The sequence below is a fragment of the Lacerta agilis genome, chromosome 5 (assembly GCF_009819535.1).
Source record: "Lacerta agilis isolate rLacAgi1 chromosome 5, rLacAgi1.pri, whole genome shotgun sequence".
Lineage (NCBI taxonomy): Eukaryota > Metazoa > Chordata > Lepidosauria > Squamata > Lacertidae > Lacerta > Lacerta agilis.
The window spans coordinates 75,236,103-75,307,632 of NC_046316.1; the positions used below are offsets into that span (position 1 = coordinate 75,236,103).

General features: G+C 46.8%; 1 protein-coding gene across 1 annotated transcript; it reads left to right on the forward strand.

The window, feature by feature from the left end:
• Positions 1–4,735: 4,735 nt before the first annotated feature.
• TIPARP (TCDD inducible poly(ADP-ribose) polymerase) lies at positions 4,736–30,765 on the forward strand. Its single transcript, XM_033150496.1, has 5 exons — positions 4,736–5,658; positions 25,229–25,397; positions 26,256–26,437; positions 28,557–28,826; positions 30,193–30,765. Exons 1-5 carry the CDS (start codon positions 4,751–4,753, stop codon positions 30,638–30,640), a joined length of 1,977 nt encoding a protein of 658 aa, XP_033006387.1. The 5' UTR covers positions 4,736–4,750; the 3' UTR covers positions 30,641–30,765.
• Positions 30,766–71,530: the final 40,765 nt, after the last annotated feature.

Sequence of the window (71,530 nt, forward strand, 5' to 3'; positions counted from 1 at the left end):
TGCAAATAGTACGAGATGCATGAGACGGGAAGATGCGTTGAGTAAATAACGATTAAATTACCCCTTTCGTATTTGCACCTCGATACTTCCCAACAGGACAAGGCAACTAGTCATCGGTGCTCGGGGGGTTCTCGTGTGCGTTTGTGTGCCAAAAGCGAATATGAAATCTGCTCATTCATTTCTCACGAACAACTTCCTTGCACGGAATCGCTCTTCTCGAAGCAGTTTCTCAGCTTCGACTTTCGTCCCCACCCTCTTTGGCCCGGCTCCTTTGCTTTATTGCGATGACAATACAAAGAAGATTTAACTGGGGGGGGGAGGGGTGGTTAGGTGAGGAGATAGCTTTCTGCTAAGCCAGCTCCTCATATGTCAAGGTGACAGCAACAGCCCGTCGCGTCGCTCGCTCCAATTCTCCGTTTCCCATTTCCCCCTTTGCCAGCTCGAAGACAGAAACTAACACGCTTCACTCTCGTTTCCCCCGAAATACGACCCGGGGCTGTTGCTCAGCAAGTTCAGATTGCCCAATCGCGGCGCAAGACGACGCCCCCCCCCCGTTCCCACGCCCAGTTTCCTCGCAGTGCTCGGTTAAAAGGCGCCTCTCGGGTTACCGCAGGGTGTGTGTGTGTGTGCGGGGGGGGGGGGTTAAGAAGAAGAGGGGCGGGTGCGTGGGGGGGTGGGCGACGACGGGGGTGTGTGTTTGCACGCGTCCGCAGCGCCTCTTGCCGTGCAACAACTTCGCTCTGCCTGGAACAAGGTGCCCCTTTTTTGCAAAGCAAGCGGTCCCGGCTTTCCAGGGCGCTCCGGGTGTGCCTGAGAGCGCGCACACGTGCACGCGCCTCGCTCGCTTCCTCCCCCCCCCCCCACCCACAGAGTTTAGAATCCCAGCTATGCAAATAAGCGAACAGGGGAGCACCGAGTCCCTCCTCCGCGCCCGCCCTGATTGGGTGGGCTTGGCTTAGGCGAGGCAGCAGAGAAGGGAAAGAGGAGGAGGAGGAGCCCGGCTTGGAATGCGAGCCCGGACTGACGGCGCGGCTGGGCGAGTCACGGAGCGCTTTGCAAATAGAAGCAGGGGGGAGGGGAAGGAAAGCAAAGCAGGCGAGTCTTCGCTTCGCTTCGCATGCAAAGCTCCACCCCCCCGATGGTGCAGCTGCCCGGCCGAGAGCTTTTCAGGAAGCGGTACTTAAAACGGCTCCAGAGGAACATGTGAGAAGCAGTCGCCGCTGGAACCAGGAGGAGAGGAGCTGCAAAAGGAATGGGCGCCGCTGGGTCACATGCGGGAAGGGGCCGAGCGAGCGCCGCTGTCGGGGGCAGATCGGGCTGAACGCGGGGAAGGGGAGAAGCCCGGGGCTTTTGCTCCTGCTCCTGCCGCCGCCTCCTCCTCCTCCTCCTATTTTCTTCTGCCGGCTTTCCTTACTCTGTCGACGCCAGTCGGAGGACCAGCAGCCCTTCGCCTTGGGGTCGCCTTTGCTGCAGTCGGCCGGCGGAGAGGCTAAGCGAAGCGTCGGTGGGCGCCACGGTTGCCTGAACAGACTCCGGTAACTTCCCTCGAGACTCTTGCTTGCTTGCTTAAAAAAATGAAATGAAGAGGCTACTTGTCAAGGGGCGCTGAATTAAGGAGAGGATTTGGTGCTCCTTCAGGTGTTTTTTTAAAAAAAAATTAAGGGGAAAAGTCCTTTCTTGCTGAGATGATTTTTTTTGTTTGTTTGTTTATGCGCATTTAACTTGGAAGCGAGCGCTCTTGTATGAAAGCGCGGCTGGGCTTCTGAACAAGGACCGCGTTGCAGAGCAAACGGGGGAGCAAGGTGAAAAGTGCTCCCCCCTCAAAAAGAAAAAAAAAAGACCTCGCAAATTCCAAAATTAAGGACTAAAAAATAAATAAATCGGATACTGCGGGTCCTACTTCCAAGGAAAGAGAGGCTTTTGGATTGCAGCCTTGAAGGGCGATCCTAGACGTGTTTTTCCTCCGAAGTGGGAGTCCCGCGGACTTCCACGGGACGTGCTTTGGCGTTGCTGTGCATTGCATTCCCCTGGGGGCTTCTCTGTCCGGGGAGGTGGGGTGAGTGCATCGGGCTGGGGGAGGGGAGGACTTAAAGGGCCTGGCCGAAGCAGACGGAGTGGGTGGGGTGGTCGATCCTAGCCGTAGAGTCAACTCTTCAAAAAAAACAAACGGAAGAACTGTCTACTCCCCCTCCGGGCTTCCCGGCCAGTGAATGAAACCAAAGCGCCTTGCGCAGGAATTAAAGCGGAGCCTTCGGCTCATTGCAGGCTTGCCAAGAGTTTTTCACGCTTTCAGTAATGTGCATTCATTAATCTGGAAGGGTCGCCCACTGCTCTGCTGCTGCCAGGATTAGGCCCTCTACCACTGCCACATCGCAAAATCCAGATCGCCACTGTTGCACCACTCGGGGCAATTGTGTGCGGGGGTGACTAATCTGCGTTGAGTTTCTATCCTCTGCAAACAATAGAGCTTCTCGGAAGGAGGCGCCCCTCCTATCGCTTGGGCAAAAACCTCTCGATGACCTTCCTCGATCCTGGTGTTGCAAAGCAGCTAAAGGAAGGGAAGTGAGTGACCGTTGAGCTCAAGGAACTGGTGACAGTGTCTTTTCCGCACTTCCTTTTTTACTGGAGTCATCCTTGGCTTTAAGCGCCACACGGACTGCCAGGCTGTGGGATTTGCACGCGGGGGGGGGGGGGAATGGGAAGGCAGTCTAAACTGCAGTCCTAATCTGAATTCCATAGGACCTACTTCCGAGTAGACAAATGGAGAAAGATTTAACTTGGCCGTAACTGGCTTGAGAACATTCTTGTATGTCAGAAACATTTACCTAGCGTAGAGTAAGCTTCTCATGAAAAAAAATGCTGTTCACCTGGGCAGAATTTCAAGTAAATAAAGGCTGGCTTGTTGCACCATGAAAACGGAAGAATAGGTAGACCTTCACCCTGATGCTTAGGGAAGCTTTTAATGTTTGATATATTATTGTGCTTTTAATAGTTTGTTGGGGGCTGCTCAGAGTGGCAGGGGCAATCCAGTCAGTTAGAGTGGCATATGCCCAATAAAATCATTATTGTTATTATACAGTTTTATTAGATGTGTATAAAGCAAACCTTGGCTTCAGGAGCAGTAAGAAATCCCGGGTCTGAATATTGCACCAGTTTAATAGATGTTCCTTTGTAGAAGCCAGAGTTTAAATCCAATAAACCTTTAAATATGTATTCACATACTTTTCTGTATACCCCAACCCTCTGTGCACACATTCTATAACTCAGTGTTTTTCAACCACTGTTCCGCGGCACACTAGTGTGCCGCGAGATGTTGCCTGGTGTGCCGTGGGAAAATTACTTTATGTATAGTCAATATAGGCACAGAGTTAAATTTTTTAACATTTTCTAATGGTGGTGTGCCTCGTGATTTTTTTCATGTAACAAGTGTGCCTTTGCCCAAAAAAGGTTGAAAAACACTGCTATAACTTGTAAGGGTCCTTTCTAGCAGTGTAGATATCCCAAACCGAGAGTTGTCTTAACAACCTGGAAATGCGTCTCTTGATCTTCCAGTTAAAATATTCCCAGGCACTGGAACATCGTGGCTTCTGTATATGTGTGCCCAACCCCATACAAAAAAAGAAAACAAAAAACTTTTTTCCCATTTTGGAAGCTGCAGTGCTAGAAAAAGTCCTGCAGGTGGCAGGGCAGCTTGTCCGACGCCGCTTAGTCAGAAGCGGCTGGTGCGTGTGATTCAGGCGGCATGACTGGCTGTTTGTGGGAATGCGAAACTACCTCAAAGGCTCGGGAGAGGGAATGACGAGGCAGTTCCCAACCCGCAAGTGGGGAGGCGGCGCGCAGGGCGACCCGAAGGGGGACGTGCGTTTCTCCAGAAGTCTCTCTTGAAGAACCCGCCCTTCTGGGGAGGAGCCGCTGCAAGGACAGTTTCGCATTCTCACATGCTCTTCTTACTCATTCGGCTGCAGACGGAATCTGGTCAACTTCCAGTGACTTGGGTGCCGGGAAGGGGAGAGATCACCCTGCGTTTACATGAGGGAGAGTTTTTGTGTATGTATCTGTGGACACGGGGTTTGGGAAGTCAGTTGGCATAAGTTTGTGTGTGTGTGTGTGTGTGTGTGTGTGATAGGAACCAATCCCTAGAGACAGAGGTCCCTTTGCCCCTGCCCCAGTAAAATATTTGAGGCAGCCAGTCCCCCACCCAAAAAAAAACTAGATGAGCATTGCTATTCAAGTGGTGTTCATGTGTTGCATCTTGTGATCAATTATGAGGGGCAGAGCTTACCCAGGGACCCCCCCTCCCAATATTTTATTCCAAGTTGGCACTCGGGGGGGTGTCTGTGTGTGTGGATAGATAGATATAGAGAAGACTGTCTGCATGGGTCTTTAGGAGACAGAAAGGAGCAGCAAGACCTGCACCTGTGTGAATAGGAAGAAGCCACAGCCGGGTGCCAATAAATGAGAAAAGGTAGATTCCCACCCTGTTCCAAGGATGTATGTATGTGAGGGAGGGCGAAACAAATGTTTGTGTTTTTAGATAACAGTGTTTAGTTTGCTTCAGTCTTCGTATTTGCTAAGGACTGCTCACATGCTGTAAACGGGTGTGTTGCGTTTTTTTGGGTGTGTGTGGGAGATGTGATTTTTGTGTCAGCCCTGAGCCCCACCAGAAGGGAGAGGTTAACCCCTTTCTTTCTTTCTTTCCCTCCCACCCTTCTTCTGCCCTAGGCGCCTGCGGAAGGAGACCCTCAAAGCTATGGAAACCGAACCCTGCGCAGTTCAGCCGGCCTGCTGCCAGGAGGTGCCGGACACCACTCCTTCAGAGGCCTTTGCTCCGCAGGCGAGGATCTCCGGAAAGATCTCGCCGGTCAGGCCTTGCTTCAAGAAGAAGCAAGTGCAGAAGCTGCTGGACCCAGGGACGCTGAGGGCTCTGCGGCCCATCATCACCACCTTGCTGGGGTCTGGTGCCCTGGATGCGATCCTCCTGCGCAGAGGACAGAACGGCAACCGTAGCAATTTGTGCGAACCTGTCGCGAAGAAGGTGTTGGGGATCGCGGCTCCCTGTGCTCAGCCGGACAGCAGCATGGCTGTGCTGGTGGCAGGGACTTCGGACGTTCAAGGACAAATATCAGACGGGTCTCCTGACCAGGAGGCCCAGCCTGGGGAGCAGGGTTTCCCCTCCGTTACCTCTCCTGCAAGTGAGCCATTCCAGGACCACTCCTTGCATGCTGCCTCCAGCGATGCTGCTGCCTTTCTTTCCTGCCCTGACAAGATACTTGAAGGTTATCCTGGGGTGCTCCAGGACAACAACAACAACAGCAACAGCTTCATGGTCCAGTGCCGCTTGAACCCGGCGGAGAAGTTTGGAGCTGGGCTTTTCCAGGACAAAAGCGAGGAGGCATCCCTCGACCTTGTGTTTGAACTCTTGAACCAGCTGCAATATCACACTCACCAGAAGGACGGGGTGGACATCTGCGTGGATTTTCTACAGGGGGTCTGCCTCCTCGGCAGCGATTGCCCCAGGCACCACACGGTCTTGCCCTACCACTGGCAGGTCAGGAGGACAGCCACACAGGTGTGGCAGAGTGTGACCACTGACTCTCAGGAGCAAATGGAAAGGCTCTACTGCAACCCGGACAACGACAAAGTCAAAATGAGATACCGGTGAGTGATAAGATGCCCTTCTTGTCTTAAACTGTCATTGTGTTAAACGTAAAGGAATCTTAGCCAAGTCTGGGGAACCCTTTTCTCAAAAGTGCATTCTTGCATATAGCCTCTATTACCTTGAATTGTTGACCTACTAAAATTCCTTTGTCTGACTAAATTAGTAGCTTTTTAGGTGGCACACCCTTAATCTCTTCAAAGGTATCCATGTAATCTCAGGTGATCTGATAACTGAACAGCCCAATTTTAACAGGCTTTCATTTAAAACAGGCCTGTGGCCATCTACGTTTTGGGACCTCCAACTCTCAGCAGCCCTACCCAGCATGAACAAAATTCAAGAATGCTTGGAGTTGTAGGCCAAACAGCATAGTTGGAGGGTTTTCATTGTGTCCAGCACCCAGCATTCATGTACCTTAATGGAAACTGCCCAGCTAGATTTGAGAGGGTGCTTCTAAACCACAGCATGTGGATGCACATCTGATGAAGGGTTATTGGCCCTTGCTTGAACTGTAAGAAGGCTGAGTAGACAGTAGGACAGGGTCAGCAACCTTTTTCAGTAGAAGAACAAGTAAGTGGTGTGTTTTTTCTGTGTTACGATCTTGCTAAAACTTAGGGGCAGTAGAAGTTTGCTTTTGATGCGTGTAAACAGCCATGGTGTTTGGGCTTTCATCTTGGGCATGAACTAATCCAGAGTAACTACAGTCCTTTGGTATCCACACTTGCCACAAGAGAAGTGTACTAAACGTAAGGCACTGGAAGAGTAGTCCACAGGGGAGGGGGAGAATCCACACATTGCTCTTGAGTGAATCCTGTCCCGTATGAACAAAAGGGAGAGCCCACTGGAACGGCCGAGTGGCCCATCCCAATCCCAGTATCCTGCTTTCACAATGGCCAAACAGATGTGTATGGTAAGCCCCAAAGCAGAAGCTGAACCCAACAGCACTCTTTGCCTTTGATACCTGGAAACTTAGTTGAGATAGAACCTATTCACCATCACTAGTAACCACTGAGAGTTATTACTCATGAATTTCTCTAATCCTAATTCAAATTAGCTTTTAAGGCAGTCTTCTTGGGAGCAAATTCCATAGTTAATATGCTGTGTAAAAAGAAAAAAATATTTTGTCAACTGTGCATCTTCCAACATCCAGCTTCATTGGGTGTTCCTGACTTCTAGCGTTAGGAGGAAAAACTCAACCAGGCTGATTAAAGAGAGCTGGCCCATGTACATGTTTTTAAAGGAGTAGTGCACCCGTTTCCTTGATTCCAAAGGATATATTGCTATTTTCAAACCCAGCCAAGTTGGTGATTGACACATACAGCTCCATGTAAATGAAGTACATCCTTGAGGAGAGCCAAGTGGGTGGAGGTTGCACCATATTTTCAAGGTTGTCCCATAACATCTGTAAAGCGTGCTCAACCACCTCGATCCACAGCCAAGCCACCAACCCAAAAGATGTGTGTTTGAAAAACACCACCACCCCCAGGAGCACTCACTCCACCATTTGGGGCTGGCTGGCACGGTTGTGTTTTGGAAACAGAATAATAAACATTGCTTGGCTTTCTTCCCTTTTTTGTGCCACTTGCTGCTGCACACAGGATGGAAGAAAATGTCAACGGAGCAGTTGTTCCTTTTATCTTGCACAGCCGAAATAAATGTGGAATGTCCTCTTTTTAGCCAGCCTGCAAAGGCTGCCAGTGGAAGCCCCTGGAAGCTAAACTTTTGTTTATGCCTTCTCTTTCTCCCTCTCCTGCTGCCTTTCTGTCAAGGTGGCATTGCTGCATCTCTTCGATTACTACACATGTCTGGGCTCTTGCAAAGGAACACAGTGTTCCGGATTCAGTCTGTGTACCTGCATCCTTCCAAAGGAACTGTGCCAATTAGGGTGTTCTGGCACTTTTGAAATATGAACCAATTCCTTGTCACGCAAAGTAGTTGCAACTAGAGCAAATGGGTGGGAGGTTGGGGGGGGGGGTAAGGCAGGTTCTACAAGCATTCAGCCCTAGCCCTGGGCTCCTTGCCATTCAAAGTAGCTCCACTGCCGTGACTCAAGAGTGGACGCCCTGGTATCCTTTGTGACATCACAAGGGCTCCTGGGGCATCCTGTTCGGATTTCCTCATTGGCATCTGTAAAGAAACTACTGTTGCCCCAAGCAACTGGCTGAGTTGCTTGTGCTGTCAGGCTGGTCCTTCAGGCGCTGCCTGCAAATTCCAGACTCTGGCATGTGCGGCTGAACTGAGGGAGCAAGGGAACTCCTACAGGACTTGTGCTAACAAGGGAGGCAGGCAGCAGTGGGTTTTAGGTTGCAACCAGTGCAGAGTTTAGAGTTGGGAGGTGAGGTGAGGGGGAAGGCCTGTCTAATAGCAGGAACAGCTGGGTGGTTGGACAGTTGCCTGAGGATGTTGTGGAATTTCTCAATCTGGCATCAAGGAGAAGCTGGATGAACTTCTGTTGGGGATGGCTTGGGACTGAGGAATCCATAATGTACATGTTGTAAATAATGAGCCTGATAATCTCTCTGTCTCTCTTAAGACTGTGCAGTACTAAACCTGAGTAAGAGGTTCAAGTAGCTTATTTGTTTGTGTGCCAAAAGCATTCTTCTTAATGCTTCAGAGCTGTTTGTGTTTCATTGTGGTTATCCAGAGTTTGGAACTTTTGCTTTGAAATCTGGGAGGAGGAGGAGGAGGAGTAGATCTAAAAACCTGCATTCCGTTTTGTCACAACCTAGATAAAACGCTGCTCTTTCTTGCAAGTCGGCATCTGGTGATAATATTCCCTAGTCCCGTATCTGAACACAAGGGCTCGTTCTGCAGCAAAGTGGAGTCACTTTGGATTTATTACTTTTCCAAGTTGTGTAAATCATTGTTTCTGCTATTGCTGAAATTGTAGCCAGAACATTGCTTCAACAGTTGCAGTTTCCCTGTGTGGAAAGACCTTCCATGTAAAGATCACCATGAAAGCTACAGGCAGTGCCCAACATTAGTCATATTTGGAATGGACTCATTGAAATCAGTGAAGTTCATTGATTGCAGCCTCTCATCCATCCATCCATTCATTCATTCATAGACACCCACAAAGATCTGCCTCCAAAGAAAGATCTTGTACCTGTGATGTTTTGTATTCACAAGTTGCAAGTCGGCATCAAGGCCAGGTACTGTAGAAACACCCACATGATTTTACACTTAACTGTGGCAATGTCCTAATTAGTTTCTTTCCAGCCCAACATTTATCATCATTTACAGGGAAGACAAAATGTCACAGAAGTTCCCTTTTAAGAAGATTTCATCATACCAATGAATATTGCACTCAACAAATTTTCTTCTCAATTTCCTATGTGTAGGATGGCAAAGGTGCCATCTTACACTAGGACTTCGGTGACTGTTTCTGCTGCTATGCTTTCTTTCAGTAAAAATCCCATTTCCTACATACACCTTGCATTTGTAGTATTTGTTGCTGTAAGGGATTTTTTTAAACATAATTCAGACTTGGTGTTCAAAACTGCCTTTAACAGGCATAGGCAAACTCAGCCCTCCAGATGTTTTGGGACTACAACTCCCATCATCCCTGACCACTGGTCCTGTTAGCTAAGGATGATGGGAGTTGTAGTCCCAAAACACCTGGAGGGCCGAGTTTGCCTATGCCTGGCCTTTAACCTCTTTTACAGGTGTTGTATGGTTTCCTGGGGTGAGGCAAGAGAACTTCAGCTCCTGAGGCGATTCTTTGGTATCTAGATCAAGGGTTGGGAACTTTTGTTTATTTTTATATTGAAGTTGTATACCCACAGATCCCAGGGTGGCTCACAACATAAAACTACAACACAAACAACTTTTGGCCTTTGGCTCCACCAGGCTTTCCTGTTTGGAGCAAGTCTTAGTCACCTGTCCTACACCTGGTGTCATGCAGGTAATGTGTGGGGAGCATGATCGAAGGGATGGGCAGCAAGATTTGGCTTTAAAAGGATGCTAACTAATGCAAGCCTGACCCAAGTGAGGCCTGTTATGCACAACGGCTCACTAGTCATTAAAGCAAAACCTGAAAAGGAGAGAACTATCAGCACTTAGGGGGGGGGGGGGAAACCAAATACTGTAATAAAAAAACCACACCCTGGGTGATGAATCAGAATGGTTTTCTGTTTCTCCAGAGGGTAGTAGGATGTGAACCAGTCTGTTCAAATGAAAAAAGGATGTAGGCTAAACATGAGGAGGAACAGTAGAGCAGACACCGCTTTGGTTTGAGGTTGTTTAAGCAAAGCCTGGATGGGCCACCTGTTTGCAGATGTTGTTTCAGAATGCCCTGCTTTAGCAGAGGCTTAGGCTGGGCTACTTCTGAGATCCTTTGCGAACTCTGGATGTTTGATCAATCCAGGCAGCCCGGCTACTTCTGACTTAAAATGACTTGGGAATCTTGTAACTTTCAGAGGCCCCTGCAAGTCTTTGGCCCTGTGGTCAATGCAACTTGTCTTTCCCCTCTCCTCCTCAGATGCTGTGTCTCCTGGCAACTAGGTGCAGATAGTGGCCTGTTGCACCTGGCCACCTTGAGCGCCTGAGTTTGTTTTGCCAGAGCCTCCTGGTTCACATGGTTACCACCCCTGTTGGGCTAAAGCTATTAATCTCTCTTGGTCAGCCTAGCTTTGGAAGCTGAGCAATAAAGCTTGCATGCAACAAGGAAATGTCTGTTTCAGCAGTTCCAGGAGAGGACAGGCTGCAGCCGGTCTCAGATAGTAACCAGCAGGGGGGTAGGGGGGTTCTTTTCTCTTTTTTTATCCCTTCCTTTGTTTTGAATACAGCTTACATGGCACAGTGACCCATCATTATGCTCTGTGTCCATAATATTGTCATTGTTTTGTGCTGCTAAGTAAGTTCGTAGGTCCTGAGCCATTGGCTCCCCTGGGGACTAAAGTACTTCTCTGTGGCTCGCAAATGGCTTCTTTTTCAATCAGTATCGCCCCTTGATTGTTCTAAAATGTGCATGTATTTATAGAGTGTTTGTGCCCTGCCCTTCAGCCAAAAAGGGCTCCTTTGAATGGCTTATGTACAGTCAGTTAAAAAAAAACGGGAGAGTCCCTGCCTGCTGGTTTACAATCTGGAAAACATGACACAAAAGGTAAAAGGGACAGGAAGGGAAGCGGGGGGGGGGGGGAGCAAACCCAGGCACTAGTTCTTAAATAGTAGTTCCTACAATGACCAATGGGACCTGGGTTAAACCACAGAGCCTAGGGCTTGCCGATCAGAAGGTTTCATTCCCCGCGAAGGGGTGAGCTCCCGTTGTTCGGTCCCTGCTCCTGCCCACCTAGCAGTTTGAAAGCACCTCAAAGTGCAAGTAGATAAATAGGTACCACTCCAGTGGGAAGCTCTGGTTCGCCAGAAGCGGCTTAGTCATGCTGGCCACATGACCCGGAAGTTGTACGCCGGCTCCCTCGGCCGGTAAAGTGAGATGAACACCGCAACCCCAGAGTTGTCCACGACTCGACCTAATGGTCAGGGGTCCCTTTACCTTTACAATGACCAACTGGCATAGAAACAGTTTAGGATAGATTGTGTGATACCTGCGCCCCCTCCCCCTTAATTTCAGGATTCCATTCATGTTGTTTTTTTTTGCTGTCTACCATGGGGTAAAGATGGAATACTGCCATATGAGCTTGCTGTGATGGAATGCAGGCATGTGTGCCCCTATTGCTACTCAACACCTCGTTCATTTCCATGGGGCTCTTACAAAAGAAGTTCCTGTTTTGATAAATCGGTGTACTCTTATTATCTTGCTGCAGCATATTAAAACAGAAATGCCTTCCCTTCTGACATTCTTTCATTTGTATCTCTGTAGCTCATTGCCAACCCCCAGGGTAAAGAACCTTCAGGCTGTAATCCACTTACCTGGAAGTAAGACCCTGCAAACAAAGTGGGGCTTGCTTTTGTGTAAAACCCTTATACTGTAGTCTGCACTGTATTGGGGTTCTAAAACACCTGCCTTATTGAAGGACCTGAGGAAAATACCTAGGGTAGAGATCATTCTTCAAATGCAGATTGCCATTGTTCTATTTCTTTCTTATAAATTTAGTTTTCAGAAATTCAGAGTTAATTATTGGGGACCAACACTTGGCTCTAGGGATGTTTGGTCCCCATGCTCATCTCAAGACAAATAACAAACATGGAGCAGAATGAGATTTCACGAGTTGTTAGGACAGAAAGCACTTGCCTGCAGGTAGAAAGCTAGCACATAATGAACCACCATGTCCTTGCTGCACTAATTCTTGGTTTAACGGGACTTCTCATATTCTTATATATTTTTACAGGGGAACATTTTTTTAAAAATGCACCTGGAGTGATATAGTCCATTTTCTACAACCTTAAGATTTTTTCACCTGTAAGTCCACTTCCCTATGAAACACTTCTTGGTTTCGTTTTCCTGCATTGGAAGAAGTTCGAACAAGTTTTGTTTTATTCCACTCTGCCAGTAAGCTTTCCCAAACTGAATGCATTGCTGTTCTAGCAACATAAGGTGCATATAACTACTGTCGAGGTGATGAGTTTGAGGTGTCCTCAAAACTTCCATGAGAAGAAGTCTGTAATAATATTGCCCAATATTACTAAGTTCATGCACTATGAATCTTTCCCACCCCCTTGCTTCCAACACAGCTTACATTCTAAGTGGGAGAATTGCATTTTGCTTTCTTTAAAAGAAAAAAAGTGGTTCTTAAATCTGTAGCTTCTTGTTTTAAGTCTGCTGCATGTTTTTCTGCTCCAAAAACACTTCTTGGAGATGGGAGTTTGGCTTTGCTTTTGAAAGTTATAACTGAGTGATCTGAACAGCTGTTGAAATGGAGGAGAATAACCCCTTATGAATAAGAACAGATGAATTTTGTGACGTTTTCTCTATCCACTCAGCTGTGTACTTTTGCCAGGTGTGTGTGCATGTGCTTGTATGGAGGGGGGGGTGTAAGCAAAATACCTAAACAAGAAAGAGGTGAATGACTGCTGATTTCTGGTGTGCTGAGTTCCAGCGAATTCTTGGTATCCACACACCCCTTTCAAAGCCTGTATTTACATATGAAGCAAATCTATTGGCTTTTTATCTTGTGTAGATCTGGGGAAGCTGTGAAAATGTTTCAGGGGAAATTGTCAGCAGACTCCTGTTTACTCCTGTTACTATGCAGATAAGATTGAGGGGGGAAGCAGCTGCCACCTGGCTCCAGGTCTAGGTCATCCTGTTCCTTGTTCCGCTGTGCCATGCTCACAGGAAAGGAAACAGCACATAGGTAAACCCAGCAGCAGCAGCAGCCAGTCAGGCTTATTAACCCTTGATTAATAGTACTCCGAAGCAGTCTCTGCAGGGTTGGGTGGGTGATCCTGGAGAGAAGAACCAAGTGAGGCCTGGCCGAAAGGCTCGGCCTCTTTTCTTTGGCCTTAGCCCCATCCCCGGCTGGCTGTCCTTTGTCCTCCCTGGCCGAGGGCGGGTTGAAGGCCAACGTAAGTAGGTGGGAGGCACCCGTCCAGGTAAGCCCCCCCCCTGTGCCGCAAACCCTGCCCACCTGTGGGGAAGGGATGGCAGAAATTATGATAATTGCTCCCCCCCCAAAAAAAGTGGGGTGACAGGCAGTTTCCCCCCAGGTCTGTTTCTTTACACAAAAATCTACCCTGGTTGCTGCCGAACCATCATCGCCCCTTCCCACAAGTGCTTCTCATCCAGGGCAGGTGCCTCCTTGCTGCTGCTGCTGCTGCTGTTGTTTAAGCTTAGCTGTGTAGAAAAGTGCTTGTAAAATAAGCAAAAGGTAGGGAGGAACGTTTCTGTGCTCCTCAACCTTTTGCAAACCTTTGGCGGAGGTGTAAAATGCGAGTTTCTGCCCTCTCTCTTTCTGTGCAATCGGGGTGGTTTTCCATTGTGTTTATTTTAAAGCACCTAGGGCAGCCTTTCTCGACCTTGGGTCCCCAGATGTTTTTGGCCTACAGCTCCCATCATCCCTAGGTAGCAGGACCAGTGGTCAGGGGGGATGGGAGTTGTAGGCCAAAAACATCTGAGGACCCAAGGTTGAGAAAGGCTGACCTAGAGAATGTCATTGCAGTGAGTTCAGTGCAGAAGCAGGCGGTAGTTATGTTCAGATGCTTTTAAAAAACAAACAACAACCCATACTTTCCATTATTGCAAGACTGTGTCCTTGTGATAAATGGTTTCCTAGTGTTGTTGTTGTTGTTGTTTATTAAATTTGTATACTGCCCTATACCCGCAGGTCTCGGTACAGATGAACTTTAATTAAGGGTGAGAAAAATCAGGCAAGTATTTGCAAAGGTATTTGTGCTAACAGGGTTCTTGTCATCCTCTCTGCCCGGCTCCATTAGCCTTTGGGTGGAAAGGTCAAAGGCGTGGCATACGTTTGGACGAAGAATATACAGATTCTGTGCCAGTTGCATTGAGGTTTCTGGAACTTGAGAAGGTTAAGGGGGTGACTGTGGAGAGTGGGCAAGGAGGAGGAAACTGGAAGGGTGCTCTGTAAGGCAAGAGGAGTGCAGCCTTTTGATCCCCCAAAGAGCCAAGCCAGAGGTTTACACTGGCCATGGGTAAAAAGGAATGGCGCTTCTGCCTTTGCCAGAATGGCCAGCTGTGCAAGTGACTTACTCAGTAGTCTGTCACTACTCCTCTTTCCCCTTAGGCTCTGGCTGGGAGGGAAAAGCTAGGGCTATGAGCCAGTTATTTTGTATGGGGCGAGGGAGCATCCACACACACTTCTCCACCCTTGTGAGGACAGGATGTTTTCCTAGTAGGCTTCTTGTACCATGAAGCAGAGGAGCCTAAGTGCATGGAAGGAATGCGGTCCCTTAGCCCTGTTGCAGAATGCACACTCCAACCTCAAACCTGAACATAGGAAAGATTTTATTGAGAATAAGAAACCAAAGGGGAAAGATGGAACTGTACTTTTAAGACAGGGATGGCCCTCCAGATGTTTTTATGGGTCCAACCAACATCGCCTATAAGCCCCAACCAGCGTTGGGGTTGCAGTTCAACCATGTATGGAGTGCAGCCCACTGGCTACCCCTGTTTTAGGAAGCTGAGCGTATGTTGAAAGATCTAGCTAACCTATGCAAGAATCATTGTGAGAGTCCACTACCCACCCAGGCTGGGTAGGATCAGCCTGCTCAGGTTGTAGACTCAGCACGTAGCATTTGTCAACGGTCAAAGGTAAGGGACACAGCAATAAAGGCAGCACTGTTCTGTATTTATGGTATTTGCAGCCAGGTGGCTTTGACTGACAGGTTGGGTGCCTGGCATAGCTCAAGGGCTTGGCTGTGCATATGGGAAAGATAACCTAGGACACGGTTTGAGAAGTTAAGAGATAAGCGACCAGCATGTTGATTAACACAGAAGTTGCCCATCTTTGGCAATAGACATAATCTTAAAGGAGGCCTTCGGACGGTTTGTGCGAAAGTAGTGGGAGGCTGTGGAATGGGGAAAGGCTGGATAATTTGTATGTCTTAAACGCGATCCCCAAGCAGGATAAATCCATGTCACCTGCAAGAGTTGGGAGCCTAGGGAAGGCTTCTCTTGTCTTCCGTATGAGGTTCTATAGCAGATCCTGCATCACACAAAAAGTGCATCCTTGCTGATATGGTGATATGATGATGTCTGTGAAGCTCGGGCAGAATTCTGTATCAAGATGCACATGAAGATCAACGTAGCAGTCTAAATCTGGGCATGAGCTGGTAATGTGAGGAACCAGCTCCATCTTTATTCCTGTCATTATGAATTCCTTGGGCAGATAAATAGTTTGTATATATTTGTATATATTTCTTTCAGCTTGACTAACCAGCCTGTTGGATAATGATTAGAATAAAACATTTTATTATTGGATTGGAGGCTACTTGAAAAGTGACTTTATATTATAAAGGTAAAGGGACCCCTGACCGTTAGGTCCAGTTGTGGACGACTCTGGGGTTGTGGCGCTCATCTTGCTTTACTGGCTGAAGGAGCTGGTGTTTGTCCGCAGACAGCTTCCGGGTCATGTGGCCAGCATGACTAAGCCGTGTCTGGCAAACCAGAGCAGCGCACAGAAACACTGTTTACCTTCCCATCGGAGCAGTACCTATTTATCTACTTGCACTTGACGTGCTTTCGAACTGCTAGGTGGGCAGGAGCTGGGACCGAGCAATGGGAGCTCACCCCGTCATTGGGATTTGAACCGCCGACCTTCTGATCGGCAAGCCCTAGGCTCTGTGGTTTAGCCACATAGAGAGGCTATAAAACCAACGTTGTCAGTATTTGCCAGATTTGGATTTGAGCACATGAAATGCATCAACACCGTCCTGTTCCTTTTGTGTTTCTGATTTTGGGAATCCTTAAAGTTCGGGAATTTCTTTTAAAAAGATACTCACTTTTTAGGCACTTTTCATTTTAAGAACACAAGTTGGGTTTGGGAAGCCAAAAACTTTGGGAAACTCTGCCTTTTCAGTACCCTGTGATCAGGACTGTGCACTGTGGCTTAAATAAAATCTTATGCCAAGAAAAGATGGATTCTGCGTCCTATATAAATAATGTACATTTCCACAAATGGAACGCCTTCTGCTTTTGCTCAAAGGCAGCAAGCAATTCTGTGATCTTTGAGCAGAAACAAGGTCTTGGCCATTTGAAACCTTCCTGAGCTCTCCCCTGGATATGAAGCCATTGTCAGGTACTGCCCAGTCCCTCAAGTTTACCTGTGCAAATGCATACACCATGAAGACTAAAAATGCGCATTAAAAAAGATAAAATTAGAGTGCTGTGCCCAGTATTATATTCTGTTTTTTTTCTGTGGCTTTGTGTAAACTATCAGAAAGCATGCTACTCTGCCCAATGAAGCATTCTTTTCTGAAAATCGCTGCATGTCCATGAAAACCAACTTCCTTTCAGTTAGGCCCAACTCTCTTGCTTTTTGGAATGATGAATATTGACAACAACCTATTATAGCAGAGAAGAGTTTTGACTTTGCTGTTATGCAGGGAACTCCGTTTTGTGCACTCTGGTTGCAAAACCTAGTTTTCCACTGGCCCACTCCTGCTGGAGTGGGAACTTGTATAGAAATTCCCTTCACCGGCTCATTATTTTGACAGATAACGTTGGCAACAAAGCATGCATGCAGACAGGCGCTAGCACTCTGCCCAGTGTTTGCCAGTGCCCTGGAAGCTAAAACTAACTCTAGTAGCCCATTCTTCCTCCTCTCAGATCCCGTTCTTCCTCTGTTCTTCCTCCTCTCAGATCCCGTGTTGCGGGAGAGGCTCACAGCCAGGAGTTGCACTGGAGGTGGGGACTTCTTTGGCTTGTATTTTTGCCGCATATATAAATAGTTACTGTTGCTAGGTGAAAAGGGGAACAAAGGGCTTTGTGAACCAGTTTCCAAGAGTGATTAAGCAAAACTTCACACTATGTGTTGTGTGGGGGGTGTTTCCCCCCTCCTTCCCTCGGAACTGCAGTCTGTTTACTCCAGCCACACACCAATTGACCAATGCTGATGAATCAATGCACAGTCACCAGAGTAAGGGAACAGTTGTTGGACTGTAGCTGATGAGGCATGATGCCCCTTTGTCCCACGTCAGGAGCGTTCTGACCTGGAGACTGCAGTTAAACATTCTGTGCGCCCAAGACGTCCATGTGACTGTGTCCTGACCAGATTAGGAGTCATCTTGGTCACATTCACACCACATTTTAAGCACTATGATGCCACTTCCGACAGCCATGGCCTCCCCGCAAATGAATTCTGGGAGCTGTAGGGACTCCCTGTTCACCTAACAGTGATACAGTTCTTATTTCCCAGGGAAATCTGGGAGAGATAGCTCGGCTAAGCGGAATGGGAGTCTCCAGACAACTCTCGGCACCCATTGCAAACTGCAGCTCCCAGAATCCTTTGGGAGAAGCCGTTGCTGTTTAAAGTGGAACCATAGTGCTTTAAAGGTATGCACCTTGCTTAATGGGAGGTTCTGTATATGGAAAGCCAGATGGATCCAGTCTTGTTGCAGACAGTGTGTGGTGGTCAAAGCCCAGGTCACAAAATACGGCTGAATAAATGAATGGCGTAAGCAGACATACATGGCTAAAAGAACTCGGATGCCCCTCTATAAATCGGTTTATATTTTTATGACTCCTGTGGCATTGAGCTCTTACAATGCTGCCAAAAGAATTGCCTTTCCCCCCCTCCTTTCTGAAATCATTCTTCCCTCTCAGAAGCTGCTGGTTGTTTCTCCATTAATTTTGATGTTGGCTGGCGAGCATTTTTCATTTTTAACTGGCGATGAGTGCAAACTCTACATGCCACAATTTCTCTGGGGGGAAAGGGATTGGTTGTTAAGGCGTTCTAGGAATTGTAGCTCTGTGAGGCGAGGAGGTGGTCTCCCTAACGACTTACCAGCACCATTAAGAAACTCCAGCTCCCAGGATTCTTTGTGGAGAAGCCATGACTGTTTAAAGTAGTATCGCAGTGCTTTGAATGTATAGTGCAGATGGGGCCTTTGTTGACTTCCAGCCCCTTGAGTTTGGGCTACTTGCTAGCAGAAGGGAATCACCTACCAGCTGGAGGAGTCACAGCGAAGGCATCTCTCACCTGCCAACTTCATTTCACAGCCCAGGTGAAACCAAGTGGGTGTTCTTGGTTGATCTTGGAGATCGTAGTGAGGCACGAGGAAGGAAGCAGCTTCCTTAAAGTATGCTAGGTAGGGCTTCAGAAGCCAAAGCTGCTTATTTCAATTGTGGCTACTCCTGGATGAGTTGTTTTCTCGCTTCCCAGAACTTGCAGCCGAATTGAATACTTTCTGCTACGACACACTATGGCAGGGAGAACATTTCCCTCCCCAGCCAACCTTGTTTCCAAGTGGATTGAACCCCTCTTCTCTCCTGTTTTGCTTTTACTTTCCAGTTGGGAAGAAACAGGTTCTCCTGAGCACTAATGTGCCTGCTGACTAGCATGTACTGACACAACGCTTTTTCCTGACTTTGTTGTTGTTTAGTTGTTTAGTCGTGTCCGACTCTTCGGGACCCCGTGGACCAGAGCACAACAGGCACTCCTGACTTTTAGTGTTTTTCATTTTTCGCTTGTTCCTCGGCTTCTCTTCCCCACCCAAGCAAACATCCATAGTGCCAGCGGAAGCTCATTCCAAAACGTTGGTGCAGCTTCGGCTATTTTAAAACAGCAAACGTGCTGGTAATATTTGTACCACAAATCTTGGTCCCCCTTCTGGTTCAAGTCAGGTACAGATATGTCATGGGATGGGGGCCAAGAGGTGTGTCTTCTTAGCGCCGTGCCAGAGTTATTTACATGTGCCTAAAATTAGATGAGCATAAAACATGTGGCAACCTCTTGTGGAGGTTTTTTAAGTGAGTGGGTGAACTTCAGTACAAAATACGAGTAAGCAAAATTCTTTGCCTTTGCATAGAGGCCAACAGTTAATGTGAGATTTTCTTGGGTGTCATTTCCTTACCGCAGGAGCTGCTCTGACAAACCCATGGCTTTGTGACTCTTTCCAGACCCGATATTCACTGGGACACAGCACTGCTGTACTTCTGAAGCGTTTTAACACTTTCCGCCCCATAGCCCACTGCAGAACTTTGCACTTGTGGCGTTCAAGAGTTCTGACTAAAGCTATGCAAGCAAATGCTTAAGAACTGCAGTAGGAACTCAAAGTTCATCCTCTCAGCTAGTCAAGTTCATCCTGTCTACTAATCTCTTAGAAAGGCGTATGGAAACAACCTTCCTTCAGAAGTGCTTCCTTGTTAGGACAGGCACCCCCAAACTTGGCCCTCCAGCTGTTTTGGGACTACAATTCCCATCATCCCTGACCACTGGTCCTGTTAGCTAGGGATGATGGGAGTTGTAGTCCCAAAACAGCTGGAGGGGCCGAGTTTGGGGGTGCCTGTGTTAGGACATTTGAGGTGTATTCATGCAGCCCATGCCCGCAACATGCCTCTGTGTGCTTCCCTCTCCCCCTTACCACGAACTTGCCCTTGCTTCATATACATGAGTAAAACTCTCACGACCAGGAACCTTGGCAAACCAGCTTGCTCAGGATTCGCACAAAGCACCTCTTTGAGAGGGCATCACATCCTTGCGGTGTTACTGAGGATGGGGGGGAGGGATCCTTGCAGTCACAAAAGGAACTTCACGGGCAGAATGGCACCCCCATGGCAAGTCTTCTCCAGCTGATCTCAATTGTGCTGAAAGGTGAGCACACAATTTTAAATAAAGCTGACATCTACTCACGTGCAGTTAGGCTTCCTTGTTCATCCTCCTCTGTCTAAAACAAGTTCTTCCTTGCAAAAGAAAAAGTCTTAATCTTACATGTTTCTGCTCTCTTCTAAAATCCCTTGGCTATCTAGAAAGTACTTAATAAATTTTGCTACGGGCACACATACACAAAAAAACAACAACAGTCCAGGCTCCTAAAGGTTGGAATTTGTAGGTGAGTTTCCAAAGAGGCTGTTGCATTGGCTGTAATATTAAGAGATGATAAACCTGGACTCAAACCCCCTGGGGATCCGAAGCATAAATTGCAAGAGTACAATATAAACCGGAGTTGTTCCCTTGGAATGTGCAAGCAAATCAATATTTATCAAGTCTCACTAATGCACTTGTCAGATTAAATTCTCAAATATCCCGTTGAACATGCAGTGGGCTTATAAAATATGTAGACTTCGGCTATTTCTCCATCTCAACCGGCTGCCAACAAATGAGACAATAACATCCCAGTATGCTTTCTGTTTTAATATTCCGAACAGCTTTATTGAGGTTGTGAGCGCTTCATATCGAAGCAAGCATAGGAATAACTTTATTAAATCAGAAATATAATACTGTAAGAGAGGCCTGGTGGAATAGGCTCCTCCTGGTGATTTTCAATAATATAATACTAACTTATTTATGAATTGGGTGGAGGTATCTCTGTAGGGTCACTAGGGGATTTATTAATCTTTGGCCCCCCACCTTTCTTCGAAGGACCTTCTATCATGACCCTTTTATCCATCCAACAACCCTGTAAGGTAGGTCAGCTTGCTGCCCTATCTCTTCAGACTATGTCTGGAACCTTTGGGGAATATTGATCTCCCATACCTGTGCTTATTGAATAAAATCATGCAGGCTTGTAAATAGCCACATATCCGGCTGCCTACGATTAAGGGAGACCCTCAGGCAGAGAGGGTGGCATTACTAATGTGTTTTCATTGTGACACTCAAATGTTAGCCTTGTTCAGTTTAAAACCTAGGAGCACTTGTGAGTGCAAGAAAACTCCCGAGCAATTTTGCAGCACATTTGATGGGCACAGGTGTGCACGATTTTGTTTTTTTTGGGGGGGGGGTGTTACAGATGTGAGGTGGTGGGTGGGGGAAGAACTTGATGCCAGTTTATACTTGGAGAATTCCATGTGGTGTAATCCTTAAGACGTTGGTCTAGATCCCCACTTAGCCATGCAGGTTACCGGGTGACCTTTGGCCAATTACAGCCTTCTAGCCTAACCTACATTGCAGGTTGTTTTTTTAGCTGAGATGGAAAGATAAAATGAACAAGAAAGAACCATCTGTGCACTCTCTGGAGGAAGGATAGGATCAAAACGTAATCAAATAGCAGCGTGCAGGGCAAGCTGTCTACATAACACCAGTGTGCTTGTTGCTTTTTAAACTCTCGGTAGCATTGTGTAAAAAAATCGGTTTGTTGAGTAGCTAGCACGAACCCTGTACCTATCTACATTTTGTAGGCACAGAATTAATGATACTTAAACCTCTTGCACGGCGCTTTGTTTATCAGAGCTGAGCAGAAATGCATGTTGCTGAAATAAGTAGGGGCTCCCAGATCTGTCCAGTGTTGACTGCTTCTAGCCACAAAGCTTTGCAACCGGTGCTTTTAAAAGAAGACATGGCACTTTCCATTTCCCTAGCATGGGAAACGGGGTGCTCCCATAGGGCTAATACTCGGCAAGCCTAAACAGAGCAAAGGTTTTCTGTAAAGCTAAAATAAGGCTTGGAATTAGCCTGAAAATGGATAATGGGACCCTCACTTCTTAAAGGCCTTGTTTGTTTGCAAATTCCCAAAGGTGATTTCAACATGTTTTGTATCCGGGGGGGGGGGGGGGGGTGCTCTTTGAAACTCTATCTGCATCTGTGTAAACAGACACCTGCAAAACTGCACTTGCTTACGTATATTTTTTGCCGAAAGCTTTTCTATAACATGGACCTGGGTGCAGAATGTTAAAGGTGAAAGGGGTCTGTTGCTGTTGGTTCCGTGTTTGTAGCTTACTTCCTATCGCCAGTGTTCTACGTGCCTTGGAAAATTTTTGCTTGACTTTCCATAGTCTCAGTGCACTGATAACCAGTCAGATGACATTCGTTCCGCAACCTGAATTTGGCCTGATTTGGCTTGCGTTTCTCGACACTCGAGACTAAATAAAAATGTCAGGAATGCTGTTTTCGCCTAAGCTATGCTGAAACGTGTTCCAAAACTTAACTACCAAGTAAGAACATAAAAGCACCTGTTGGATCAGGCCCATCTACTCCAGCATCTTGTTTTTCTCACTGGGGAACCAAATGCCGCTGAAAAACACACAAGCAGGACCTGAGCATCTTAGCACTCTTCCCCATTTACATTTGCAGACATCTGCAATAGCTTTCTGCTCACCTGTGATTCCTAGCGACAAGGTCTTCAGAGACATCCTGCCTTAGACACTGGCGGTTGTAGAAGAAAGCAACTGTGGCTGATAGCCATGGATAGCTGTTTGTCTAATACTTTTAAAGCCAAGTTGGTGGCCATCACTACCTCTTATAGGAGCAACTTCCATAGTTAATTTTTATTTTTATTAAGGGTTTTCCATAGTTAACTATGTGCTATGTGAAGAGATGCACTTCTTTTCCCATTCCTTGAATCTTCCAAAATTCAGCTTCATTGAATGAATGTTCATTCATTCATTCATTCATTCATTTAAATTTATGTACCGCCCTATACCCTGGGTTCTCAGGGTGGTTCACAGAATAAAAGCAAGATATAAAACCACAAAATACCTAATAAAAATAAAAAAACAGCAACCCAATACCCTCTCCCCAAAAAAAAAACAAATTAAAAGGACATAGGATGTAAATCGGATCAACCAAATGCCTGGTTAAAGAGGAATGTTTTTGCCTGGCGCCTAAAGGTATATAAATGAAGGCACCCGGTGAAGTTCCCTGGGGAGAGCATTCCACAGACTTGGATTATTGTGAGAGATGTGCCTGTTCTTGTTGCACCATGAAGTCAAGAACTACATACTTAATAGAATCATAGAGTTGGAAGAGACCACAAGGGCCATCCAGTCCAACCCCCTGCCAAGCTGGAAACACCATCAAAGCATTCCTGACAGATGGGTGTCAAGCCTCCGCTTAAAGACCTCCAAAGAAGGAGACTCCACCACATTCCTTGGCAGCAAATTCCACTGCCCAACAGCTCTTACTGTCAGGAAGTTCTTCCTAATGTTTAGGTGGAATCTTCTTTCTTGTAGTTTGAATCCATTGCCCCGTGTCCGCTTCTCTGGACCCATTCCAGCATCTGTTTCTGGACTTCTCTCTGCCACTGCCTCCCCCTCAGCTGTAGGGCAGCTCTGAGTGCCCCCCCCGTGGTGTGGCTCCCAGTGTGCCCCCCCCAGCTACGCCTCTGACCCATTCAAAAATCCTACAAATCGCACCCCCAATGTTGCGTGCTTATAGGGAATGCAGCTGGGGAAGTTGTCTTGCCAAATCCACCGCAGCTTAAATCTTGTAACTGGGGGAGAAATCAATAGCTGTTGCTTATCTTTCCATTTTATCTTTTCACCTCCCTTCTTCCTGCACAGGTGACTGAAAGAGAAGCTTTAGCAGGTGACTTGGCAACAGGTGCGCGGCACCTAATCGAGCTTGCACTTCCCCATTTGCAAAACGTTTCCTTGATAGCAGAGCTAAGTTGCCGCAAAGAAGTAAAGTCCACCAGTAATTACGGATTACACATTAACATGCGGTGATCTGGAGCACGATGATCTCTGCCTGCCTCTGTGTGTGTGGAGTTCTCTCTTATTAAATATCAATGGCACAAATGGATCCGTTTTAACTTTAGGAGAAGCAGCTTCTTTGCTGGTTTTTATGCACCTGATGACGTAGGCTGTTGAATAGAGAGGTTTGTGCCACAGACAGCTAGCATGTTACTTACTCAGAGGTGCCAGATCACTTACTCCTCCTCGCATATTGTAAACACTCCCCCCCCCCCAATACAGCAGCCTATCTCTCTTCTTCCAAAAGCAAACAATATTGGCTTTCTTCTCTGTCAGCAATTGAACACTTTTTTTCTTAATAGAGCTCCCCGCTGGGTTATTGCAGAAGAAGGGCAGCAAGGAATGTGGCACTCTGCCCTGTTTATCCTTTACAAACCACCTGCTTTTTTTGGAGAAAACGTGTAGCAGTTCAGGGGAGATGGCAATCTCATTTACTGCTGTTTCTGGTTTTTTTTTTTTGAGGGGTGGGTATTGTTTTTATTGTTAAACTTGGTGGTGCTTTTCTTCAGTTGCGTGTGCAAGTCCGATGTCTTGCACCGGACGGCAAGCGTATGATCATGAATTTGGGGGAGTTGCGTTGGCTGCTGCCCTCATCTAGAGAACAGCACCAGTGCAGTGCAAGGAATCTAGCATGCTTCCTTTGCCCCCCGTTTCTGTTGCGCAGCAGACCACGTGCCCTGTTCAACTTTGGCAGCAGGGAAGAAGTACTAAATGGTGGCATCGTGAATGAATTGGAGCATTTGACTCACAAGGGGTTTTTAGGGGTGGGGAGTACACCTGGTTCCTGTCTGATTAGCATTTTGCATCCAGCTGATAACCGTAAGTAGGTGTGTAGCCTCTCAGCAAAAATTATGCATGATTGCAGAGTGAGGGGGAGGAAGGTGTTGTCCTGGCACTGATGCAAGGAAAAATCCATCTTACCCAGGAATGTTCTCCCTGATGTGGGGCAAGGACATGCAAATCCTACAAAGCCTGCATCCTGTTTTGTATTCATTCTTCTGGCTTGTATTCCTTGCTCCTAATAGTTTGCTGCTTTTGTATTTTATGTGTCTCTCTCCCTGTACAAAGCCCCAGTCAGTTCTGGGGGCCAAATGAAAGGTTATGCAATTGACATGCATGCTCTTAAAATGTAAATAACTGCTGCTATGGTGTGCAGGGAGGTGTTTGACCCCATTCCCACACACACACACACACACCGTGGTCCCAGATTTGAAACAGCCGCCCTCCCGAAAAAGCAGCAGCTGCTGGAGGGAGGGTGATTATTTGCAACGGTGCTGTGGAATGAAAGGATGGAGCCCAGTTGCTTTGGTCCTGATCTTCCGCAAGTCACTTTTAAAAAGTGGGTGATTAATTTATTAATAAATAGCTTACATACCCCCGGCTTTTTGGATCGTTCACCTCTTCCTCCTATTACATCCTGAGAGGTTGCTTTTGCGGAACTGTGGGTCGCATTTGGTTTCCCCTCCATCTGTGGAAGGAAGAATTGGCAAAGCTTTGCAACTGCTGAAACATCGTAACTTCCAGTCGCTTCTTGAATGGATAGGGGGAACTGAATTGTTCTCCTTTTCTCTTCTCCCTCCCCACAGGGGCCATGAGTTTTTAGTCGACTTGAATGGTTTGGCGCTCTATGACACGACCGAATTTGACCAGCTGAGGAGGCTGTCTACGCCTGCATGTGCAAGTTCCAACTCCAACTACTACACCATCTGGAAGTATTTCTGCAGGGATCATTTTGGCTGGAGAGAATATTCTGAGGTATTTCCCCACCATCGCCCTTAAGTTTCGGGAATAATGTTGGGGGGTATGGATGTGGAAAGCCTTGGTTCATGATGCCCCCCCCCCACTGCGTGGTCTTGGTTATAAATCACCGTTGACTAGCCTAACCTGCTTTGCAAGATGCTCAAGGATAAATGAGAAGGCTGTGCGTAAATTGGTAGCTTTTTCTGTATCCAGAAACATAGCTACGCGTGCAAAGTTTTGCAAGCTCAGTGGGACTCCCCAAATCTGCTTAGCCCCCAAAACTGCTCTTGGGTTTCTCCAGACTTTCCGGAGCAGATCTGACAGCAGGGCACAGGTGAGTGAGGAAGAGGAGGGGAAGTATCCATTGCCCACTTTAGGGTTAGTCAGTGTTATTGACTCCAGATGTTGCTAGACACTCAACTCGCACCAGTCCCAACCAGTATAGCCCAATGGTCAGGGATGATGGGAGTAGCAATCTAGCAACAGTCAGATCTTGGGGAGTGCTGGGTCGACAGGAAAACTCTTGACATGTTCGCAGAAAGAAGACCTTGCACAGCTGCTCACCGGTGGCCCTTCAAGGAACACCCAATTGATGCTTAACACCCTTAACTTTCACGAGAGAGGTTTAAATACGCATGTGTCCTCTCCCGCCTTCCAGAACCTGAAGACTGGGAAGGCCATTCATTCAATCGGCTTCTGCTCAGTTATTGCAACTTTCATTTCAGTGTGGCGGAAAGGGCGGGGGGAGGTTGCCAACCGTTGCCAACTTCAGGATAATGCATATAGCAGTGCCTGGCTATATGTGTATGTATATTTTCACCAGTGGTATGGATTATTAAATTTTTACTTGGGTTTTTTTTTTAAACAAAACAGCCTGTCGTGCGATTGATAGAAGAAGCCAACTACCGAGGGCTGGCAGAGGTCCGGTTTGTTACGTGGCACAACCGTTACGTCCTGAACATTAAAGATGGCTTCCAGCAGAATTCATGCATTCGAAGAGAAATCAAGAAGAGACCTTTCTTCCGCTCCTGTGTGATCCTCATGCCATACTTGCAGTAAGTGATGGGAATCCCTTTCGGCAGTGACCGTTGTTGTGGGGCAAATGGACGTGGGTGAACCCCCCACAACCCCCTTCCTTTCGTTGGAATGCCCATGTTTCTTTATTGAGAGCTCTTGACTTACCCAGATGTTGATGGATGGCGGCCTTCTGATTTTATGGGTGGGCTTAGCTGCATAGGATCATGCTTTAGATGCACCTAACCCCATCTGTTACACATGCCCTCAAAGGCTCTCTCTGACTTCGTAGGTGTCCTTGCAATCAGTTGTTCTGGATTCCGTTAAGGGAATGCTGAACACCTGCATTTCAGTTGCAGTTCTGATTTATCCAACTTCTGTGTAAGTCCTCTGTGCTTACCATACTCTCTCCTGGGTCCCCCGGCTGTATTAAGGGAATTCTGTTCTGATATTCCTTGCATTATTTCCACGGCACTGTATAGGAGATGGTCAATAAGGGGAGCAGCTCTGCAAATTTTGCATTAGTGGGCAATAAATGCAGTTTCTGCGTGAACCAATCACTATGACAGGTCATCGGGCCTTTTATGATTGGATAATAATTCTCAGGAGCTGGTGCATGACCCTGCTGAGGCTCCTGTCCTTTTCGAAATCTGCTTGTTGATGTTCTGTGGGTCAGAGGAACGGCATTGGGTGGGGTTTTGCCTTCGCCCCACATTATAGAGGCTTAGGAGCTCTGTTGGTGGTGGGCTGGGCGAACCTCCTTTAGTATGGCGAACCTCCTTTAGTATGGGTAGCTGCTGCTTCAAAATTAGTTAACGGAGGAGCAGCTATGTCAATCTGTTCATAGGAATCACAAGGTCTTGTAGCACCTTTAAGGACCAGGTGTTATTGCAGCTTGTTGGAATATAACCCTTCATCATATGCATCCCTTGGGTTCTGTCCCACAAGACTTTTAGGTCACAAGTGTTGCGTGTGGTTTGAAACCACCAGAAATTCAGCAGGGATAAAACTGATCTAGGGTGCTTCCCGCAGCTGGAAGTAGAATGGCAACTTGGTTTCTAGGCTTCTAACTATTCTGTAGTGGGCATTGCCCCTTCCCCAAATGTTGGAAGGAGAGGTAGTTTTTTTCTTTTTTCACTGGGCCATTATGCGTTTGAGGGAGAATTAAATACAGTACGCCCTTTCCCTTCACTGTACTTCTGGTTGTCCTCTGCGGTTTAGGGAAAACAGAACGGAAGGAAATGCTATAAAGGCGCAGAGTTGAAGAGCTCCATTGTTAAGTGCCCAGTACAGTAGCAGCTTTAATGAAGTCCATTGCTGCTGTTAGCCAACTGTACCCCGGATTTGAACACCTGGTGTTCAGGTTTTAAATACACGGCAGTGTGTTCCATGGTCTATGCTCGTGGGACCTTCTTGACGGCAGCTTAATGTTCCGGGAACTGTGTCTCCTTTGGGTGGCACTCTCCCTCGTAGGAGGGGTGGGATTCCTCACCTGGGACTGGCTTGAACAGATGCAGGAGCGATCACTAGGACAGCTCATACGCATCGGAAAACATGCTGCGTTTCTGCAGCACAGCGTCGCAAGCCCAGTGAAAAATCCCACGGCGGCTCCATCTCCGTGGATCCCCAGCAATATTATCGTACGGGTTGCTGCTATTTATCCCGATGGTCGGTCCTTTTGCCCCTAGCTTTCTAAATTAAAAACTTAGGCTTGAAGGTATAATGGTATATCATGCGATTGTTCCCAAGTATGACCCGCAACCTAGATAACCACGATGTTCCTCCTCCAATCTCGGAGGCAGTGTGCTTCTGAATATCCATCAGCTGGAAACCATAGGAGGGGAGAGTGCTGTTGCACTCAGGTCCTGCTTTATTTATTTTATTTTTGTTCGTTGAATTTATATCTCTCCCTATACGTGCAAGTCTCCCGTGGGCACCTGGTTGGCCACTGTGAGAGCAGGATGCTGGACTAAATGGGTCATTGGGTCGACCCAGGAGGGTGGTTCGTATAGCGAACAGTTGCCCTGCTCCAAACAAAAGAAATCTTGTTTCCAAATACTTCTAAAAGTACTTACTCAGATTACTATGTTGTTTGTTTGTTTGTTTGTTTGTTTGTTTGTTGTATTATTGATCCAATATCCCAATTTCTCTCCACGCCAGGACTCTCGGTGGCAGCCCCACAGTACCCGTGGCACCGACAGCCGACTCACAAGTCTTATCCCCGACTGCCGTTACCTCTCCAAACTTCTACCCTGAAACGTGGGTCAGCATGGATCCAGCTCAGGACTTCGTCCAAGTGCCTGTGTCAAAGGAAGACAAAAGCTACAGAACCATTTACAACCTCTTTCATAAGACTGTGCCAGAGACCAAATACAAAATTTTGAAAATACTGCGAGTTCAGAACCAGTTTTTGTGGGAGAAGTATAAGAGGTGAGCCAACGCACATAATAACAATTCTCCTCCTCCTCATTAATTGGGGAGAAAACCTCCCCGCTTTCGTTGGGGGAGGATCGTTGAGTTGGAAGGGGGTCCTCAAACGGCGTCTGGTCCAACCAGCTACATATTGCAGGAAATTCCAGTACTGCAACGTCCCTGTAAAATGAATTGGCCCAGTTGTGAAGTGCAGTTTTATTGTTAATACAAAGTGTAGGGGGGTCCGCAGATCCATTTCGTTAAAAATGAGTAGCTGTTTTAGCAAGTTGTGTACCCAGTCGAAAACACCTGAGTTGTGGGAGCGTGTTTGATTCTGGCTCTCATGGTTAGGAATGCTAGCAAAAGCCCAGAAATTCATCTGAAGCACCAAATGTTCTACCATTTTTTGGTTGGTTGGTTGGGGTTTTTTTTGTTTAGTTTTTTTTTATAAAGGAGAAGTCATTTTGTTGAACCTGGCAGCTTAGGACTTTGAGAAGTAATTGTTCCTTTTGGAGAAGTCTTAAAATTGAGCAGTTTGAGTTAAAGTTTGCTGGCCTCTTTCTAAATTTGCTAAACCGGGGACGCATTTTGCTGCAAGGGACACTGAAGCAAAACTATGTGGTGGGGGGGGGGCGGCCCATTTTCCAGACTAGGTGGAGAGTTTACCTGTGCATCAGAAAACCAGAAATCCTTGTTGCTGTAGCTGTGGGAGAATCAAAGGCCTGAATGCTCTTCCATGTAAAATACTGCTTGCTGAAAGATAAATAGCACAACAAGGAAGGGGAATGTGCATGTGTTCATGTTCTGGGCTAGCCTTTTCCCTAACTTGACTAGTATAGTATGTGTAAGAAGGCACTCACGTGTGTTTTAAAGGTGTGTTATTGTTTCAATGCAGTGATACTTTCAGGTATTCCAGTCCCCAGCTGTCAGTCTGACATGTCCCAGAAGCTTGGCAATAAAATCATTATGCTGGACTTCGTTCTTTTTAGCTCTCTACTTCCAGTCTGAGTTAATATCCTCAGAGCTTTGCTTAAGCTCCCCTTAAGAAGAGCAGAGAAAGGCAAGAGTTAGGTAGACAGGAGTCTCTCGGGGCCAGAATTGTTGCACCCTGTGATTTAGGTCCATACACTCGGTATCGACAACACAACCTTCAGGCATTAAACCCACACACAGAGCGCAAAGGAGGGTGTGCTTATAGAATCATAGAGTTGGAAGAGACCACAAGGGCCATCCAGTCCAACCCCCTGCCAAGCAGGAAACACCATCAAAGCTTGTTTTGTTCCAGATCGATTTGTGCATGGAGATTTTTGTGTGAATATTTTTATTTTTTTACCGCGTGCCTGTTGGAACTCACTGGTTCGTTTTATGTTTCCACCGCTTCTAGGAAAAAGGAGTACATGTCTAAAAAGATGACAGGACTGGACAGGATTATGAACGAAAGACATTTGTTCCACGGCACCTCTCAGGATGTGGTTGACGGAATCTGCAAGCATAATTTTGACCCCCGGGTCTGTGGGAAGCATGCCACCATGTTTGGGCAAGGCAGCTACTTCGCCCGGAAGGCGAGCTACTCCCACAACTTCTCCAAGCGCTCTCCCAAAGGGATCCACTATATGTTCCTGGCTAAAGTACTGACAGGGAGGTACACGGTGGGCAACCACACCATGCGGAGACCTCCACCCGTGAACCCCAGCAGCATCACCAGCGACCTGTACGACTCCTGCGTGGACAACTACTTCGAGCCTCAGATCTTTGTCATTTTCAACGACGACCAGAGCTATCCCTATTTCGTAATCCAGTATGAAGAAGTTAGTAACGTCGTCGTGATCTGAGAACAAAATGGGGGGGGGGGGTTGGAAAAAAAGAGAGAATTGCTTCATGTTGATTTGTTGTTGTTGTAACAACCTTTTTTTAACCTGATATTTGTAGAATTGGATCCCTTTTGCTGCGGGGGGGGGGGGGGGAAGAAACCATTGCGGAATTCTGAAATAAAGATGCTAAGGGGCTAGGGAGGGGGGGGGACAGAAAAAAAGACATTTTTAAAACTCCTGAAAAAAGACCAATTGTGCACTTGCTATATTCTGTGCAAACTGTAAATACTTTTCCATTGTTTATAGTCGAGGGGAGAAAAAGAAAAACCTGTGCCTTTTGTTATAAACACTATTTATGTTAGTAAACTTAATGTTTTAAAAAAAGAACCTTAACGCGTGCGTCTTAAATGCTTATTTGTAGTCTGGCTTGCGTGGTTAAGCTTTGGCGCCATTCTCAGGCTGCCAACGTTTGCTCCTGCATCTCGATCTGCAGATACTTGGCTCCATGTTGCAGAATGTTCTGCCTGCTGATTTGTGCAAATCAAGCTGCTGGTTCAAGGCACAGGGGCAGCCTAGACTAGCTTTCCTTCTTCCTGGGCCGCTGACATTCCATGCAAGCCCAAAGAGCAGATTTTGCAGCTTAAACAAACCGCACAGAGGAGTTTTCTTGGTTCAGATGCTGCTGCAAAACAGGATCTCCTAGCAATCCAAGTTCAGGTGTCAATGTTAAACCTCCTGCTTATAAAGCATTGCTGCTTCTGTCTTCTGCCGCCTCCTAGCACAAAGATTTCTCAAACTTGAATTTAGGTTTGGCTGCAAGTGTTGTGACCACAGCAGTGATTTCCCATACAAGTCTCTGCAGGTAGCATCTGGGAAACCCATCTCCCCCTAGAGCAAGGGTGGGGAAGCTCTTTGCCTGCAAGGCCACTCCCCCCCCCAAAAAAAAACCATGCCTCCGCCCCGAGCGATGTCAGCTGATGGGCCACGTTCAGGCCTGCTGGGTGCTGCTTTGTGTGCTCAATGTTCCTTGCAGGGAATGTGCTGGTGAAGCAGAACTTGCTCCCGTGCATCAGCCTTTGGCAGGCAGGCCAGCACTGAAGGCGATCTCGAGTTTGCATGAATGGGCGAGAGCTTGATTTTGGCCCCTTCAACTAGGACCCGTTAAAGCTACTGAATGGTAGCATGTAAAAAGCATGCATTGGGCTGGAAAAGTCCAGTTTCAGGGTTGGAGGGAAGCTGCTTGTGGGCAGCTGATGAGAATGAGAAGTGAGTCCAGAAATGAAGAAGTCGTCGCACAGCCCGCTAGCATGAGGTTGGCATCTTGTTCATCGCCTGAGAGCAGCATAGAGAAGTGGGTGCCTCTTTGCTGTGGGAAAAATGTGGAAGCGGTGCCCTCGACAAGTTAATAGGAGACACCCTGTGTTGTGGTCCGTGCTCGCTGTTTTTTGAAGGTTCTGCGCCATTTCCCAGGACCAACAGTTGGTTTACATGCAACTCCAATCTTAGATAATGAAGAGCTCATTTTGGGTTTTGACTGTTGGGTAACGTAAGAACAATATGCATTGCTCACAGCATGCAGGGAAATTTGTTGCTAGCTGCGTGAGACGGGAGTGCAAATGAAATATGGCCTATGCCACTGAAAATCTAGCAAAGGTGATGGTTTAGACCCAAATCTAATGCAATCCAACCAAGAAACAGCATAGGGCAAGAAAAGAGAGATTTTTCTTTTCTTGGCTTAACCTTGGAAAAGGAACTGCTTCGTTTTAAGCTATTGGATTGTTTTCACTTTATGAATTTTAAAATTAAGTTTTTGATCAGGCTATTTATCATTCTGCCTAGTGTATAACATTAGGTTTTCTTTTGTGATCAGGGAAAAAAAGAGAAGATTGTGCAGCTCTTGGCATTGTGGAACCTGTTGTCTCCCTCAGCTGAGTAATGCATTTCCAACTGTGCATTAATTAGCACTGCTGCACTGTGACTGCTGCTTGGATCAATTCAATTTCAGCAATGCGTGTGCTGAGAGGACGGTTACACAATAATGCACAAAAGGGGTTTCCGTGTTGCAGAAAAGCTGAGGTGGCCTGAGATACCTGGCTGGTGGAGAACAGAAAATGGTGTCCTAGGCCGCCCAAATTACTGTATTTTTCTGTGTAGAAGAGTAGGTTTTTTCCCTTAAAAATAATGTCCAAAAATTGGGGGCGTCTTATAGGCAGAAAATACTGTATTTTGGGACCAGGTGCACAGAATCCAACAAGTTCAGGAAAAAGACAATTTTCTGCTCTAATGATACCCAAAATCAGCTGCCAAGGGTGGCAACTTCACTTTTCCTCCCTCAAAGGGCCTGCACTTGCAGAAAAGTATGGGGTTGGTAAAGCAGTGAATTACACCCCACCCAAAAACAGAGGATGCAGATTTACATAAAATTTGCACATTTTCATTGGTATGTGTATATGCAAAATTAGAAATTATCACTACAACTTAAAATTGTAGTGTAAAAATCCAATGCATACAAGAGTGAAACTGTGAGCAATTATACTTAGTCTGCTGCCCAGGAGCTAACAGCTGACAACTTTCAGGCACCTGTGTTCCCTCCCTGGAATTCTTTATTTTTCAGCCGTGCACAAAGAGGACTCCTTCAAAGAGAAAATTGCCCTCTGTAAAGAGTTTGGATTTGGATTTGATATCCCGCTTTTCACTCCCCTTAAGGAGTCTCAAAGCGGCTAACATTCTCCTTTCCCTTCCTCCCCCACAACAAACACTCTGTGAGGTGAGTGGGGCTGAGAGACTTCAGAGAAGTGTGACTAGCCCAAGGTCACACAGCAGCTGCATGTGGAGGAGCGGAGACGCGAACCCGGTTCACCAGATTACGAGTCTACCACTCTTAACCACTACACCACACTGGCTCTCCCAGTAAAGCAGGACACATGATCAGCTCCATGACTGGTTGCATTTCAGACCATTTTGATACTTGGGCCGAATTTTCTAACCCATCCGTAGCAGGCAAAGATTATCTTCTGTCTTAAGAGCCCAGAATTTGCATTGTGGTTGTTCAAAGTATGAGGTGAGGCATGAACTGTTTGCAGCGAGCCGCTATCTCATTTTCTGCTCAACCTCTGCCCATAGTCTTCAGCTGAAGAGTTTACGGGGCAAGTGCAAACTGTTAAAGAGACACGCATGGGTGGAAGTTGCCTCCCACACATATCTTTAGAGCAGTGGAAAAATCGCTTTGTTGTTGCTCTGGGCATGTGCAGAGCAGGGGCCCCGCCACTTTAACCGCAGCACCATTCTCAACTTTGCAAAGAGTACCCAGGAAGCCGCGTTCGAAACTCCCATTGGTCTAGGCACATTTTGCGACAGGGAATTTCATTAGCTCAAGCAGTTTCTGAGCTCTGGGTGCGGTACTGCACCTAAGATTTCAGGTTAAAACTGCCGAGTGGAAGGAAAGGAGGACCTTTTTCTGCCTCCCCACTTCCAGCTACTCTCTGAAGACTGGACCCTCTGAAGAGACCCTCTGAAGAATATTAGGTGGGTGGGCCGGAGAAGGACTAGACCATGTGAAAAATGAACATAATACTTTAGCTGCTGTTCATTCATTTTCAGCTTTGTATTCTTGTTATCAAAAAACGCGCCTGGACATTGCGTTGTTGCAGCCATAAGCTAGGTATAAGGTGCCATTTAGCTCCTAACTTTCACATCTCAGTTTCTAGCCCTGCCAGGAAGATCATGTGCAAGAGAACCCTTTGTTTTCATGTCCTGTCACTTCCTGTTTAAGGAGACCAACTAGGGTGGGGAGATGTATCCAAGGACCCTCAAAATCCTGGAGCCAACAAAACTTAAGAGTCAATTCTGGGTAGCTTCCTACATCAGCAGTGCACGTTTGGCAAAACGGCTATTCTCTCTGCAGCACTCTCCCGATGAGGGTACTTCAGCTGCTCAAGAACAGCAGGAGGAGCAAGGGAAGGACAAAGGGATTGACTCGAGAAGCTTCAGAAGCAAAATAAACAGCACGTTGACTTGCACACTGTACACAGAAAGCTGGACTGGGGAAGCTGTTCCAATCCAAGGGCCACCTTCCCTCCTGGGCTGCTTTCTGGGGGCCACATGCAAGCAGGGTGTGTGTCCCGAGTTAAAAGTGGGCCAGGCCAAAGGTAATGGTGGGTGAAGCAATCTATGTGACTAAGCTACATTCCAGCCACACAAGTCAGAGGTTTCTATACGCATAAACACAGGCTCTTCATCACCATGAGACATTATAGGAACATAGGACTGGCCCTTTCTTCATCTAGCTTAGCACTGGCAACACTGGCTGGCAGTGGTTCCCCAGAGATTCAGGCAGGGGTCTCTTGCCCAGTCTTACCTAGAGACGCTGAACCTGGGACCTGCATGGAAAGCAGATGCTCTATCCACGAACTACAACCCTTCATCCCCTGGATCTCAGTTGAAGGATACATTTCAGGCAGGCAAAAGGACTCGAGGAATGTGGGTGATGGACAAGATCTGGGGAGGGCTGGATAGAGACATCTGGAGGGCTGCATATCTCCACCCCACCCCCACCCCCACAAAAAATTATCTCGGGAAGAAAAGGGGGTGTAAAGAGTCTTTCATAAAAGGGAGCATTCCAACTGCAAAGACCCCCATTCCATGAGCATTTTGAAGAGGTGCCATCGAGCAAAAGACTGACCACATGCTGATGATGATCATGTAGCTCGGCTCATAGGCGAACCAGCTGGGATGTACAGGCTCCCAAGGTGTGGTAGGAGAGACTGACCAAGCAGGACCATTGAGGAAATTAGCTTTAAAGAAAAGGGAAAGTGGGGGGGGGGGGACACCAGCAACGAACAACAAATCCAACACAAAATGATGTATTTGGGATACATTACACTTGTTCTTCATGTATTATACAAACGCACATCTGGAGCTACTAAACTTAATGGATACATCTGTTGATGCAGATGTGTGCCATATGAGGCCAGGACGTAACTAGAGCAGGATCCGATCCCATTCCCTACACATTTTTCAGATTCTTTCTTCCTCTCGTGTGCACGCACACTTTTGCATGTCAGCTATAGCCCATATTATTTCTATTACCTTTACAGCAACCCCTCCCAATACTTAGAATTATAGAGTTGGAAGGGACCCCAAGGGTCATCCAGTCCAATGCAGGAATCTCGGCTAAAGCATCCATGACAGATGGCCATCCAACCTCTGTTTAAAAAACTCCCAAGGATGGAGAGTCCACCACCTCACGTGGGCGTCTGTTCCACTGCCGAACAGCTCTTACTGTCAGAAAGTTTTTTCTGAATGTTTAGCAGGAATCTCCTTTCATGTAACTTGAAGCCATTGGTTCGAGTCCTACCCTCCAGAGCAGGAGGAAACAAGCTTGTTCCCTCTTCCACATGACAGCCCTTAAGATATCTGAAGATGGCTATCGTATCTCCTCTCAGTCTCCTCTTTTCCAGGCTAAGCATACGCAGCTCCTTCAAGCACTCCTCATAAGGCTTAGTTTCCAGACCCTTGATCATCTTGGTTGCCCTCCTCTGCACACCCCCAACTTGTCAGCATCCTTCTTAAATTGTGGTTCCCAGAATTGGACATAGTATTGCAAGTAACAGCTCTTTAAAGCCTTCTTAAAGTCCAGGGTGCATGTCCAATTACACTTCCTCTTTCCATTGCCTCTGTATAATGCAGTGGTTCTCAACCTTGGGCCCCCAGATGTTTTTGGCCTACAACTCCCATCAACCCTAGCTAGCAAGACTAGTGGTCAGGGATGATGGGAGTTGTAGTCCAACAACATCGGTTGAGAAAGGCTGGTATAATGAAACCCAAGAGGACACGATCACTTCCTCCCTATAACTTGAGTTACAGGTGGGTAGCCGTGTTGGTCTGCCATAGTCGAAACAAAATAGAAAATTCTTTCCAGTAGCACCTTAGAGACCAACTGAGTTTGTTCTTGGTATGAGCTTTCGTGTACACGAAAGCTCATACCAAGAACAAACTCATTTGGTCTCTAAGGTGCTACTAGAAAGAATTCCCTATAACTTAATAGCTATTGCCACTTTTTGCTGAAGTTAATGAGGGTTGGGGTTGTTGTTTCTTAATCAGTGCTTTATCTCAAGATTGTGCTTGTTCCTTAAAATGGGGAAAATTGGTTTGCAATTAATCTTTTTTTACTCCTGAGAACAGCCTCAGACATGTGTAGCACTCAGCACAGAACACCTGGCTGATATTTTATTGCATTTCTGTTCAGTTCACCGTTCTGTGCTTTGCCCGAATGATAGGTCTCCATTTCCTCCTTACAGAAAACAGATTGTGTGATAGATGGGCAAACCACCATCTGCAATGATTCTTATCTTTATTTCCCGCACAAGCAGGGCAGGCTCAACGCCTAGGAGAGGAAACATGTAACTTTCATCGCAAGAATAAGCCGTTTCTCAATGTTCACAGGACGTGATTTCTGCAAACGTCCAGAGATAAGAGGAGGGATCTGTACTTTTTGTGTGGAAAACATTTCTTGTAACAAAGGTTGTTAAAAGTTTAAGGTAAATTTTAACCAGGTGGACTGTGAAAACTCTCTCTCTCTTTGTGTGTAATTGAATAACCAAAGCACAGAATTTGTTTGTGCGGTAAAATAACTCCGTCAGAACAAATCACAGAAGAATCTGTGCATGCCTTTGGAATACAGCTTGTCTCATAATGCTACACTTTTATTGAATCACTGTTGGGTATGGTGGGGGAAAGTACTGGGTCTGACCGGGCTCAAATCCCTGCTCAACCATGATGTTTAGTGGGTGATCTTCAAAGCACCACGCATTCTCAACCCAATCTACCTCAGAGATTTATTGTAAGTATAAAATAGGGGAAACCCAGGGTATGCCATCCTGAGCTCTTTGGTGAAAATCCGAAGCTAGATGCTTTCCAGGCTCAATCAAACGTGTTGGTTTTAACCTTTAAAGCCCCAAAGGATTTAGAGTTTGGCTAAGATATCATCAGTCCGGTTATTAAAATCTGCAGGAGGGGCCCATTTAATGGTACCACCACTTGCAGAAGTCCTCTTGACGTCAGACATGAGAGGGCTTTCTCCTGTGTCACTCCCACACCGTGAAATGTGCTCCCATTAGAGTTACAACGGGTTGGTTGGTTAGTTGGTCTGTCTCTCTCCCTCTGCATTAAGAAGAGGTGTCGAGAAGCATCCCTTTAATTTTACCTTTAAATTTGTTTTTAGTAATCATAGAATTGTATCCTGGGAACTATAGCTTACAATCGCCAATCCCCAGCACACCTTTAGCAAACTACAGTTCCCAGGATTCTTTGGGAGAAGCAATTACCTGTTGCTGGAAACCATAGGAGTCCAGAGAGCTCTTGCACTTGCGATCTGCTTGGGGGCTTCCCACTGTGAAAACAGGATGCTGGACTAGATGGGCTTCATCCAGGCCATTTTATGTTCTTAAGCTGTCTTCTTAAACTGCCGCTGGGGATGAATTTATGACAAAGTTTGGACTGGAATCTTGTGTTATTGGTTTTTTTAAAAAAAAATATGGCATCCATATTACTGTTTTTGATCTATTGTTCTGTACACCACCTTGGAGGTTTGCAGAAAGGCAGCACAAACATATTGCAAATAAATAATTATCACCAAGCAATCTCTGGCTTGCATATACTCATTAGGAGATCTGCTGGCAGGGAGGGTTCCAACCTGTCACCTAAATTGAAGCCTCCCCAGGCAGATGGGCAGATTTGCATCCCGTGCAAAAAATGCAGTCAGTGGGTGGAGCGGCATTTCAAGAAGACTCCTTTGCTAGGCCTGCGTCAGAGCTGCCAGCTAGGGAGTGACAAGCTTGAGTTTTCCCAGACCACATATTATCTGCTGTTCCTGACAGTGTCAATTTAGACATTGATCTCGGGAAAGTTTGTTCCTCTACAAAGAGGAACAAACAGACTTACCCTGCCTTAATCCCAAAGTGGAGCACGAGCAGCCATTCTGTTTGCTATCTGGTGTGAACAGTGTGAGCTGTTCCCGGAAAATTCTCCTGGGAAACAAGCTAGTTTGCATGCAGCTCAAGTCACTGGGTGTTCGTTCCGGGGATCAAATGTCCCAGCCAGGGCATAGTTTGAGGACAAATGATGGAGCCACCTTGCTGAAGCTAAGCAGGTCTGGGTCCATTCAGTGCTTGAACAGGCCGAGACCACGTAGGGTCCTCCATGTGCCGTGCCCTGAGTTCTACGGCAGAAGGAAGGAAATGTACTAGAATAAATGCATGAAATCATTCTGCATGTTTGATCCTTCTAAGCCACGTGCGCTGACACTCAGGGCTGATTCCACGGCAGATGGTGATGATAATATTGCAGGTGTGAGGCTCTCTCTTGCCTCACCGACAGTCACATTTTGAAGGACCGTCTCCCATGCTTTCAATTTGGACACAGTCTTCCCCTTGGCAAAACTGAAAGGGTAACTCTAGAGGCTGCTGCTGCCGCCGGGTTGTCTGACACACAGACACGCCGTGGGTGGTTGCTGAGATGGACAGAGGAGGAAAGCTGATGAATGAGCTTTGCACAAGACTGCTATAACAGCATCGCATTTCCCGCATAAGCTGTTTGGGGCATACCACATCCAGATAACGCACACACTGCAATTGCTATGCGGTGGTCAGCCCAGACAGTTTCTGGAGAGTGGATTCATTTGCAGAGGAAACCTGCAGTCTTTCCCCAATTGCATCTTAGACTTCTCTAGAACCTCAGCCCAATTCAGCCCTGCCATCCAAGGTTGGACAGGGGACTTCAAATCCCTAGGTGCCAATGTCAAATGCACAGGTAGGGTAGCCCTCATGCGTTTGGAATTCCTCCTGGGCTAAAAGAGAGCCTATAATTTTACCTGTCAGAAAGAATCATGTACATAAACATAATGCCTTGAACGCATCTTATTAAATATATAGCTTTGAGCTTTCCACAAAGACTCCCCCCCCCCCAGCTCTTGCAGTCTGCTTGACTCCCTACACATTACCCACTAGCTATTGTACAGCTTGATCTCATGTCCTTTATATCATCCTGAGCTGGGGAACTCTGAAAAACTGTACTTTCTTTCCACTCCCTTCTTAAGCCCCCATCTTCAGGACCTTCCTGGGTCGAACAACTCATATACAGACATGCTTTTCAAAATTCCAAGCCGTGATGAGCTGTGTGTTAATCCAAATTTATGATGTGGTTTATCTCTGTAGATCATGGCATAAGTGTAAGATTGACTTAACTCTATTATGACATGAGACCCTTCATGATGAGCTTTGGTGACCATGGAACAAGCCAGATTCCAGCCCCCTGCTGAAAGGCATTCAGGAGTATCCTGAGTTCACACACAACTGATTTAAGGATTAACACATGCAAAATTAGTTGTCAAGTACAGGACATTCAACTCCTCAATGGGATCTACCCACACAATGGTAAGGTGGTTTGAAGGCAGATCACAGACAGAGATGGCCCTGGTGCAGATAATGGCTCACTATCTCAAGTGTCTGAAGAAGTGTGCATGGACACGAAAGCTCATACCAAGAACAAGCTGAGTTGGTCTCTAAGGTGCTACTGGAAGGAATTTTTTATTTTGTTTTGTTTTGACTATGGCTGACCAACACGGCTACCTACCTGTATCTATCTCAAGTATAGTTCTTGAAGAAGTATATTCTTCAGTGTATCTGAAGAAGTGTGCACGCACATGAAAGTTCATACCAAGAACAAACTTAGTTGGTCTCTAAGGTGCTACTGGAAGGATTTTTTAAATTTTTTATTTTGTTTTGACTATGGCAGACCAACACGGCTACCTACCTGTATCTCATGTCTGTTAAGCAAACAGGACGGCCACTTTTAAACATTTCTCACTATTCTGTAAGGAATTGTGGAAACTGTAGGAACCACACATTTCCTCCCCTCTCCACTGGCAGACCTTGGCAGAAAGGTATATAAAAAACCCCATTAGATTCAAAGGCCAGTTATATAGCTCCCATAGCTGCAACAGGCTAGAATTCAACCATCGCTCCCCAGGACTCAGCAAACCTCTGCTTTGCTTTAAGGGCAGGTATACTTTCCTCCCCCCCTCCTTTCTAGTGTGGGTTTATAGCTGAATTGTCATGCCCATGCTTCTGTAGGCCTTCTAGAATAGTTAGGGAATCTTTTACTCTTTAATCAAGGTATGTGTTGTAATTTGCTATCTGCTTAGATTGTAACTCTGCTGTCTAAAGCAGCATGTGCTTTGATAGAGATAGATAGATAGATAGATAGATAGATAGATAGATAGATAGATAGATAGATAGATAGATGATAGATCTGTTTTATACAATAAAACTAGCTTTCTTTTTTTCTTTGTGTGAGAGCTTCCTGTGGGCACCAGATTAAAGATTAACACACATCCATAACAAGCGCACATCACAACTCCAGCAAAAGATCCTAAACATCTCAGCAGTGTGCATATGAACATACATGTGAGTTCAGGTACGCACTTGTAACATTCCTGCAGCTGCTAAGCTTCCAGCTTAGCAATAAAGATGCCGTCTATCTTTCTTTCTCCCTCCCTCCCTCCCTTTCCCCTCCTCTCTCCCTGGCAAATCTACAAGGGGAGTTTGCTGCACCTTGTAGATCAAACCCAAGGTTATATATATGGGGAGAGAGGGTCTCAATGGGGAGGGGACTCTAGACTGCACTTTGATGTTGGCTGCAAAAAGAATGGAAATCTGGAGGGCAAAGCAAATATTCCCTTTTGGAATATGTGTTAGGTCAGTTGGTTGAGACAGAAGTGCAGGGAGGACTTGAGGAAGAACAGCAAAGTTGGGTTTAATAAGCCCAACTCTTCAGAGTGATGGCACACAAAGTGGCTCTGCAAGGTCAGGGTTAAGTGGAGGAAAGACTACAATCATTTGGCTGGAGTAACTTAGCCATTGTTGGAGGGACCAACGAATCCATGTGCTGTCTAGCTTCAGATTTGTTGGGAATGGAAAAGAAGGGGGTTGGGGTGGGGAGTTAAATATCAGAGTTCTCAAGGCAACACTGTTGATAACTTCCTTATGCAAAATTCTTTGTACCAGGCTGGGTCTATAGAAGCCTTAAAGTATGCAGGCAATTTCTTAATATATTCTAAATCTCATCTAATTTACAGTTCTCACCAATCTCCTGTGTGCCTGTGGTTTTTCCTATCTTTTTAGAATTCCCTTTTTAGCAAAAGTATCAGCAGGACCTGACGCAAAAGCCTTGCAAAATAGCGGCAGTGTTTGTGCTGTTTCCATACCAACGGCTCCGGAATGTACAGAGCATCTTGCAAAAGTGTTATCAAATTAGCAGCTCCGTACCATATGGCGACCAAATTCCACCCCTGCATCCAAACTGGGAGATGAAGTTTCCTCTTGAACAGTTATATCGGCAGTAAGAGTTGCTGCGGTGTGAATTGGGGCCCTCACACAACTGGAGCCGTAAATCTTTCGGCGCTCCTAGCCTTTATGACTTCTATGGGAAATCTGGTTTCAGGAAACATTTGCATGCGCCAAACTGTGGGAAATAGCTTGTTGACTCAGGAATGGATGTAAGGGTTCAGCTCTTTGTGGAGGCAACATTCTATCACTGACCAAGTTGTATCTTTATGCCACTCTGAGATGAGCTGTGGAACATGGGCAGCACTCCGGATGTTCAGGGATGCTTTTCCATCAAGATCCAGTGCGACCTGGGACATCCACAGACAACCAAATGTCTATATGCACAATTTGCAGTGGTTTCTGGCCAGCAGTCAATAACAATGGATTCATACATATCTCGAGATGGAACATCCAAGGTAAAGGTAAAGGGACCGGACGACTCTGGGGTTGTGGCGCTCATCTCGCTTTATTGGCCGACGGAGCCAGCGTACAGCTTCCAGATCATGTGGCCAGCATGACTAAGCTGCTTCTGGCGAACCAGAACAGTGCACGGAAATGCCGTTTACCTTCCCACCGGAGTGGTACCAATTTATCTACTTGCACTTTGACGTGTTTTCGAACTGCTAGGTGGGCAGGAGCTGGGACCAAGCAATAGGAGCTCACCCCGTCGCGGGGATTTGAACCGCCAACCTTCTGATCGGCAAGCCCTAGGCTCTGTGGTTTAACCCACAGTGCCACCCGTGTCCAAAGACCATAGCTTATTGTACACATAGTGCCTTATGAGGCACATACTGTAGGGACTTGGGTGGTGTTGGGGTCTAAGCCACTGAGCCACATGGGCTTGCCGATTAGATGGTCAGCAGTTTGAATCCCTGCGACGGGGTACATCCTGTTGCTCGGTCCCAGCTTCTGCCAACCTAGTGGTTTGAAAGCACGCTACTGCAAGTAGATAAATCGGTACCGCTGCAGTGGGAAGGTAAACGGTGTTTCCATGCGCTCTTTTTTCCATCACGGTGTTCTGTTGTGCCAGAAGCGGGTAAGTCATGCTGGCCAGAAAGCTGTCTGTGGACAAACACTGGCTCCCTCAGCCTGAAGCAAGATGAGCACCGCAACCCCATAGTCACTTTTTATTGGACTTAGTCATCCAGGGGTCCTTTACCTTTACCTATACTTTTTTACATACTGTATATGCATACTGAAACTAAGCCACTACACACTATTACCCTGGATTCAATTGTCTTCCATAAAATACCCAGATTGACTCCTTTAGAGCCAGTGTGGTGTAGTGGTTAAGAGCGGTAGACTCGTTATCTGGGGAACCGGGTTAGCGTCTCCACTCCTCCACATGCAGCTGCTGGGTGACCTTGGGCTAGTCACACTTCTTTGAAGCCTCTCAGCCCCACTCACCTCACAGAGTGTTTGTTGTGGGGGAGGAAGGGAAAGGAGAATGTTAGCCGCTTTGAGACTCCTTCGGGTAGTGAAAAGTGGGATATCAAATCCAAACTCTTCTTCTTCTTCTTCTTCTTTACAGATATGTCTGCATGCACTCTGGGTGCATTGCAAATAAGAAAGACTGTGGGTTTCAGGACAGTGAATTCACCCTGAGACCCATTCAAAGGAATGGCTCTTCTTATTATTACAATAAACTTTAACTACTATGCAATCAACATGGAGCTTTTTTCACAGCAGGGCAAGACTTGGTCCCAGTTAAATCTTTATGATCACAGCAAATCTTTATATGAGAGCAGTGGAAAAGCTGGCTGTGATAATACGGGTGAGAAAGGGGCAGGGGGAAGGGACAAGGAAGACTATTTAGAGATGTCAGTGTTACTTTCATCTGAGATAACAATTGCTGTAGAGTCTCTATGCTGCTTGTCGTTTTGTGTTTTGCAACTCAGCTCATACAGTGTTTTCATTTTCATTTCTCTCTGAATTCAGGGAGAGAGAAACAAATGTGCACTCCCAAAGGAGACAAAGGGGAAATGAATAGGAAGAAAGGGATGAGAAAATGCTTAAGAGCACTTGTGACGAAACAGCAGCTGAGACCTGGCTCATTCCTTAATAGTTGTCTGGAGGTGGTGGGGGATCATCCTACAGCATCTTCCCTCTAGATGGACGCAGCAATCTCTTCAGCTAGAAGTCCATTTATTTCCTGGGGTAAAATACTAAAAAAAAAAAAAACCTCAACACCAACCCTAAAAAAGGCCAACAAGGAACAAGGTCACGGCCCTTCACTTCATCAAATCTGGCCCTCTTTGGAAAAAAAGTTTGGGCACCACTGCTAGGGCCTTAGCATTTGGCACTGGTGTTTGTCATTTAATATGTGCATTTTGTGGTCCCAAAATTGTACTGACACAAAACCAATACCTGGCCCTATTGATGTAAGTAAGATTGTGCAGAGTGCCCTGCTACCATACAACCCATCCTCCCTTTGCTAAGCCCTCCCTCCTTTGCTCACCTCATGATTTCTGTCATGGGGATCAGTATCCCTACAGAAGTTGGTATCTTTGTAGCGAATTTTCCATCTTCTTATCTCTCCATCAGAACGCATTGCACGAGCTAATCCATGTAGTTGGTTTCCTTATAAACACTGCTAGCGGTGTTAGGGAGGGATCACTCACTGAATCATCACCTTGTCGTGGTGAGTGGCCTTGCACGTTCCTATGACTCTTGTGAGCGAAGCTGTCGAGAATCTCGTACTCCCAGCAGGGTCACCCAAGACGGTAAGGTCAAAGGGGAGGAGCTAGACAAAGAATGATCCAAAAAGTCCTCAACAGCAGAACAGGCGGGTGATAACAAGCAGTATGTTTACAACAGCTGTGAGGGTGGATGAAGGCTGCAGCAGATAAGAATCAACCTCTTTTAAAAAATGTGATAGAACCAATTGCAGAAACTATCGAGGCATCTCTTTATTAGCTGCAGCCAGCAATATTTCTGCAAGGATCTTAGCAAACCATCTCCTAACAATATTGGAGGTTACCCTTCCTGATTTCCAAAATGGTTTTTGACCTTCTAGGGCAGGCACCCCCAAACTTGGCCCTCCAGATATTTTGGGACTACAATTCCCATCATACCTGACCACTGGTCCTGTTAGCTAGGGATGATGGGAGTTGTAGTCCCAAAACATCTGGAGGGCCAAGTTTGGGGGGTGCCTGTTCTAGGGAGACAGTGGACCTTATTTTCACAGCTCATCAGCTTCAAGAAAAATGCAGAGAGCACCTCCTTCTGGGGTAGTTTGTGCACCTTTGGTCCCCAGCCTGCACTCAGCTCTCACCTGTGGCCAACCCCCAGGAATGGCTTTGATTGGCTGACCAAACCAGGTGAGGGTAGCCAAAGAGTATCAAACTCTTGGTGCATTATGGACTTCCACTGCATGTGAAGACAGGCTCTGGTGGATTGAGTGGACAAGACCAATAGTGGGTTCAATAGTCAAGAAGGCATTTTCTCACCTGCTACAGAGGGAAGTGAGGGGCAGATGGGGCTCATCAAACCAGAAAGGTAGCCCATCTTGGAGAAGGAAATCTCTTGTCCCAAACCTCCACTGCCTTGCAGGTTATCTTCAGGAGGAGAAAAGGCTAATATTGGTAATGGGCTCTATCTTTGCAGTATTAGAATTCATCATACAAGAGCTAGGGCTCTTGTACCCGAGACTATCCACCTTTCACATTGCGTGGTAGGTAAGTTACAGGACCAAAACCACACACTCAAAAATCAGGAAGCACCCAAAGTAAATTACCCCAAAAAGATGATACTCACTCTCAAAGGTGCTAAATAGTAATGCCTTTTATTAATGCCCAGTGCTATAGGACTTGGCTGCTAAAAAGAAACCTGGAAGTTGCATAGGTGGAACTGGGTACAATTAAGTAAAGATAGCCATGATTGCTAGAAAGTTGTTGGCTTCATCAGCCCAGTTGATGTCTGGAAGATGCAATCATCGTAGGCTTCAGTAATAAGCATGTGCTCAAGGCATTCCAGGAAGATGGGGCTATAGGCTAGGATTCAGTAGCTATTTATGGCCTTGTGGGAAACTTTGCAAAAACTAAAGAGCTCTGTGTACACTTGGCTGAGGGTTTGGTCCCCAGAGAATATGAATGAATTGCAGCTGACAGGACCATACTGTGTATCCAGGAGCTGGGGGTGATGCCATTGAGTCGGTGTTTGGGCTTTCCTTTTTTGGAAACCAAAATTGAAAGCCTGATTTAAGGTCACAAGCAAAAACCCATCTGACAGTCGGACAGACCACGTTTCCACAAACACTGTGAAATTGCTACCGCTTTCTGTATCATTTAAATGAAAGGCACGGCCTGAATGTACAAAAACAGAGCTATATTCTTGTGAAGACACAAAGATGATAAATATTAGGAATTCTCCCCACACCCTTGGATTAGGAAGCCCAGAGATGACGCAAGTCTAAAGCTGCAATCCAATATACCTTGGGAGGAATTTCGATTGAAATTGGTGGGCGCTGTGGTATAAAGCACAGAGCCTAGGGCTTGCCGATCAGAAGGTCGGTGGTTCGAATCCCCGCGACAGGGTGAGCTCCCGTTGCTCGGTCCCAGCTCCTGCCAACCTAGCAGTTTGAAAGCACGTCAAAGTGCAAGTAGATAAACAGGTACCACTCTGGCGGGAAGGTAAACAGCGTTTCCGTGCACTGTTCTGGTTCCCCAGAAGCGGCTTAGTCATGCTGGCCACATGACCTGGAAACTGTACGCCGGCTCCCTCAGCCTATAGAGCGAGATGCGCACCGCAACCCCAGAGTCGTCCGCGACTGGACCTAATGTTCAGGGGTCCCTTTACCTTTACTACTCAGTAAGCTTGCAAAAGGTTGTGCTCGCATCATAGAATCATATAACTGTAGAGTTGGAAGGGACTCCAATGGTCTTCTAGTCAAAACCCCTGCAATGCAGGAATGGTGAAGTTAAGCATACATCTGAACAGGTTGATGAGGAAGGCAATATTATAAAGTACCAACCAAATTATGTTTCCCAGATGCTGATGGAGGGCTTGAGAGATAGCTTGCCTTAAAGCAACAGATTTTCTTGTCAGAGCATAAAAAAATAAAATTGTTCTACTGAACTTCTTCCTTAGGTTATGGGACTTCCTTAGACTGGGGTGGGGAGGAATGATGGACAGAGTGAAACAAAGATTAAAGAAAAAGGAGACTGGGTGCCAATGCTCTGCTAATCTTTTCTCCCCTACTGTTCTATCCTTGTGGCATTTTGTGAAGTTTATTTTACTAAGGGTCCTGGGCGTTCTTCGTTTAGCCTACCTAAGTGATTGTGTGATCTCTCCCAGCCCTAAAATTAATATTGTACAAGATTTTCTTTGCTTGCTTCCTTTCCTTTGAACTGGACCATAATTCTGAGTACTGTAGTGACAAGCAGGGCTAATGTTGTAAACCTGAACCAATCAGTCCACGCTATCCTATGCACATTTGCATGGGAGGAAGCCCCATTGAAAGAAGAAAGCTTTATTTGTGCTGAACACCCTTAGGGGTCCCACTTGCTCAAATCCATTTATTCCTACTGGCTGATACTAACACCCAATAAAGCAGCAATGATATCTAGAAGGGGAAATGGGAAGCTAACGGATACAAGGTCGAACTATTGATCCATCTCACTCAATATTATTGCCTACTCTGGCTGGCTGTCATTCTCCAGGGTTTCAAATGGAATTCTTTCCAGCTCTGCTGAGAGATCAAACACATGGAAAACATGTCCTTCCCCACTGAGCTACGACGCCTCCCTTATCCCTCTCTACTAGTATGAAAGTTCTTGGCATCATCAAATAAAACTCATGTTAATATTCGGCTTTCTGTACGGGCCTGAAAAACAAAGTTGTGTTTCATGGGTAAGCGAAGGGAAGGAGATCTATTAATGGGGAATGGAACAATGACTCTGGCAGAAAAATGTGGAACTGAACAACCTGTGCTATTAAGCGCACAGCTTAACATGACTCTTTGGTGTAAGTATTTTGACACTGTGTGGTCTCCATTATCTTGTCAGCAGAAAGAACCGAGCAGGCAGGATAGTTGAGAACAAAGAACACATAGATACAATAAATACTGGGTTCTAAACCTCCACCCACTGTTGCTAAGGTAACTTATAATTTCACGGAATGATGTCAGAGCAAAAGGTTATGACAAAACCACTTGCTGGTGTTTGTAACAAAACTTGTAGGTTGCCAAGTCCTCTTTGTTTCTTTTATGCATTCTGGAATTTCCATAAGTATACTGTAGAAAAGAATCTGACAGTGGCATCAAGCAACCTCTGTTGCTCCCCAAGGAGTTGATTCTCAAAGTGGGATGAGGATCTCTCTCTGATTCTGCCTGGCTCCAGCTGCTGCCATGTCTTATGTCGTTTCTCTGTATAACAGGAACATGTGAAGCAGCATAGTGAATGACATGACAGGGGTTTATAAAACAATGCACAGGGGTGGCCCAGGATATTTTGCTTCCAGAAACAATTTGGTGCCCTTTTCTATTCCACATGCAGAAGCCAGTGTTCCACATGCAGACTGTATCACACCTGGGACAACAGGCTAGTTTAGGCCTCTATGAAAGGCTGGGTAGCATATACTGTTGTAATATACAATTACCAACTCACACTTACATGCATGAAAGGGTTAACCTGAGCCTTGAGCTCAAGTTACCAGTGTGGGTGTGGTTAGTAGGCTCTCAGCAGCCTCTCCCCTCCATTTTCTTTTCTTTTCCTCCTTCATGCTTTCTGGAACAAGCAAAGAAGAAGCCATGCAGCTTTGGTTCCCAACTCAGCAAACGCTGCACATGAATGAATATTCTCTCTAAAAGGAGATTTGACAGCCTGTATCTTTGCTTACCCAAAGACTGCATGATCTTTTTGTAAGGAAACCCAGTACTTTTCTTTTGGAACTGTTTTTCTTCTTTGGGCTGTGGACTTGTTTGCTGTGACTTCCGGAAACTCTGTGTGTAAAACATTCACTTAATCGCAAAGCTAAGTGTCTGTGATTTATTCTAGCCTAAGTGTGGAACATTTGATAAAAGATGGATGGTTGAAGATAGAAATCCAGCCAAGTTTGAATGGGCCTGAAGCACTTGCCATTGTGCTTAACTCTGCTACATGCAGAGAGAAAGGATTTATCTCCCAACCCTCTCTCTCCAACATATACAACTCTGTCAGCCATGGGCATAGGCAAAGGGGGCAGGGAGGGGCAGCTCCACTCCCCCCCCCCATAAAGTAAGTATAACAACAGAAATACTTACCTAACTGATCAATAACGTCGGTTCTGCCCCTCCCTAACAAAAGTCCTGACCCCCCCCCAATGAAAAATCCTGGCTACACCCATGCTGTCAGCAGCTCCCCAAGGTCTTACACGGAGGTCTTTCCCAGTCTTCTCAAATGGTGATGCTGGGGGTTGAACCTAGAACTTTTTGCATGAAAAGCCTAGGCTCTTCCAGGAAGCTATGACCCTTTCTTGCTTGCTCTTGTATTTGCAGCAGAATTATGGATCAGACAGTACGCCAGATTGCTGGTCCCGCACAACGAGAATTACAGACCAAAGCGAGGTGATGACTTTTATTGGATTTCACGTTACAGAGAGCTCTTCTGCAGAAGTGCTCAAAGGGAAAATAGGATAAATATAACTTCCTCCATATTGATCCTGGTCCTGAAGATTTCAAAAGTCTCTGACTTGGCAGTCTCACTTCAGATGGCAGGGTCACCTGGAAGAAAGCTTGACGACCTCAGCACATTGCCAGCTTGATATGAGAACAGTCCAGACAACCTGGTCTTTATAACAAAGAATTATTTTTCAGAAAGGCAACTTTACTACGCATGAGGTGAGAGGACTGCTTTGTGGAAAAGCCACCCACTGTGACCCATCATTTGCAAGTCCAGTGAGGAGTGGAAACCTACTAATTGCCACGGTCCTGGATGGGGTGCCTGTCTGTTTAGCCCTTTTGTCCAAAGCCCTTTTCATCAGCAAATGGACTCCTGAACAACACAGAGAGAATCCTACCAGTCTACTTGCTAATCAGAAATCTGTGCTTGGTTAGACAAAGGCCAATCCACCAGAGCCCTTTTCAACTACTGATTACTTGGCTTTGTAGGTCCATATTTCAAGTGGCCAATAAGTCCATGTCAGTTGCTGTTCTTGACATCTATTGCAAAGCATGAGTCTGTATTCTTTGGCGATCACTCGTAGCCGTGTAAGATTGTCTTCCATAAACATGGTTTTAACAATGAGTCCGTAAGTGACTGTGGAGGCCAATTCTGGATCCACACGTCCTTCCCCAGTGGGGACATTGGTTTCTGGGCGGGAGTTGATCATGGGACTTTGGGGTTTGGGTTTGAGATGGGTTTTTGGAAGACGCCTGTGCGTGAGTGAATTTGTTTTGTGTGTGTAGATCAGTGCACGCTGACCAGTGCACAGGGGGAACTGATGGATGCAGCCATCCTGTACCTGCAGAGAGATCTCTACTACCCTATAACAGGCACGATGCCTTGGACTTCATGTGCAGCATGGGTACGCACCTATACATCCTGGTGGTTGCACTTCCCTTGTTACTACATCTGTGTATTTCCTTCAAATCAGTTTGATAGGAGTATGGCAGGGAAACAGTACAAGTGGAAAAGTTTATGAAGCTCCTCCCTACCTCCACCAGTCTTTGGGGAGGGACCATAACACAGTGTTCCTTTGCAGGCAGAAGGGGTTCCAGGCTTAATCCCTAGTACGTATCTCCAGGTGGTGGAGCAGGGTAATGAGGACAGTGCTGTCAAGTATCCCGTTTCCCCCGGGAATCTCCCTTATTTCAAGCAGTTTCCCGCTGCTATCCCTTATTTTTTATATCCCTTTAATTTCCCATTTTTTCAAAGGAAGCAGCTCCTCTCTCCTCCCCCTGCTGGCCAGGGACTGGGAAGACCTCGCCTCCTTGCAGCCTCAAAGCAAGCGGGAGCCATTTCCCGCGCTTACAGGCGTCGTAGCCCACGGGCAGCGTTTCCAAAATACAGTAAGCCTACTGCGTGCGTTCACAACAGTGCTGCCCACTTTTGCTTCTGGCTCCGCCCACCACTGCCATGTGACGGTCCCCGGGATAGGTGAGGTTGCTGGTCCCTTATTTTCAAATCCGAAACTTGACAGCTATGAATGAGGAGGACATCCACCTGAGATCCTGGAGAAGGGCTGCCAGTCAGAGTAGGCAGAACTAGGCTAGATGGGAAAATGAGGTTGGTGGGGCACCCTAATAAACCACCCTCAATTAGCTTTTGAAGTGGTCTTGGACCAGGGTGAGGCACAAGAAGTGTCAGAGCAAGTCTCTCCCTTCCCCATTCACATCTCATGAAATGACAAGCTTGCTTAGGATGGCCAATGAGTCCTACAGGGTGGATTTGGGGGGGGGGGCAGGAATCCAGAACAATGCAAGTACTGCATCCATTAGATTTTGGCCCAGCCCGACCTTAGGAACTATCTCCATTCTGAAAGTTACAAAGGGGAGCTTGTCTTTTACATAATCAAAAGGAGTGCTCAGGCAGTCGAAATCAAACATTTAATATGCCAAGCTCTTGTTTGAGTCAGGCTTCAAATGATTTAAATAAGTGTCATGCTGTCCCAGCTCCCCCAAAACTGTGGGAATAGGTCAAGACGATCTGGACATACTTTTCTCCGTTGGCACAAATACCCTGACCACAAGGTAGCTTTGTTCCTGACAACTTCTCGGCAGTGACTCACTCAGCTGCTGCCCTCCAGGCGAGCCTTCGACAGGGTTATCCTTTCATCAAACAAGAGCTGGCAAGCAGGACTGCCTCACTTCCCCCCTCCTCCCCTCCTTCCTTTGCAGTGGCTCAGGATGCAACCAGCATCACCCATAATGAAACAGGTTCCTTCTGCCCAAGATTTCTCTATTTATTTGTGTTGTGTGTTTTCTTTTTACAAAGAAGGTATTTACAAGGGAAAGCTGAATTTCCTGCTATGCTGAGCTCAAGTGTTATTCCCTGCAGGTATTTGGAAAGACGCAAGCTTAAGGTTTGGCTAGCTCCTGCAATGCTCCTCACCTGCTTTTTGCCTAATCAAAAAGAACATAAAGTGTGGAGCCCATGGCCCTCCAGATGTTGTGGAACTCCGTCTCCCATCAGTCCCTGCCAGCTTTGGATGATGCTCAGGTATGGTGGAAGTTGGAGTCCTGCAACAGCTTCCCCACCCTTGTTAAAGAGAGCCGGTGCGGTGTATCAAGAGTGTTGTTGGACTATGACCTGGGAGACAAGGGCTGGAACCCCCCACTCAGTCATGGAGTCCATTGGGTGACCTTGGGCCAGCCACTGTCCCTCAGGGTTGCTGTGAGGATGAAATGGGATCCCCGTTGGGACAGCTGCATATTCCTACATTGAAGGGGGTTGGACTAGTAGAGCACGAGTAGGCAAACTAAGGCCCGGGGGCTGGATGCGGCCCAATCACCTTCTAAATCTGGCCAGCGGACGGTCCGGGAATCAGCGTGTTTTTACATGAGTAGAATGTGTCCTTTTATTTAAAATGCATCTCTGGGTTATTTGTGGGGCCTGCCTGGTGTTTTTACATGAGTAGAATGTGTCCTTTTATTTAAAATGCCTCTCTGGGTTATTTGTGGGGCATAGGAATTTGTTCATCCCCCCCCAAAAAAAAAAATTGGCCCCCCACAAGGTCTGAGGTACAGTGGACTGGCCCCCTGCTGAAAAAAGTTTGTTGACCCCTGGACTAGAGGATTCTCAGAGTCCCTTCCAACTCTACGATTCTATGATATGTTTGTTTGTTTGTTTTTTGGAGATTCCTGTAGTTTTTTCGCATCTTTCGGGGCCTTTCCTTTGTTTTGGTTCTGACTTGGTATAAGGTTGTTTCTTTCCTATGCAGGAAGGGACTTTTTTCTACACATATATAGCTAAAGGTGGGGAGGGTGGAGCTGATGGTGACATGAAGGCTGGAGGCGGGACCAGCAAACACAGATCCTCTTTGCTATTTGCATGTTCAGTGTATAAACAGTGGGGTGATGTGAATGGGGCCTTTGTGCCATAGAATCACAGAAGAGTTGAAAGGGACCCCAAGGGTCATCTAGTCCAACCCCCTGAAATGCAGGAATCCTGCCCACAGCCATCCCTGGGTGGGGTCAAACCACTAACCTCCTGGCTAAGAGCCAGACAACTGCTTCCTCTCGACTGTGATAATGATGGGCATTTCCGAAAGACCTGGCAGAACACAGCTGTTTTGAATGCTTCCTAATGAAGTGAATGATGGGATCTGCTCCTTTTCGAGAAATTCTAGGAAATAATGCCCCTTTTGCAGTTCATTTTTATTGCTGATGCGTTCCCTGGGTGAGGCTTTGCACATATGCACGCACACCCAAACACACCCCGCTTTCTGAACTTTGATCACATCATTAAACTGCTGAGGCTAATAAAAGTCCCTTTACCACATTTGCTTTAGGATGCAAAATTGTTTAAAATTTGAGGACCTCTCCGCGGATTTATTGGCATTTGAAATAAATGTTGACCTTTGAATTATTATTATTTTGTTTAAGGAAACATCATAATAGACTGAGTTTCTGTGTTTGCAGGTCTGTGTTTTGTCTCACCATGGCAACACAACATGATAATAAATTTACAAGGGGCTGTTCTCCTTAAAGATCGCTTGCCTGGTGCGGGCTGCTTATCTCTGCAATGTCACAGAGCGTACCAATGGGAAATGGAACCAAGGCTCCGTAGGAAGCAGTGGAAACACCTTGACAATAATGGATAAGAGCTTTCTTTACAGTACAGGGTTTCTATGCCCAACTATGCAATGGGCATGTGGACAGCACTTTGCCACAGGGCTAAGAACACAAGAAGAGCCTGCAGGATCAAGTTAATGGTCCATCTAGTCCAGGTTCCTTCTTTCCCGGTGGCCAACCCACATGCTTCTGAGAAGCCCTCAAACAGGAACTGACAGCACTTCCCAATTCCAAATCATAGCAACTGGTAGAACATGGCCAATACACAGTCTTATCCTTCATGAATCTGTCTAATCCTCTTTTAAACCCATATTGTACCTTTTAAAGCCAGACACAGGTTTTAGGGTCACATTCAAAACCTTTACATATGTGTTATCATTGATAATTATCCAGGGTGAACAGCATACGGAGGGTTTATTTGGGAAAGAAGGAAACCAAAATCTGGGATGAATGCAGTTAGCACTAGTCACCCTCCTCAAGCCGTTCTCACCCAGCCGATTCCTTTTACCCTCCACCCCCATTCCAACTGTGAACTGACAAAACTCCCACAGCCATGCCATATCTCCTTCAGCTTCGCCTTTCTCGTCCAGTGCTCCAAGCGATCTCCTTTTCCCCTCCCTCCACACACAAGCGCCAACGTAGTTCATTACAACCTGACACCAGAAGCCAACTGACTGCTATACTTAAACTAGAAGCTGTCATTCAAAGCACACCACCCAACCCTTTGTCTGTCTGCCGGGCCTCAGAATAAGCCACATTTCCTCCAGTTTTTCAGAGCGAGACAAAATGGCTGCCGGTTTTACCTCAAGCCTTTGTAGAACCATAACGCCCACCTGAGGATGTGAAGGAGGACAAGAATGGGAAAGAACCACAGAGGCCACCTTAAGCTTGGAAGAAAGGTGGGATATAAATGTAATAATAATAAATAAATGGCTGCTTCATCATATCTCTAGGGTCAGTGGCCTGGCACCTTGGAATACCATACATTGGGGAACATTGATGGAAGAGGAATACTGTGCTCCCATCTTGCTTTGCACAAGCTTCTGGTTAGCCACTTTAGTCTGACCTAACAAGGTCTTCTTATGTTACGTTCATTAAATGCCACATACTTTAAAAAAATAAAAAATAAAATCTAATTTAAAGATTTATCCTGCTTCACTCTGGGTTTGTGTATTGAGGCCAGGAAATTTTATCTACAGCATTTATATTTGATCAGACCGTTTCAAGAATTCCGCTTCTGGCGTGCTCAAAAACGAGTTCAGCTTGTGCACAGCACCTAATTAGCCTATGAAATTAATTTTAATGGGATTCTGAGAAATGCATTAGCATGTGGAGCTTCTAAAAGGATTGGATTCTTTTTTAGAGGCTTGGTCTTTGGGGGACTTCTAGCGCTGATAGCCAAAAAAGAAAAGAAAAAAAGGAACCTCTGTGTTCAGAGAGGTAGGGATATGCCGGTATGAATATGAGATACCAGCAACAAACCACGTGAGATTATGGATAATGCTGTCTCGCTTTGCTTCTGAAACCTCCCATGGTCATTTAGCAGGCCACTGTGGAGAGAGGATCTGCTACTATCTAACTCAGTGTTTTTCAACCACTGTTCCGCGGCACACTAGTGTGCCGCGAGATGTTGCCTGGTGTTCCGTGGGAAAAATTGAAAAAATTCGAAAGATTTTTTTTTTTTTAATGTCAAATTTCCACGGCGAGCGGGTTCCGTCGGGGCGCCATTTAGCCTCTCTGGGGCATCGCCCTCCTCCGGCCAGCAGCGCGTCCGTCCGTCCAGAGGGCCGAATGGCTTCTCTCTGCCTCACCGGCCAGCGCGCCCGCCCGCCGGGAGACTCTTTCTTCTTCACCCCCCTCCCCGCTTCGGGCTGCGCAGGGACACAGTGTGCAAAGACACACAAAAGGGAGGAGGGGGCTGCAGCTGCGGCCAGGGTCCGGCAGGACAGGCGAGGGGGAGGAGGCGGGGGCGCGAGGGGCTCCCTGGCCCTACTTTCGGTGCCTCTTCATTGGCCTTTGGCTGGACCCGGGCGGCGGGAGGAGCCAGCCCTCCGTCCCCTCTCCCGCGCAAGCACCTGAGGTCAGCCTCGCCAAGCGCCCGCCTGAGAGGAGGAGGAGGAGGAGGGGGCGCGGGGGGAGGAGGCTGCCGGCGGGTTCTCCCGGTGGATCCCCTCGCTGCCTCTACACCGGCGCGGCTGTGGGGAGGACGGGGGCCCGGTGGGAACAGGCAGCGCTCCTTGATGCGCGCCCTCCTGAACGGGCTTCTCGCCCCGAGGATTCTGTGCAGCGCTGCCCGGCCCGACAGGGCTGCATAGAAGAGCTTCCAGCGCCAGGAGCAGCTGCGCGGAGGGGCTTCCCGCCAGCCATGGCGAAGCGCCTCGCAGCCCGTGCAATAAGGGAACAAGATCCCCCAAGAGCCAGCGGCCTGTTGCAACCTGAGCGCAGGGAGAAGGCCTGTCTCTCCCAGGGCTACGGACCCCCCGGCCCCCAACATCTCGCTCGCTGCGCTGCTCCTGCCCGAAGTAGACCGTCAAATGCGGGGGGGGGGGTTGCTGAGGGACCCCAAGGAGAGCTTCGTGGGGGCTGCCGGGGTCCCAGAGTAGAAGAAAGGCGGCAGATAAAGGGCAAAACATGCCCCTCCAAGCACTATTAACCCGTTGTTGCCTTCCCATTTGTCGTCTATTAAAATGATGGCTTGGGGCAGGGCAATATGTATTTGAAGAGCCTGCCAAACTCAGCTTTCTTTTCTACTTATCTATTTATGGCTGTCCTCCTAGCTCTGATTTTGGTGAATTGCTGCTATAACTGGAGACCTTGTTGAAGCTATGCAAGGTATGACACGCAGCACTTAGGGCTGATAAAGATCTCTCAGCATCAGTGCTGTCTGTGGCCAGCATAAAACTCATTGGCATTCTTTCGTAGCAAATATTCGACTCTTTCATTTCCTCTTGTTTAATTCCATAAGAAAACTGGGCTGCTGGATCAGACCAAAGGTCTGCCCCCCTCCTGCATCCTGTTCTCACAGTAGCCCAATGGAAATAAGCTTGAAAGCAGGGCATGTGCTCCCAACATGCTGCCTCCTATGTGAGGTAGATTTGTGTTTATTTGATTCCTATTCAAGAGAATTACTTTATATATAGTCAATATAGGCACAGAGTTAAATTTTTTAACATTTTCTAATGGTGGTGTGCCTCGTGATTTTTTCCATGAAACAAGTGTGCCTTTGCCCCAAAAAGGTTGAAAAACACTGATCTAACTGATGCTGAGAATGCCTGACCAAATCCTTAGACCCCACCAAATCAAAGCCCCTTTTAGCTATTTAATCTGTGCTTTCAGTTAAAATGTATCATGTAAAAGATGGGAGTGGAAGCACTACCCTCCCTCCATTGCAGGTTCATTTGATCAAACAGAGAAGTGGCGGGCCTGCATTTCGGTGGGGGCCCCTTTTCAATCAGCAACGAGATCTGGGTAACCACTGTTATCTTCTTCAGTGGGGTTGTTCCACAACAGATCGCAATAATAATTTTTTAAAAAACTACTACATTTCAGATTTTTTTATTAAAAGAAAATTGCTGCACTGGATTAACTCACATGTCCAAGTCACAGGTGTGAATAAAAATTTCCTGCACCTTATAGTTTTGGAGTTACCACAACATTCCACCTTTATAACATCTGCGCTACTGACTCTCAAACTCCAGGTGTTTGGGGGGGGGATATACAACCAAAAAAGTCATGTGACTCAAACTGGGTTTTTTAGACTGGAGGTTTTCACCCTTTTTGAGTCTGCGGCTCCCTTGACCAGCTACATTATTTCTGTGGTACCCCTGTGGGGCTCAGGAACCCAGTTACGTCACCCCTTGCCTGCAGAGCTGGCAGCCTCTCACCCTTTTTTGAATACCCTCCCTTGGGAGTCCTCTGGACAGTGGCTGCCCCTGGTCTCTGAGCTGCCTCCCTGCCCTAAAGAGAGGTGCCTCCTCCCATTGCCCCACAGGGGCCCAGAAAGCACCCCCTGGCCAACCCCAAAGGCACCATTTGCCTGCTGAAACAAACAGCTGTGCAAGCCTTTGGGAGGCAGAGACGCAATAGGGCATCAGAGGAGGAAGGGAAGGAAAGAGGGACAGAGACCAGTGTTGCCCGCAGCACCCCAGACCATCATTTAAGTCACCCCAGGGTTCTACGGCACACTGGTTGAAAACCACTGTTCTAGACCCAAAATTGTTGAGCCATGTGGACTAAAATCACTTCTGAGGCCCCTCTGGGATTAGGGGCCCTGAAGCTTAAACTGCATTAGTTTCATAGTAGATCTGCACACACTGCACCATTACAAACTGGGGGGGGGGGGGTGTCAGCCTGAAGGATATCCATGAGTCCCTCCCAAAGCTGTGAGCCTACATATATGAGGCTAGAGTCTCTAAGAGGAAACTTGCTGAACCAGTCAAATCAATACTTTGGTCAAGATAATGGCCTTGGCTGGCCAGTTAAGTACCTGTCGTCCACATCTTAAAGAGTGAGCTCTGTTGCCCCACAGACCAATGGATGAGGGAAATGGCATCCTGGGGTAGGAGGCAATAGGCCAAGGCAGGGGCCTGTGTGTGTGTGTGTGTGTGTGTGTGTGTGTGTGTGTGTGTGACTTTGGCTGATGCTGGAAGCTGGAGAGATAGAGCCATGCCTGCTCTGTGCTGGACCCAAGAACCTGGGGCGGACCACACCCACCGCACCCCCTTCCTCCGCCCCAGGTGCAGTTAGGTAATTTTAGGCTCTGGCATATATAGTCATACCTCATGTTACGTTTGCTTCATGTTAAGTTTTTTCAGGTTGTGTCCTGCAGCGACCCGGAAGTACTGGAAAGGGTTACTTCCAGGTTTCGCTGCTCACGCATGCGCAGTAGTGCTAAATCGCGTTTCACGCATGCGCACAAGCGCCAAATCGCACCGCGCATCTGTGCAGATACGGCACTTCAGGTTGCGAGCTTTTCATGTGGCGAACGGGTCTCCAGAATAGATCCCGTTCGCAACCAGAGGTACCACTGTAAAACCAATGCAAGCATGTAATGTAGATATAAACCTGAGATTATTCATTGACCTGATCTTCATGGCAGTTGACACCAGGAGTGTGGAAATAATGTCATTGTAATGTAAGTGGAGGATTTATTCTCTTGGCTCTTTTATAGTGATGTTCACATTTGAGCCATTTCCCCCCTGAAGGAGCCTGTTTGTGCGATCCCAATTAATCTCTCCCGTGCAATGCATTCAGTTCATTTTTCAATGACAGGCCTTTAGCAGATCCCATCACCAGGAGTGGAATTATCACGGAACTTCTTTTCCTATCTAAGTTCTCTCTGCATATCTGAGGGAATTAATGACCATTAATGTTGCATATCTTTTTGGCAAGAACACGAAAGATTCCAGCAGGGAAGTGAGGCATGACATTCTTCTATGCAAATTTCATGAGTGACTCCCAACTGGAGTGCGTTCCCCCCCCCCAAACGAAAAGCCAAGTTATATGGAGCCACTTTACTCAGCTGTTAACAAACTTGGAAATGGCCAGCTAGAGGCTAGTCAATAAAGATTGGCTTCATAGGGGAAGAAAAGGAAATATTTGGAGATTTTAAATGCAGAGTGTGAAGCAGAACATCCCTTGGACAAGCTCAATCTAACGGAGGCTCTATTCTGTCTGCAAATGATGTACCTGGATGGACTAAGGTGATCTACACACTACTGTTAGTGGTTGGCAAAGGCGCCAGATTCTAGGAGCCAATGCAGTTCCCCCCACCAAAAAGGTGGTTGTTTTTTTTGAGGGGTCAGGACCCCTCAATATTCAGAGGGTGTTCAGCACCACCACTCAATCAACTTGGGAAGATGGCGCCCATCATGTTAGGTGTGAATGCCATCAATGGAAAGGAAACAGGACACCAGTTTCTGGAAGCTACAAGAGTAGAGAGTGCAGTTGTGCTCAGGTCCTGCTTGCAGGTTTCCCACAGGCATCTGGCTGGCCACTGTGAGCAAAGGATGTTGGATTAGATGGGCCACTGGCCTGATCTACCAGGGCCCTCTTATGTTCTTCAATATTGAGCCTCTGCTTGCTTATTCTCCCCATTCTCTGATTTTTGTCTATGCTAATCCGTTCCAAACCAATTTGAAATGCTGCTCCTTTTGATTGCCGCTGAAAGGAGGATCTGTCAGTCACCTTGGCTCTCCCACAGATGTGCTCTTCTGCCTTCTCCCTCCACTTCACCATGGTTGTCATGTAATGTACGGCTGCAGCCGTGCTAGTGCATTGGCACCTTTTACATTATTATTTTTTTTAGGATGGAGGGGGGCAGCACTTCCGAGCTGGTTGGTTGGAGAGGGAAGTGGTTTTCCTCAGCTTTAATGCTGTTAATTGTCCCACCCGTGGTGGGCTGTTGTGCAAAAGGCAACAACAGGGTGGGTTGTGAATTGCAAACTGCTGCTGGTGCTCTCTGACAGCATCATTTGGGACGATGTGGCAGCAGAGAAGGTGGAGTGGGAATCCTGCAGATTTTAAAAACTAGGTTATAGGTGAAAGGGACAAACCAGATATGACTCGGGAGATCCATAATTGGAAAGCAGCCTAAAAGCAATCTTGGAAGAGATGGGGAATTGAATCTAGGTTGTGGCACTGAATTTAAAATATCAATCAATCTGCATATTGTTTCCTCGAACATCTGGGCTGTAATGTTTCTCTGTGTGGCAAAGTTTCTTAGTATCACTCAGGCTATGTGCACACTATCACTTACTCCAGCTCCGACACACTTCCATCACGGGTGTTTGAAGCAGCATGCAAACAATTACAGGTGGGTAGCCGTGTTGGTCTGCCATAGTCAAAACAGAATAGAAAATTCTTTCCAGTAGCACCTTAGAGACCAACTGAGTTTGTTTTTGGTATGAGCTTTCGTGTATCTGAAGAAGTGTGCATGCACATGAAAGCTCATACCAAGAACAAACTCAGTTGGTCTCTAAGGTGCTACTGGAAAGAATTTTCTATCCCATGCAAACAATGTTACTGACGATCCATAGGTATCCTGTGTCATGAACTGGCAGGACGATGGGGAGGAGGGAAGAGGAGGAAGATGGTCCTGGCGAGGGGTATAGCTGGGACTGGGACACACTGGGGCAAGCAGGGGATGGGAAAGGAAGTACTCACAGGATGACAGAGGATGGCGAGGGGATGGAGGTCTGTGCACAGGAACCAGAGCAGCAGGACCATCACCAGAGCCAGAGGGGCCCCGGTTTCCCCAAACATGGCAGGCTCGGAGGTGTAGAGAGCAGTGGGCTCCAGGAGGCTGTGGCAGGCAAGGGCCCACAGCCAAGCTCACTAGCCAGCTAGGTGGGGCTCACTAGCTCTGGGAGGAGTAATGTAATTCCTCAGCTGGAGTAGGCTAACAGGTGAGGGTCACCTGCCTCATGAAGCCCAGATTCTGCAATCAGCATGCAAAGTACAAAAGGGCAGCAGAGCTGACATGCTGTGTCTGCTCAACTGCCCATGTTGAAGGACCTCAGCTTAGATGCTCTTGGACTGTTCTTTGGGTTGGAGTCTAGACTGTATCTTGGCTCCTAGACTTCAGGCTTTGCATAGTTGGGTTGACCCTGAACTATGTTTCCTGACCTTTGGACTTTGCTTGTGTGGATTGACCCCTGGAGTTTGAACTTTGGACTTGACTTGCTGCCAGGTAAGCCCCAGGGCATCAGGGCATCCTGTAGCTCCTTGAGAAACATTCAAGTTTGATGTGCTGTCCCTCAAAACAGCTTCTATCAAATTGGAAAATGGAAGGTGAGGTTAAGCTGAGGTGTGTACAGGTCAGGGGGTCATTGCACATGCCAAGATGACAGCTTCAGTGAACTGGAGTTCTGCACGGGGAAACAAATCACGTAATGGGTCTTGGGTGAAGACATCTCTGCCTCTCTCTGCTCTGTACAACAATGTAAGAGTGTGACTTGAAACCTTGCAGAGGGGACAGGAGCTGGCTGCCGTTGGAGCCACTAATGTGTACCTAGCCTCTTTCCCTCCTCTTCCTCCTCTATTGATACCTCCTCGTGCGAAACAATTTGCTTTTTCTGCCAAGGCTGCTGCTAATTTCATCCCAGTAGACCCCATGTAACTTCACAGTGACAAATAACTCTGTATTAAAAAATAAAGTGCTGCAGAAATGGATGGAAAACAAGATGAGGCACAGCTGGAAGCAGCACTCCCAGCAAGCTGGAAGTGGCCTGCCTGCTCAGATGTGTTTTGCTGGGAGACTCTCAGGATATTTTTTCCATCTGAAATGTGACCTGTAAAAAGCAGAAGCCAACAAGAACTGCTCCCTGTTTGCCATCGGAAGCAGGGACAAAAACACAGGGCTGGGTTTTTGTTTTTTGAACATGGCAGGAGTGGGGGGAGGTAGGAGGCTGTGGTAGTTTGGGTCTCAAATTTCCAAGCCCCCATGATTAACCACGAGCTGTTCTCCGCAGCACAGCACTTTGCCTCTCCTTTGTAAACAGCAGCAGAGTCCTGCCATTTGATAAAGAAAAAAATGATCCTTTGTTTTTATCTTAAGTGCACAGGGGTTGGGTGGGTGTCCGGCAGCATATAATGCCAGATAAATGTTAGCTTGCAAATTACAATGCATGTTGTCACATCAATTCCGCATAAATTTGTACATCTTTGCAGACATCCTTTTCTTCTTGTGCATTCATGATAATTTGTGCTCATGATGTTATCAGCGTGGCAGACGAAATTCACCTTCCAAGGCCATTTGTGCCTGCAATAGTTTTGGAGCAGTCCTGCTACTTTTATTTCCAATCGGTGCGTATCCTGTAATTTCCTGCTGAAATTCCGAAACTTTTCATACCACAAAATATGCCAGGGATATTGCTGTTCTTTGTGCTGCTTTTGTTGCACTACTACAGCATCATGAAAGAACCTCAGAGCGACCAATAATGCAGAATAGACCTGCCACTAAGGGTGGCACTGTGGTCTAAACCACAGAGCCTAGGGCTTGCCGATCAGAAGGTCAGCGGTTCGAATCCCCACGACGGGGTGAGCTCCCGTTGCTCGGTCCCAGCTCCTGCCCACCTAGCAGTTCGAAAGCACGTCAAAGTGCAAGTAGATAAATAGGTACCCCTCCGGCGGGAAGGTAAACAGCATTTCCATGCGCTGCTCTGGTTCGCCAGAACCATAGCTGTCAACTTTTCCCCTTTTTTAAAAAGGGAAATTCCCTTATTCCAAATAGGATTCCTCGCAAGAAAAGGGAAAAGTTGACAGCTATGGCCAGAACTTCGTCATGCTGGCCACATGAACCGGAAGCTGTAACCCCAGAGTTGTCTGCGACTGGACCTAACGGTCAGGGGTCCCTTTACCTTTAAGGGATTGCCCACACTTCTGCTTGTCCCCATGCCTAGAAAGCACAGGTTGTGAGAGGTTTTCCACTTGTCCTGGGCCTTCTAGGCAGGGGCTGTTCTTAAGGCTCTTGGATGAGGTAGCCCTTTCAAATGAACAGAAGGCTGAGGGTCCTCTGTAAAGGAGGATACGTGGCCACCTAGGCAAAGCCTTCTCTGGTAGGCTCGCTCATCTGTCCGTGGGAACCAGCTAGCTTCCTTGGCTGCTGTGGCATCACTTCAAGCACTCCTGTGGGCTGGGCCTCCTCAATGCCCAGAGCAATGCTAGGTTGGCAAATGTGAAATCCAGCTAGCTGGTGTTGTTTGAAGTACCAGGTCAGGTTTACTCCAATTAGAGGAGGCCTGGGTCAGGTCATATCAACCGTTTCTCCTGCCAAGCGCTGAGGCCCGCCCTGCATTTAGGCTGCAATCCTGTGCCAACTTACTTGAGAGCAAGCCCAGTTGAACATAATGAGCCTCACTTCTGAGGAGACACAGGTAGGATTGTGCTGTTGAAAGGGTAGCAGGGAAAGTGTCTTTCTGCATGTTAAGGCACTCTTTGAATGCATGAGAGTGGTTGGTATAAAGAGGGGAAGGCAAAAATCATACAACTGTAGAATTGCAGAGTTGGTAGGGACCCTGAGGATCATCTAGTCCAACCCCCTGTGATGCAGGAATATGCAGCTGTCCCATACAGGGATCGAACCTGCAACCTTGGCATTATCAGCACCACACTCAGAAGAAGCAAACCTTGAACGCAGTGCTGTTTTTCTAGAAAAGAGGTGCCAGAACTCAACACCTCCCCTTTTCTCTTATAATGGCAAAGACACTCACCTGAGGGGCCGGAACTAATTTACAGCAAGCTCCAGCTGAAGAAGAGGAAAGTTCTGCTTAAATGTACATTGAAAGGGGTTAAGATTCACTGGTTAATAACCACATTTTAAAGGTATTATTAACAACAGAAGAGAGAGGAAACACGGCTCTCGTAAAAACCCTGGAAGTTGCAAGCGCTTGGAAATAACTTCACCATGCAAGCACATCCTCTCCCAAAGAAAACAGTTATCTGGGCTTGGCATATCCTCGGGGGACTTTGCCACGATGCTCCCTCCCTGCTCAGCCTGGGTCAAGCTGACATGAGAAGCAGAGCAATCCACGGAGGAGTTGTTTACACTGAGCCGCCTCAGATTTTGTGGAAAGGTTGTGCGTCTCCATCATAATCACAGCTCATTAGGCACATATGTTCCTGGTTATTAAATACCACTCCTTGAAAGGGTAGCCAAGACCTCGCATATCTGATAAGGACGTCCTAATTTTAAAGGCCTGTAAATATGAAGGCGTTGCCAGCTGTGTGCCCTTGAGAAAATAAATAAAGCAAGAGCATATTTGATTTGTATATTTAACGCAGGGCTGATACACTGCATCAGCACAGTAGGCCCTTGTTTTCTGTGAGGGGAGCAGAAAGGGCACCCCTGGTGTGGCAAGATGGCTGCCAGAACCGCTTAAATAGCTCGGAGGCAGGGGTGGCCATCTTTCTGACAAACCCCACTTTTATGCTTTGTTTTAGTAGGCTGTGGAGAGCCAAATCACACTTGTACATACTGTAGCTCAGTGGGAGAGCATTTGCCCTGTAGGTAGAAGGTCCCTGGTTCCATTCCCAGGTACAGCTGGGAAAAGTTGCAGACTGAAACCCTGGTGAATGACTGCCAGTCAGAGTAGACAATACATGGAGTACATGGAGCAATGGTCCCGACTTGCTTTGCTCTTATTAGATGCAAAATGCACGGTCACAATTTATGTATCTTTCCTCCCATTTCCCCCCCCCCCTTCAATAGCAGGCATGTGGGGATCAAGATGCAGTGCATAGGGGAGATAGGTTTAACCCTTTCTTCCCATGCTACAAGCCCAACAAAAATTAGGGTTGTAGCACTCCCATCTTGCAGGCTTCCACCTTTCTCAACTTTTATCTATTTCAAGAAGCGCTTTTGTCATGGACTGGTTGGCTGGAGATGAGATGAGGAGCTCTCAGGGGAAGAAGGATCAGAGCCAGGGGATTGGTGGTGGGACACTGATATGTGGTCAGAGGGAGAAGAGGGAGCAGACTGGGAGGAGGAAGTTGAAGAGGCAACAGAGTTTAGTGAGCAGGAAGAGACTGTGGCAGAGAGCAGTTCAGACTCAGAGGCAGGAGAGGTGGCAGGCCAGGAGACAGAGATGAGGCTGGCGGCTGAGGTGGTTGTCCCACCACCACTCCCCTGCCTCTGACCCTTCTTCCCTTGGTGGTTCCCCAGCTGATTCCTACCACCATTCCTCTGCTTCCAACCTGTCCATGACTGAACTTTGGCTTCTACCTTTGAATAAAAGCACAGATCAGCTCTTCGACGGATGGCCTACCTGAGATGTCTGCCTAGTCGCAAGAGCCAAGCCATGGTTACAACCCTCAGACCATGTATTCTCTTTGCCCTGCCCTTTCTTATTTTTATCTGGCTTCAGCAGAAGTGCTCCAGAGTAAGCTGTGTGAAGGCATTGCCACTCATGCCAAAGAACACCAAGATGCACGGCGTTTTCTTCAACAGCGGAAGCCATGGCAGCCAAACAGAGCACCAAGGGAAATATATCAGGCCATTTAAACCCAAAATTGCAGGTGTGCAGGGTATAATTTAATCAGGCTGAAGGCAGAAGTAATGCATATGCATGTCTCTCAACTTCAGAGCTGTTGTGACAGCTCTTTCCTCGTACCGTATCCCATTTCACTTTTGCTGTGTGCGCAGTGTTCGGCAAACTATTTATAGGGCAGTAAACAATGCATCATATGCTGGGGAACAATTATCAGAGTGAAAAGTGGTTTGACTGGCTTCGTTGTAGATATTTAATTTTTATTTTATTTTAACCCTCATGGGTCTTTCCCTCCCCCACCCCCACCCCAGATGAAGCTGGTTCCTCTAGCACAGCTAGAGGAGTGGAATGGAAGGGTGGGCCTGTGGGTGTCAGCCTGGGAAAATGGAAAGCCATATATCATTTTTCTCTGCCACAGGCTGTTAAATAATGAACGGTAACACTTCCGATCTCACATGGCCATTTGGCAACTAGGTTGGTTATCCTATATCCCAGCCTTGGACCTTGGACTCCCCAATTATGAATAACCCATGGACAGGAATGATGGGATTTTTAGCCTGAAATGTGACCTAGAGCTGTAGTACAAAACAGAGGCCACCAGGTTGGAGGAGGTTGATATCTACTAATAAGTTCTCTAAGGCCTCATCTGCATGGCACATTTAAAGCAGCATCACGCCACTGTAAACAGTCATGGCTTCCCCAAATGAATCCTGGGAAGGGTAGTTTGGTAAGGGTGCTGAGAGTTGCTAGGAGACCCCTATTCCACCCCCTGAGCTACTATTCCCAGGTAAGAGAGGGATTGAGGGTTAAGCCACTTTGGGGAATAGTGGAGACTCTATCAAGACCTCTCCATGCCCTTAACAAATTTTGCCTCCCAGGATTCTTTCAGGGAAGCCACGGCAGTTTAAGTTGGTATCGAAGTGTTTTAAATGTATAGTGCAGATGTTGGCCTTTATGCAGCCAAAACAGTACTTCATACTGTAGGTATTAGCATTCTTGAAAGTATCCTAAAGTTTGTAGGAGTATCTCCCTCGTGTCTGCGCCCGCCGATAATCCCACACAGCCCAATGAAGACTGAAAGAACTGTGGTCAGGGAATAATAATCATAATAACTCTGGGCGACTTTCAACTGAATATTAAAAACAGCATCAAGCATTAAAAACTTCCCTAAACAGGGCCGCCTTCAGTTGCCTTTTAAAAGTAAAATAGCTGCTTATTGCCTTGACATCTGCTGGGAGGGCGTTCCATAGGGCAGGCGCCACTACCAAGAAGGCCCTCTGCCTGGTTCCCTGTAACCTTACTTCTCACAGCGAGGGAACTGCCAGAAGGCCCTCGGCGCTGGACCTCAGTGCCCGGGCTGGACAAACGCTGCTTAACCTGGGAGGGAGGTAACAGGTGGGAGTAGAATGGAATTTATTTATGCATTTATTGCATTTAGTTCCTGCTTTTTTCTTTCCAATGAGCTCAAGGTGGTGTATGTGGTTCTCTGCCCCCTCCTCATTTAATCCCTACAACAATCCTGCGAGGTAGGTGTTGCGGGCACTTCCACCCTGTACAGCCACCCCCGGATGTTTCACGGTCTATGAGTGCTGCACCAACGACAAACGGTCCCCAGCTGCAACCCACCAGACTGCTAACTGGAACCTGCTTGCTTCATTTACCACAGACGAGGATAATGTGAACAAAGAAGTTGTTTATTGTGTACAAAAGTTTGTGGTTGCTGATAAATAAAAGGTGTTCAATAAGCTTATAACGATGGTCCTATACCGGCCTATTACCTCTAAATTATACCGGCCTATTACCTCTAACAGTCAACTAAATAACAATAACAACACATTTCACAATCTGTTTATCCTCTCTGCTAACTTCCACCAATGCAACACCTCAGACACCTCCCAGCTCTCACTCCTGACTCACGCTCTGCTCAACTAACTCAACTGCTGGACTCCCCAACTCCCTCCAACTCTCCCTACTGACCACAGGGAGGGGTGTTTTATACCCAGGCTGAGCCCACCCCTAAGGGTTTCTAACTGTCACAAAATTTAACCCCTACCTGGCTTTGGGCTAGTTCTCCACAGTAGGTTAGGCTGAGTAGCAGTGATTGGCCCAAGGTCACCCAGCGAGCTTTATGGCTGAGTGGGGATTTGAACCCTGGTCTCTCAGGTCCCTGTCCAACATTCTAACCACTACTAGAATGGCCATATTGCAAACGGTGAAAATCCAGACAGGAATCAACACTTCCGATATGAGCTGCCATACAACCGGGTTTTCCCAGACATTTAGCCACTTTTAGAAAATTCCGTCCAGATGCCATTTTCGACGGACGAATCCCGTCTATGTCTGGGAAATTTCGGATGTATGGCAGCCCTACACCAGTGTCAGTGGAGTGTCTGGAATCCTGAAAAGGAGAATTCCACATTGCATCATTTTTGTTTTTTTGCAACCTCCACTTGTGTTTTCCAAATAATCCATGGAGGAAGATGTAAAAGCTGCTCTAACAACAACAACAACAACAACAACAACAACTTTATTATTTATACCCTGCCCATCTGGCTGGGTTTCCCCAGCCACCCAGGGCAGCTCCCAGCCGAATATTAAAAACACAATACAGCATTACACATTAAAAACATCCCTAAACAGGGCTGCCTTCTAATGTCTTTTGAAAGTAAGATAGCTGCTTGTTGGGTTGACATCTGCTGGGAGGACGTTCCACAGGGCAGGAGCCACTACCGAGAAGGCCCTCTGCCTGGTTCCCTGTAACCTTACTTCTCGCAGTGAGGGAACCGCCAGAAGGCCCTTAGAGCTGGACCTCAGTGTCTGGGCTGAATGATGAGGGTGGAGACGCTCCTTCAGGTATACAGGACCGAGGCCATTTAGTGCTTTAAAGATCAGCACCAACACATTGAATTGTGCTCGGAAACGTAATGCACAAATCTTTGAGCACAAAACTTGGACTTTTTCAGTTGCTGTTTCAAGTATTTGGTGAACACAGATGCCAGAACACTGGTGGAGTGATTAACTTTGGATCTCTGACCAGAGTTGCCAGCTCTATTTCTGGCAGCTCTGCTGCAGCTTTAACAGCTGCATGACATGCAAAAATTCAGCAGGTGAAGCTGAATGTGTTGGTATGTGATTTTAATCCAACCCCCACAAGATAATCACTGTCTGGAACTGCCCAAAAACAGAGTGAAAAGAGATCTATCTAATGGCAGCAATGAAACAGTTCCAGAACTGAAGGTTAGAATCGCAAAGTGGTTGCAAAACATGAGAATGTGTCACTGTAGGAATATAAAGTTACAGGCAGCAGAATCGCAAGCTGCAAGGAAGGGGAAATTGTTTGACACTGGGCTCTCCCACAATATTATGCAAAAGATATATATGATAGCAGACGTTTCATGTGCCAAGTTTCTTTATGCTGTGAATATATTAAAAGCACAGGAATCATTTGGGTTTCCCTGAAACTGAAAACCTGAGCAAAAAAACAACAACCCCAAACCATTGGCCTGGGTTTCCACATTTTAACACATATCCTCATTTTGAGAGCTCTGTGCTGACTCTTATTTAATGGTTTGAAAAGTTTACAACGAAAATGGCAAGGGCTGGCCAGAAGAACACTTTAAATAGATGAAACATGAGAAGGTTAGCATTTGCAGCTGGGTATAGTGCGGGTGGCGCTGTGGGTTAAACCACAGAGTCTAGACCTTGCTGATCAGAAGGTCGGCGGTTCGAATCCCCGCGATGGGGTGAGCTCCCGTTGCTCGGTCCCAGCTCCTGCCCACCTAGCACGTCAAAGTGCAAGTAGATAAATAGGTACCGCTCTGGTGGGAAGGTAAACGGCGTTTCCGTGCACTGCTCTAGTTCGCCAGAAGTGGCTTAGTCATGCTGGCCACATGACCTGGAAGCTGTACGCTGGCTCCCTCGGCCAGTAAAGGGAGATGAGCGCCGCAACCCCAGAGTCGGACACGACTGGACCTAATGGTCAGGGGTCCCTTTACCTTTACCTTATAGCGTGACCTGCAGCAGCCCCATGAGTGGTGGCACCCATTGGTGTTAACATGCACATTTTTCACAAAGTTCCTCTCCTTGGGAAAGAATTGTAGGCATCCATGCACTGCATAGCATTGATTTTCTGCAGGTTGCGCCAGCTCCTCTCTGCAGGAGATCTTTTTTTCTTCCTCCCGTGCAGAGTCCCTTTCCCCTAAGATGCACCATACTGTATCTCTTATCACACCCTACAGCCAGTTTCTGACAGTATACGCCATCCTACTACTAACACTTTCTTCCTTGTAACACTTCCTGAAATCCTATAAGGAGGGGAAACGGCCAGGTCTCAAAGCAGACATGCTCCCTTACGCAGCAAAAATATTCCTTTTACCGCCACAGTTTCCTCAGACATTTGGCATGCATCGCAGCACGACTTAAAAGAATAAATAAATTCTGTGTCTTGAAAGTACAGACAGTCGGTTCAAATAAATTAATTGATTAATTAATTAGAAAGAAAGAAAACCACTGTTCGGCAAAGAGGCCCAGAACTGTGCGATAATGACAACTGCTGTGTCTGTTCAGTTTGCAGTTTCCAATTATTTGTTACTCAACTAGTCTGAAGGAGCAGATGGTGTCCATGGAGGGAGGTAGCCAGGGAGAGAGAATTTTAGTTTATATTACTTTATTTGGTTGCTTTGGGGGAAGCCATGATAGTCGAAACCACTTTCAAACCAGTTTACATTTGTGGTGTGAATGTTTCCTTGAGAAACTAAGTTTGGGGAAGGGCCATAATCTGAGGCACAGTGACTGCTTTTGGTGGAGAGGTTGTAGGCTCAATCCCTGTCCTCTCCAGTTAAAATTATGGAGAGGTGCAAAATTGAACTTTTCTGCCTGAGACACCGGCAAACTGCTGTCAGTTAGAGTAGACAATATTGGCTAGGTGTACCAATGGTCTGAATCTGTGCTCAGATTCATATGGATAGAGGCATAGAAATGTAGAGGCAAGTTGGTGAATGGAGAGAGGAACTGGACATCATATATATCAGAAAATACAAGCTGGGGTGCCTTCCATAGTCCCAGTTACAGGTGGGTAGCCGTGTTGGTCTGCCATAGTCGAAACAAAATAGAAAATAGAAAATTCTTTCCAGTGTGCATGCTGATCACCCATTCCCACCACCCTTCTGAGTAATACCCCTCCCCACTCCCTCACTATATTTAAGGATCTGGTGACTTCTGTTTCAGTGTATCTGAAGAAGTGTGCATAGACACGAAAGCTCATACCAAGAACAAACTCAGTTGGTCTCTAAGGTGCTACTGGAAAGAATTTTCTATTTTGTTTCAAGCTGGGGTGGTTACTTTACTGCAGTTCCTTGCAATATTTGGAATAGGAACTTGGAAGTAGCAGCTCATTTCCCATACAATTTTTGAGTTTTCCTTGCAATTCTATAAGCATTGTCTTTAGTAAGCCTAATAAGACTATCATTTCTACAAGGCTTCTATTATCTACAATGGCAGGAGTAGAACATCCATATCTGTAATGAAAAACTACAAGGTTGGGAAGGTGACGTATACAGAGACAGACCACTGGTCCACCTAACTTGGCATCTACACATCTTTTCAGAGTTTTAGACAGAGGACAATTCCCAGCCCTACCTGAAAATGCCAGTGATTGGACCTGGGACTTTTCTGTATGCGGTGCAGATGCTCTAAGGAACATTTGCTTATGCAATGCCTGTCTCAAAAAGGCTTAATTGCTGCCTTCCTTTCCTCTCTTCCCTCTGCCCTGGGTCATTTTAGACTTTCCCAATAACTTTTATGAGTGGTTAGCTATTCATCTCTTTGGCTG

Bases quoted from the DNA above. Each gene is read 5' to 3' on its own strand.
- TIPARP (XM_033150496.1), top strand. From the start codon at position 4,751: ATGGAAACCGAACCCTGCGCAGTTCAGCCGGCCTGCTGCCAGGAGGTG. The intron at 25,398-26,255 runs GTATTTCCCCAC...TAAACAAAACAG, and splicing joins GCTGGAGAGAATATTCTGAG to CCTGTCGTGCGATTGATAGA. The intron at 28,827-30,192 runs GTGAGCCAACGC...CACCGCTTCTAG, and splicing joins TTGTGGGAGAAGTATAAGAG to GAAAAAGGAGTACATGTCTA.